Raw genomic sequence first — 71,222 nt, forward strand, 5'->3', positions numbered from 1 at the left:
TGCTCTCTGAGCCTGCTTTGACAGGCACAGCTGGCCCACAGAGCAGCAGGTCAGACAAACAAGGGATGGCACATGGCTCTCAGAGCTAGCTAGGAACAGCTGAAAGACATAAGAGACAGACCCAACCACAGAGAGAGTCAGCACTGTGATCAAGGACCCCTGACCCCAGGTCTTGGCTGGGAGGCTCTCCCTCTCCCAGCATTTGCAGTTGCAAGTTGCTAAGTGGCCTCACTTCAAAACAAACTGAACACCTCACAACAGGATAGAGGCTACAGGTGTGTTTTCTCCCTGTTCCCCTCCAAAACCTGCCTTCACCACTGCTCACCAGCTCAGACATGAACACGTGTGAGCAGCCACCTACAACATCACAGATCTCTCTGGAGCCATTTGATATTTAAGGTGGCATCACCACTGACCTCTCCAACCAGCAGGATGATGTGGGACTTGAGGGTATCACTGCAAAGCTCTCAGCCTAAAACTACAAACAGTGTCCTACCACTGGGTCACTCACCACAGGATCTTCCACCATCGCAGCCAGCTGGGACCCTCAGCAATTTTCACCTGCAAAGTCAGCATTCAGACAGGGCTGCTGCTGCTCTCCCAGCCATGAGCTGGAGATTTAAAAACCACACTCTAGACAGGAAGGCTCCGGGGTGGCAAGGGGGGAAAACGTTCATTTTTCCTTGACAGAACAGCACCAGCAAACCCTGGGCTTTGAGGGCAGAGGAAAGCACTGGCAGCTACAAATTACTAATCAATGTCGAGTAACAACAACAGCAGCTAATAAGGAAGGGCTGATCAGCTTACTATGGCAGTAATTATTCCTGACACCAGCCCTCAGAAGGAGCATCCAGGCTTAGCACACTGTCTGCCATGATGATAACCCAAGATAACTAGAAAAATTTTGTGCTGGAAAAAGGGAGGGGGAAGTGAAAAAAACCTTAGCAATAAGCAAGACTTGTGGTGCTAATTACACTGTGAATGGTGTGCAGGCTTTGTCAGAGCTCACTTGAGCCTTCTGGGTGATGCCAGGGAGGGATGAAGTGCCAGCAGACCTTTGCACGTGACAAACAATTCTGGCACCTGGTTATTTCTGAGAACAGCACAACTCTGTGCTGCTGACACAGAACCTGGCACACGTCCTTTGCCATCATTGCCTGAGGAAAAGCCTCTCACCTCCATAGTGCAGTAGAGCTACAGTTCAGCTTCACATCACTGGGTGGTACTGAGCCCACCTAAACTGGGTACAGGATCAATTCAGGATGAGATGCAGCCAGCACAAGAATAGAAATCTTTATTTACCAACATGTCTGAGGTATGTTTAAAGCATGTTGCATTCACCCACAGCTGCTCAGGATCCTGCAACAATGGTGTTCTGCAATGCTGCAGCAGCCCAGGCACAAAAGCCCCCATCACTTCCAGCACAGCCACCGGTCCTCCCACTGAAGAGAAGTTTCCATCAGCATCCTTTCAGCAGCACAGGAAGAGTTACTGCACCCTGCAGGGGTAGCAGAGTGAATGTGTGAACAGGCATGTGCTTCCCCCATGCGCCTCTTACTGACAGAACAGGTGAGAAGAAAATCTAGCAGCCCCCAAGGCTTTCGATCGCACGCGCTCCTCGCTCACCTCCCTCCCAAGCAGCCATAATTAAAGGCACCCTTTCCTTGCACTCTTCATTCCAGGGGGCTGACAAACTGCTCTCTCAGCAGTGGTGTGTGTTTTATGGAGGTGAGCTTCTCAGAAAGGCAGCTGCCTCGGGATGCGGGTCACCGCCGTCACCGGCTCACGGAACCGCCAGTTCTGCAAGTCCAGAGACAAATTGAGAGGCTGCAGCTTTCCTCCACACATCAATGCAGCCACAGCAGCAGCAGCAAGAGCTGCTGGAGCCTGTTCAGACCTTATCCTCTCCAGCTCTTCCTTCTCCTCCAAGACTCACACCTTATGCAGGATAGGGACTTTACCTTGGCCATGGGGTCTCTACAGAAAGCCAGCCCCCTGTCAGGAATACAGACCAGTCTGGCAAGATCCAGCAATTCAAGACACAGTGGAGGTGCCCATCAGCACTGTGTTTCTGGCCCACAGACTTCCCAGCACTTCCAACAGATTAATCCTACTCCTCTCCCTCTCTTCAAGGGTGTTCTGTGCCAGCCCACCCTTCCCATCCCACACACAAAGTTGTCATAAACTCTACAATCCTAATACAGGGCAGCATCAGGGGGACATGCCTACCAGCCCTTGCACAAATAAAATACTATTACAACAGAGATCCCAATTCCAGCCTTTATTTACAGAAATTATTACTACAAAGGACCCTGAGGGAAATCACAGCTCTATGCTGCATACACTGAATTCATCATTGCTAGTAGGAAGCCTCATAGTGTTTTGAGACACACCAAGATGCAAATAACATCTGTGTTGTATGTCATGGAGTGGGAGACAAAAGGGGAAAAAACAACCACAGCCTAAGCAGTCATGGGAAGAGAGAAAGGGAATGCCACATGTGTTTCTTTTGTCCAGCCCAAGGCAGTTTTTATCCACAAGGTGCTCTAAATCCTTTGTGCCACTCAATTAAATTTACTGCTGACCTAAGCACAGATTGTTGTTCTGCCAAAAAAGAGTAGTCCACACTCAGAGTTGTCCACAGGGTGAATGGCCATGGCCCTAGGCAGACATGTGGGCAGCCCAAGGAGGGCAAGGAAGGGAAAGAGGAGAGGAGGGAGATGCTGCAGGGCTGGAACACTTTGGAATTGCTACCATGTGCAGTGTCATGAACCGTGCCAGCACGGACACCAAATCCTGTGCTGGAGCGTCTACTTTCAGGTGAGGGAATTCAGATAGGGAAGGAGAGAAAACCCCCATGGCACCCTCCTTGGATAAGCAAGGAAAACAAAAGCATCAAGCACCTGGGGCACCCTCCCACCTGCAACTCATGCATAGCCCAGTGCATGAGTCCAGCACGGTCCAGCGGTCAGAGCGTTCTCCTGTCACAAACCTTGACTGGTTGAGAGAAGCAAAGAGGGAAAAGGGTTGTGATGTCCAACGGGGAACAGACAGATCTTTCTGGGGCACATCAACCTGTCAGATGCACACTGTTCAGGCATACTGGAAGGAAGGAGGAAGAAGAGAAGGCATCTGATCTTACACAAATCTACAGGAGCTGCTCCTAAAATTTACCAGCACAAAGCAAGTAAGGCATTGGAGAAGGGGAGGTGAGGTCTCTGACACTGAAGTGCAGGCACCATGGCACTGTAAGGGTTAAAAATCAGAGCACTGACACCAGACTGACTGTATGGATCACACCAGGCACCATCAGAACCAAACACACCGGCTACAGAGTGACCTTCTCTAGCAGAGGGGTCTCCCTTGCACTGCAGATACTTGTAATAACAACCCATCATCACTTTGCTGTACACAGCCAGAAATGTTGACTTTAATGCCAGGCCAAGGATGCTCTCAGTGCCTGACCTGCACACACCATTTCCAAGTGATGTTTGTTCAGCTATTTCCATCCACCTAGAAATTATTAATCCCATCCACTTGAAAGCATCTCCCCAAGGTGAAGCTCCCATGGCTCAACATTATCAGAGGAAAGCAAATCCTGACAACAAGAGGAAGGTCCCATCAGTTGACACCGATGGGTGAATGGGACAGTTCTCCAGGAGGGAACCAGGAGAAATGGTGTTGCTCAGGGACAGCCCAGGTAGGACTGGCTTATCACAGAGGGCACATCAGCACAGGGTGCAAGCTCAAAGGCTGAACCAGACTTCCAGAATCAGAGGCTAGAACCAAACCATTCCTTCTCTGTGTCTTGAATCAACTTGTCTCTCCTGCTGCTGTCTCTGCCAGAAAGGGAGGCCATGGTCTTCCTCAGATCTATGGATTCCAGCCAAGGCAGCAGCCTGGACAAGGCAGGGTAACACAAGGGCTGGCCCCTGCAAAGCTGTTCATCAGTATTTCAAGGTGAATCTGACAACACAGCTGGTTTCCTAAGTGTTAAGAACATGCTTCGCTCCAGCCTTTCATCTCAAGCAACACACAGCGCCAAAGGGCAGCTCGCCAAAAGCAAAAATCACATGCAGGACAAAAAGCATCACCCCTGGGAAATCTGCATCCAAGGAAGGCTGGAAACCTCCCCCCCAAATCTGACAGAATTCGAATCCCTCCCCTGCTGAGGCAGTCTCTTTCAATTTCTTCAGTGGATGTATTTCACGCCTCACCTGCAGAGCGACTGTTTCCTGGAGAAGGAGGAACCATGGAGAAGTTTGAGCACAGCACAAAGCCAAACCTGGATTGTGTCCCTTTCTTTTTTTTACCCTTTCACCCCCTACTGAGGCATGTCAGGAATGAGATTTCAGAGAGCCCAGCAATATTGTCAGTGCCTGAGCCCCCTGCCAGCAGCCCTGACTGGCAGGAACAACACAGCCTCTTTGGGAACCCTTCCTGCTTGTTCTCTCCTCGCAGCACAATTGGAGGCTAAACTCACACTCCAACAACAGGGCTGTGCATGAGTCATCCTCGCTGCTGTCAGCTGCAATGATTAAGGATGAAATGGCATCGCTTATCAGCAATGAGGTGGCTGCAGGACCACTGAGACAGCCACAGACTGGGACTAGGAAACAGAGCCCAAAGCTGGGCTCTTTCTCAAAAGACCTAACCTTTTGTCCAACTCCTACACAAAGCTCAGCATTGCTTCAAAGCTTAAAACCAACTTAAACTTATCTGCTTGCAGAGACAGCAACTGGCTCTTGCACATGTCTATGGAAGATAAAACTTTGAGGGGCTCAATGATAATTTTAGGACCAAATTGTGTCAAGTTTTTAATGTTTTCAAGTTGGGAGTCCTGCAGGGTCAACAGAAGTGGGCTCACAGATCATAATGGCTCTGACTAATCACTGCCAGCTCTTGGCTGGCTGCCTGGTTAAAACTTGGATTACTCCAATGGGAAGCTGACCCTCATTTAAACTTCAGCCCACATTTTACAGCTCCAAGTTGCAGCTGCCAGGCTCTCCCTGACATAACTTCTTTATGACATTGCTGTTTCCTGTCACACTTCTGGTGAGGCACCAAGAATCAGGGCCATTAGCAAGGTCTTGTAGTTGACAGGACTAAGACAGCAACCTCCAGCCAGGAAACCAGTGTGATATATTAAATAGCTGAGCAACTAAACCCACTGGCTACAATTACTTGCAGCAGAACATCAGTCCTGTGGGGAGGTCTCCCTAAGCTAGCCCACGTTGGTATTTATTAAAATAATACCAATATCTTTCCACTCATGCACTTTTCCCTCAAGATGCAAGAACAGGAAACCCATTGCCAGAACAGGAAACCCAAAGTATTAGAGAAGACACTTCAAGGGCACCTCCCCAGCTCTAAAAAGCAGCCCCTGAAGTAGCCCTTGGCCTGAAGACAGGTACATGTGTTCCTATGGAACTCCAAAAAGTCATGACTCACCAGCCTTTCCACCCCTGGAACAACAAACTAGATGATATTTAAGGTCCCTTGAAACACAAACCATTCTATGATTCACAATAGAGTGGGTATACAAGAGATCACCTCTGGCTCAAATATATATAATTTTGGTCGACAGCTGTAATGGACATCAGAGCCTTGCTCTCCAGGGGAGATTCAGCTGGACATCACCTGCAGATCAGCTCTCTGACTGGAATATAAAGGCAGGCATTGGCACTGAGAATGGAGCTTCAGGGACTGAGAGCTGATGCCTTCCCAAATGGCCAAGTAAAGCAGATAAAGGAGCTGCAGGTTGATTTGATGATTTAATCAATAAGATAATTATATTAATTCAGTCATTTGATACAAAGCCACTTCCTTTCTATTTGATTTAACTGCATTTCAGAATTTTCATGGCTGAGTTGATCAAATACATAAAATAGCAAATTTGTGCTAATTAATTAATATTAGATGTATTTTCCTTAACCATGAATTGCAGAGGCCCAGAGACCAAGAGCATTATCACCCAGAAACCAGATCATGACAGCCCATAGATTTGCACCTGCAGTCACCACTCAGCCAACTACCTGTGCCAGAATCCATCCAAAATTCAGGACAACTGCACCACGAGGGGACCTGGCAGAGAACAGAGATACAGGTGCATCCACATCCTTGAAGTGTGGGCATCTACACTTAATAGAAATTACCACTCCTGGTAATGGAGTAAAGAAGGATTAAAATCAGGTAATATCAGTTGTTTTCCACTTACAGGGAAGAGGAGTAAAGTGTCATTCTTCAGGAGGTTGGAAGATTTTAGGGGTTCACTTTCAGTCTTGTACCCTAAGAGGACACCAGCTAGAGAAGCCAGTCAGCAACACCACCCCTGCCCAAAGCTGCAGTTACATGGTGAGCCTCATCCCTACTATTAATGCCCCAGAGCACCACTGTAAGAGGGCAAAAAAAAAAAAAAAAACCCACCCCACTACTATTAGTGCCCCAAAGAACCACTGCAAGAGGGAAAAACTGTGATAGCAACCTCTACCTTGTTGGACTGCAGGGCATTCCTCCCCAAGGAAGGGAGCAAGTATTCTTTACTCTCCTTCCCACAAAGGTGCTCCACTGCTCCTGTTGCTGGGCAGCAACATTTCAGAAAGCAGACTGAAGATGCTGGAGAAACTGGAGGTGTCTGCAATGACCTTTGGTTTTTTCTGCTTTTCCCTAGGAAGGACAAAAAACACACTCCCACACTCCTGCCTGCAACTATTTCTCTACAGTAATTCCCAGTGCTACCACAACTTTCTTTCAGGCTTGGTTCGTTTTTCCTCCCTCTTTCTCCACTTGAAAATTTGCTAACCCCTGACACTGCCAGGAGAGATGCTGTGAAGGCAGTCATAGGTCAGCCTTCTTCAAACAATTGCAGGCCTTCTTGCCAGGTTCCTCTCTGGGTAATACCATTCCTCCAGCAAGGAAGAAAACCTTCTAATTAAAAAGACCTGGACAGCAACCCACCAGCTCCCACTCCTGCCCTGATCAATGAAGCTTGCTAATTAAAAGCAGTTGACCTGAGCAAAGAATGGCTTGGAGTACATTAGCCCAAGGGAGACTAGATTTAAGAGTTAAATTACTTGACCGGTCTGTTTTAGTTTACAATCCCCATTCTTCCTCCTCCCCTCCACAGGTGAACAGTTGCTTTGAGGACTCAGTCCCAATTTGTAAGAGCAAAGGAGCAGAAAGTATGGTCCTGCTGTTTAATTCACTGTCAAACACCACAGGCTGAGTGCTTGGGGCTGTTGGAGCAGCTGCTCTGTCTGATCACCAGGTGACAACTGAAAAATGGCCAGGTGGCACCTAATTTCTGCAGTTTGATTAACTAGTCCTTTGCACCCTGCCACATCAACAGGACTGGGGACAAACACACGGGCACTGCCTCAGACACTCACTCTGACTCTACAGCCAGGGTCTCACTGACATATTTATTATAAACCCCCAGGAGATTTATGCCCAGCAATCAAAGGGAAACAACCACCACCCAAAAGTAATAGTGCTCAGATCAGGTCCCATCGTCTGGCCTGAGCAGTGACTCACTGGTTTGAGTATCCCACCACACAGGGCTATAAAGCAGGTGAGAATCCTAAGGCAAACTGACATGCAGCAAACACACCACGTCCCACATCTGGGATCTTGCAGGATGCACTGGGATTGCAAGGAAAGCTCTCTCTGGAGAGCTCTCACATCTAGTTTCCAAGGTTGCTTTAGCCCTGCTCACGTCACTGGGAACTGCAGGAGCTCAGCACCTCTAGAAGCTCTGTTAATAAGAGGCAAAACAGAAGAATGTAACGCTTCCTTGCTTCAGGAGAATTGGGTAGAAACATGAGGCTTTTCCCCATACAATTAGAAATTCCAGTGCAAAAGTGAATATGCTCTCATTCAACCACCAGTATTCAAGGGCCTTCACCACAGAGTAACTTTAAGGGGATTTGCCCAGAGCATATACATTTGCACAGAGAGAAAAAATATTCTTGAGAGAAACAAGAAGCTTCCTAACCAAACGCTTGGGATTTCATGTATGTTCCACACGCAGTCTTGGCATTAATTTTCTTTTTAAAACCACTGTCTTGGAGTTGAGAGGAATAAAACCAAGAGCAGGAGTGATGGCAATCCTATTTGTGTAACTTATTAATCCACTGCCCTTTCTTCTCTGGCATGCCATTTATTTCCTCTTCGCCTCTGATGTGCCTGCAGAGCCCAAAGTGTTCCCTCATACTCCTGACTGTTGATACCAGATCTTCAGAGCATTTCAGCTTTTGCTCCTCCATGATTATTCTCTCTCCTTTTTCTCCTTCATGCAGCAACTTGCTTACCATTTTCCAACCAGCACAGCTGGACACATGGGACACTGGACTGACCACCAGAGCAAGGCACTTTCTATTTCAGCTGCAATTCCCAAAAGAAAATAATACTCTGTGGCTTCTTCCAGTTCCCTTAAAAAAACACCCTGATTGCAGGGTGAGCAGGTGATTGCATAGCATCCAGCAAAAGGAGCTGGTCAAGAATTAGGACCCTGGGACACTAACACCAGGAAAAAAACCCCACAATACCTCCTTATGAATGCCAGCCAAAAGAAGAATAATTCAGAACCAGAAATCTAAACACAGCCAAGCCATCTCATCGAGGCAGTAATTTGTATTCCTCCCCACCAAGGAAAGTAGTGCATAGGCATGTAGCTACAGACACAGAGTTAAACCCACAGCTGCTGCAAAAGCAGAGATCTGCCTCCAAGGTGCCCTAGGTGCCCACAGAGCTGATGGGGCTCACCAAGCCCACAGGGATGTCGTGGCTCAGGCATTGTTTAAGCTGCATAAACAAAGATGTCTGAGATGTTAGAATATGATGTTACCCAGGCCTAATTCCCCAGCTGAAGTCCCTGAAGTAATCCCATCATTTTTATTACCAGGAGGGAGCCTGCTGCAAACCCAGCCACTTTTCCTTCCAAAGGGGAGAAAATTCATCAGAGATGCAGCAAAACATCCTCATCTGACTTGTGAAGCAAGAGATTTCTTTAAGGAAAGTCGGTCTCTCCAGCAACACCTCCCTCCTGCCCCAAGGAAGAGAAGCACAGGGAAGCATGACGAGAAGCAAAGCTGGGTAGTCCATCAGAGGAAGGTGCTGAGGAGATGCATTCCCTTCCAGCTACCTGGCTGAAATTCAAATGCTGGATTAGTGTCTCTGGCACATTTCTAACAGGAGGCAAAGGAGAGAAATGTAGTGCTCCCTTCCAGCCTTTCAGATCAACAAACCTCTCCCAGGCAGCAGACATTCTGGTCCACCTAAAGGAGGCTAGAATTAGAAATTAGACACATTTGTCATATAAAATTTCCAGGTACAAGGAACAAAGCTGAATTTTTATCAGGCAGAGATGCTGTAATAACACTGCAGCAGCTGGGAACTCCAGTCAGGTGAAGGTCAGGGCTGCATGACATCCACTACAGTCCCAGGCCTCTCAGAGAACCAAAAAGAGCAAAGGATGAACAGTTCCCCTTGGCAAGCTCGCCCCTGTCCAGCTGGAGACGACAGGCTTTGAAGGTTGGAAACTCAGCAGGGCAGGCTGCAGCGAAACAGGGAGGGAAAGGGAGATATGGAAGAAGAAAAAAAAGTCAATCTTCAATACAAAATGGTTTTGTTCATCTTCTCTTTGGTCACCAAGTTAGCTCCAGCTGTGCCTTGGGTCTGGGACTGAAAGGAGAACGCCAGCTGGAACCCTAGGGAATTGGGTTAGAAGTCACTTGTGTGTCTTCTTTGTACTGAGTTACAGCTCACATAAAAATGAGGGTGGCAAGCCCTGAAGGTGCCCTTTAGCCACATAAAGGGAAAAGTGCTGCAAAAGACAGACCTTGATAAAACACCATCCAAATGGGGACACACTTGGCATCCCTCGGGGTAGGTGCCAGCTGCACAGGCAATCATCCTGACAGAGCTGGGGCTCTGCCTCTGGCCCACACCCATCCTGTGGGGGACAACACAGGAGAGAGCAGGGATGCTCACACTTGGCTGTGTCCTATTTCTCCTATCAAATCTCTGTAATAGCAGCATCCTTCCACCTCCCCCCTTGGACACCTAACAAGGATCAACAGCTGGAGGCCCCTTAGCACTGGCAAGCCCAGCACCCAAGGAGCTGCCATCTGTGTTGCAGCCTGCCTTTTGTACTGATTTGTTACGTTTTTGCCCTGATTGCACGCCTCGGGCGGGCGACAGTCGCTCTGTGCAGTGCTTGGAGGAGGGGAGTTTTACAGCTTGGCTGCTGCCAATGCACAGATGTTACAGGCTGGGTCACGGCAAGGTGCTAAAGGCCTTCAGAAATGTTGCAAAGCATTAATTATGTTCCTGCAGCTGTTCTTTAACCCTCATCCGTGTCTCCTTTCTTCCACGGGCTGCCAGAAAGACAACTGTGAACGGGAAATCAAAGCAGGTGGCTTTGAAAAGAAGCAAGGCAGAGTCTTTAAAGGTTAAAAGAAACAGCACTCTGCAAAGACAGGGCTTTTTAAAAGCTGTTTGTCCCTGCCACTTGCTTGGACACCTCCTCTTCTCCTATTTCGGTGCAGCGCTGAACTCCAGCAGCATCCAAGGTGAAATGGAAGAGGTCACCCAAATCCTGACATTTCACAGAGCACGTCTTTGATCCATGAGCTTGGGAATACTTTGTCTCATGAGACTGGAGCACAGAAAGATTAGTGACATGAGTTTAACCAATCCCCCCATCTGTGCAGGTCTAGAGATGAGGGGTTTCCCTGGTTTTACACAGGTTTATGTGAACCTCTTGAAGCCACTCCAGAGGAAGGCCAAAAATATGCTCAGAGGGATGAACACCTCTCCAGTGGAGATAGGCTGGGAGAGTTGGAGCTGTCCAGCCTGAAGAAAAGGCCCCAAGGAGACCTTAGAGCCCCTTCTCATGCTGGGGGAGGCTACAGGAGAGCTGGAAAAGGACTTTGGACAAGATTCTGGAGCAACAGGAAGAGGAGGAATGGCTCTAAACTGAAAGAGAGGAGGTTAGATTAGATTAGATATTGGCAAAACATTCTTCCCTGTGAGGGTGGTGAGGCCCTGGCACAGGTTTCCCAGAAAAGCTGTGGCTGCCCTCTCCCTGAAAGTGTTCCAGGCCAGTCAGGACAGGATTCAGAGCAATTTGGTCTAGTGGGAGGTGTCTTTGCAATGGGAATTACCCACTGGAATTCCCATGGAATGGGAAGATCTGTAAGGCCCCTTCCGATCCGAACCATTCTGTTATTCTGTAGTCAGAAAAACCCCATTTTGCCCCAGCTGGACCAGAGCTGTACTCAAACAGACCGGTGACTAAACTGCCCTGCAGAACCCAAGCTTAGAGCTTCTCCCATCCCTGCTATAGAAGCTGGGGCTATGCCAAGTGTCAAGACAGATTCAAGCAGGCTTACCTGGAACAGCTCTGGGAGGCGTAGGAACCCAGGTCTCCTGAACTCTTCTCTTGTGCTTCAGTGCCCTTGACAGCCACCATGGGCCAGGGCTGGCAACACACCCTCTGGTGTCCCTGCACGGGCACTTCTCTGGGAGCCCTGGAAAACACAAAGCTACTGCTGAGGAAGTAGATCCATGTCTACAGCACAGTGCCATTCAGAGCTGCCACTGCAGGAGAGCAGTTAAGGAGGTCTGCACCCACATTTGAGCCCTGCTGAACATCAGGACTAATGAGCATTCCCACACCACCAAGGCAGCCATTCTGGTGCTAAAATTGCAGCCTGCCTGGGGGGGTATCTCCATACCCCACAAACCAGAGGTTCTCAAGGGGAAATTGTCCACTGCTTATCTTCAGACCAGCTGCAAAGTAAATCTCCATCTCAAACATGGGCATTCACTAACAGCTGCACGGGCTGGGCTGCAGCTCTGCCACAGGACCATGAGTGGGCTGATAAAACCCACCAGGCTCCTGAAAGGCCTCTCCCTCCCCTATTCCCTGTGCTTTAAGCTGCAGTCAAACAGAGCACAACTCCTTTTAAGACTTGCAGATGTGTTTCTGAATCTGGCTGGGCAGCTTGTGCTGACGAGAGGGAACAAGATTGTCTCAGGAATCCTTTGTGCTGCAGCTCTCTGTGCACAATAGGCTCCCGCGCACTCGGGGGCTGAATAACTTCTTATGCCAGAGATGAAACAAGGGGGGAGAGAATAAAATAGTACAGCCACAATAGCAAACAAACAGGCAGAGAGAGCGAGGTGATGGAAAAGCAGGCAGGAACAGCAATGCTGTTGTGCCCAGACACTCATTTCAAACAGCATCTCCCACATTCAAAAAAGCATACACTAATAAAGAATAAGTTTTTGCCTGACATGTCTCAGATGTGCCTTCAGTCAGGGATTGTTAGGACTCAGCACACTGGCCAGGACTTGAACTTCTGCATAATGGCCCCAGACAGCTGCCGATATCCTCAGCTGCTGCTGACACAAATGGTCACTCCTCTGCATCACTTTGGAGTGATGATAACTAAAAAAACAAAACAAAACCCCCAACATCCAGGCCTTGAAAGGGGATCCACAATAGCATTAAGCACTGACCCCCAAAACCATGTAACACCAGACTGGGCTATGTTGACAGCCACAGGCGAAGGAGCTTCCTCCAGGTAGCTCAGGAGCCTCACCCCAGATGCCCAAATCAGATAGAATTCCTCCCACACCAATGCAGTGAGTGATGGCTTTCTCCCCTTCCCCCTGGGGAAGGCTGTCCCTGGGTATGCAGCCATTTCAAGCAGGAATTGGATCAGCAGTGTCACCCTAACAGTCCCTACACCCTGGGCTTGGGCTTGCCTTCCTTGGACAGCTGCCCTAGAGCAGCCAAAGGTGGGCCAACATCAAACTCCCACCAGGATGTTCCAGCAGCCAAACAAAATCAGATTAAAGGCTTTGCAGGAGCAGCTTTTGTGTTGAGACACTTTTGGACACCCCCATTCTGCCTAAATATCAGAAGACAATGTTTTTATCTGACTAATAGAGCTCCTCAAACCATGTGGCCCAGGCTAGCTATTTTAGAACAACGTTCAGCAGAGACTTTTGTTTCTGACAGAATAATTTAACACCCTGCTCTTGCTGAGTACTCTCACCCCAGGTACCAGAGTGGATCAGAAAAGCTGTGCTGGAGAAAACCACAGAATCATTAAGGTTGAAAAAGACCTCCAAGATCAAGTCCAACCACTGATGCAGCAACATAACACATCACCTGTGATCCTGAAGCAGAAATTTCCATCTGCCCAAAAGGTCCCTCAGCAGGGACATGCAGAGAGGCAGCTTCTCCAGCAGCCTCTCCCGAACAGCAGCTTCCCTCTTTCCACCTCTTTTTCCAACATTCTTTATTTATTTTTCAATTTGCTTCCCTCCTCTCCCCCCCGCCACCGACTCCAAATTCAAGTTATGTAAATTTCACAGAGGGGCTGACATCTTCTGATGAAGATGATCCCATTGGTGTTATTGTCTGGCTGTCAGCTCCTGGGAAACAGGCACGGCACGAGGGCGGTTGCTGTTTTTAACCAGAGGCCGCGTCTGACTCGAGCGTTAGGGGAGTTAATGAGCACTGTGCAAAGGGAGGGATGGCTGGCACAAAGCAAACAGGGGAAGCTTTAGTTTTACATCTCATTATTTTTATAAGAAAAATAAGCCTGGGACCTTAAGGGAGGTGTAAAGGGGATTTTTAATTTATTTTTTTTTAATAGGAGATTTTGCAGCTGGAAGAACCTGCTGAGATGTCCTGTGCTTAAATAGCAGGGAGGTGCCTGGGTCTCCAGAGAGGTTACCTTGCTCTTCTAGGTTTTAACATCTGTGAGTTCTGTGTTTTAACATCTGTGATTGTGTAGCCATACACTACAGCTCTGGGAGAGAGTCCTCCATGGCTCACCCCAACCATCCAACCCCATCCCACATAGAGGATGGATCTTCTCTTGGGGGTCACAGTCTCCAGCATGCCCCAAGGAGTCCAGACAGGCTGGGAGCTCCCTCTCCAGCTCTAAAGCAGATTCAGGCCACCAAGCATGCTGAAACCAAAACCAGTAGTCTCTAGAAAAGATGGATGGGGCCAGCAAGCCTGACACTATTCCCCATAAAGCAACAGGGAAGAGGTTAAAAGGGAAGATTTATGGGCATATATCTCTGCCAGAACCACCAGGTGATCATGTGTACACATTTCTCTACTCTAAGACCTAATTTTCCACCATTTCCCTTGATTTGCTGTTCCTATTCTCCCATTTCCTTGATTTAAGGCCCAATTATTTCTTGTCCTCTTGCCAGTGAAACAAAATATTTCATAAGCACTCCTGCTGCCTCTCGCCACTCCCTCCCTCCTTTGGATGCTGGTTTCAATGCCTGACTCATGTCTCGTGTTCTCTAAAATTTAGAGTATTTTAGTGAACACCTAACAATGATTTTACCATTTTTCTCAGTGATACAAATGGGATTTGGCACCAACTAGCTCGCTGTTGGAATTTAAGTGAGTCTGTGGTTGCCACAGCTCTGGCAAGTCTTTGCAAAGCAGTCCCTGGAGATTTTCACCTGGGCAAGATTTCATTGTGTCCTTCACAAGGGATGAGCCACACATCCTGGGCTGAGCTGGAGGTCACTGTGTGCTGGGAGAGGGAGAAGGGCAGACAAGTAAATTCTGTAGTTCATCCAGGCCAGCCCAGGGAAGAGCTGGGCACTACCATCCCAACACGAGTCCAAGAGCTGGTCCTCCTCCTTAAGGATACAGACAAACTCTGTCCTCATTAAAAGGAACTGGTGGGTCCCCAGTCTAAACTTCTAAGAACCATCAAATCTTCCAAGTGGTTCATCACAGACTGGTTTCTGTCAGCCCACTGAGCACCAGTCCTTCAAAACATTCCTAGGCAAATACCCTCCCCTCCCATTGGAGCAATGACTTTACAATAAACTTCCATTCCTCTTCTTTCTCCTTGCCCAGGTTTGCATTTCCATGGCATCCCCCTACTAATTCCCTCAGTCATAACCAAACCTGCCCCAACACAACACAACCATGAAAAAGATGGTTACAAGTGCTATTTCAATATTTCCCACCTTTTTCAAGGAGATGGATCCATAATGTTAGGTGAGTTTAAGCACAGATCAAAAGAGAGGTTCCTTAGGCCACGAGCCTAAGAGAAGGAAAAAGCTCAACACTGCTCTGAATCAAGCTGAACACAGACTCAAAATTGGTTCTCCTGAATTCTCAACTCATGCACGTCCCCAAGACCTTGAACTTCCATGACCATCAGCTGCTTACTTCTACCTGTACAACATAATTCATTTAGCCTTCATTTTTACCCAAAAAAAAACCTCCAATCAAAACCAAACATAAGCACAGCTCACTGGACATGCAACTTTTCCATTCAGGCACCATCAAAAAAAATCTCAAATGTGAAAGTTGCAGCTCACCACCTGGCTCTAACTTGGGTGGCTCTCCAGAAGGGACATCTCCAGAGATTCTAGTCCTTCCAGTGGCTTGCTTGAAGCAACAAGGTAGAATCACCTTGAAAAGATGGTCAGGAGGAAGGAATAGGATGAGTTTTTCTCTCCTAGATGTTTTGAGCTATGCCTGTTCTCTTCAGCCACACAAACATATACCACAGCACATGGAGAAGTGCCCAAACCTGACCTCATGCTCAGATTTGGAGACAACTGGGCAAGAGAGCTGGACACAAGCTGGGAGATGCAGAGCCCTGTCAGAAATCAGGCCCTAAAACATTGCAATGGGAAGCCCTAAGAAGGTCAAAACATTCACATATCCCAAAGTAAGCAGGATCTGGTCTTCACACCCACCATGGCTGCTGGCAGCTTGTTCACACTTTTCATGGAGCCTGGAGAACAAGCTGGGCCTGCAGTGCTGTTTGCCTACACCAGACTTGCTGTTCTGTTATGGGATTGGACAACTTCACTCCAAAAAGCTGCACAAAATAATTGACCACCAAATGCCACCAGAGTGAGAACAGTTTGGTGTTTGGTTACCCAAGAAAGGACTGAGGTTTATTGGGGGGAAGGTCTTTATCTGAACTTAGAAAGAAGAAAACTAGCCCTAGCTAGAAATATCAAATAGGAATGGAAAATTTGAGGAAAAACTTGAAGGCTCTGCAGATTTCCCTGTACAAGGACATCATCTCTTCACAGCTGGGGCTACACAAGGCAAGACCTCCTCTATTTTCAGTGTTGCCTGGAAAAAGCTTCTGGGACACCACCTGCCATTCTATGGGGCATCTGACCTGCTCTGGACTCCTTCTAAGGATCAGCCCACTGAGGGCTTCTGAATTCCACTCACAGCTTGGGGAGGTTTGGGGATCAGCACCCTTCAAGGTCTCTAAAATCCAGAGGCCTCAGAGGATCCTAACCAGGCTAACTTCATCCCTCCCTTGGTACAATCAGCTCTGCTAACTGTATTGGCCTGAGGGTTAGTAGATTAATGTCACTTTTCATTTATCATGTGGCTGTGGCTGGCTGGAAGCATCACCTCCAGAGGAAGCTGACTCACCCTAAGCACACTGTTTTCTGAACAGTTTTCAGCCAATCCTGCCCAATAGACCAGCTTCCCTTCAAGCTACCTGTCAGCCCAGCACAGGCTGGATGGCCCCCAAAAGCTGACACACCACAGTTCATATTCCTGGCAAGTACCATCACAGAACTTAAATCCCTGTAAAGCATTGGAAACGGTAAAAGCTGGCCATTAGGGTCGTTTTATATGGAATAGATATTCTAGGTTGTAAAGTGTGTTCGGAAGGATCATTACACTCCCGCAGCTGCCTTTCCTCAGAGGAAAGAAGATAAATGTCCAGGAGATGTTCATAGCCCAGGGCAAGGGAAATACAACATCCTCTGGAAGAGTGAGAAGTACTGGAGAGCAGAGACTCTGCTTGGAGCCAGCATGACCAGCTCCCCAGTGTCCCATCAAACCCAAACCACCCATGGCAAGCCCACTCCAGGGCCTCTGTGCCACTCTCCCAACATCCCAAGTGTGTGGTGTTAGGGAGAGAGGTGCCCCTCAGAGAGCCCACCCTGATTTTTTGAGATTTTCTAGGTCTTCTGATGTTTACATTCTTGTAATGAACTTTCTCACACACTTTATGTAAATAACTTGTTGAATTACATTCTTTTATGGAGGAGGAGAAATTTGATGGAAATGTTAGTTTGTCCAGTGTCATTGGGGAGGTGGCACTTTCACCCTCCAATCCACTGTCACTTTTAGAAATCTATAAATGTTAGCGTTAGAAAAATAAAATCCCTTTTTTACCTTAGAAAGAGCAGTGAGTTCACATCGTGTTGTTTCGTGTCGTTTAGTAACAGCCCACCCCAACCCTGGCACCATGGCAGTGTCAGGGGTGACTCAAGTTAACAAGACTACAGCATGTGAGCAGTGCAGTGCCTCTGTGTGCTCACTCTGCTGCCCAAACAAATCCTCTCTCTCATTTGACTTGACCATTCCACAAGCACAGGGATGAACTGTGTGGTCCTTGGGGAGCTCACTAAGCCAGTGTTTCTGTAGGAAACAGAAGCTTGTTCCAAATCTAAATATAGCTTTAAAAAATAAAAGCAGCCTCTATCTGATCAAGAGAAAAGTGTTTGGAGGGTAAATTGAGACAGGAGTGTTTACTCAGATTTATGGGGACAGGGAGTGAGTTGGAGAGGTCTGAACTGATCCCATCCCTTGAGCGGAAGTGTAACCATGAAGTCCAGCTATGATTTCCTCTGCAGCCTGGAAAAATGCCAGAGGTCCCTTCAACCTCAGCTATTTCATGATTCTGTGGGATGCAGAGTTTATGGGACTCTATTTTGATGCTGGGAATCGGAGGGATATGGTTAGGGCCCCAGCAGATCTTCTATTCCTCATCCCACCTCATCTGATTGAATCCAAACCTTTGTTAAAAAAGGGGTCCATCCCTTTTCCCTAAAGGAGCTGATAAAAGACATTTACAGCCTTGGAAGAGCAAATGTCCACCATAGATCAGTTTTTTCCATTCATCGATGGAATGGATCAGATTGAAAGAACAGGGAAAACACAAATCCTAAAATGCAGAGGTCCTCAAATGCTGAAACATTTCTCAACCTTTTCTTTGCTAGATTTGGAGGGGGGAAGACATCAGGGAAGAGAGATGTAACTTGGTTTACTGGACACTCCTAATCAAGCTCTAGTGCCTAGGATCAAAGATTAGTTGATTAAAATCCAATTTCAAAGCCTATTAACTTTTGAATGAGAAATGCTGCTATGGTGAGCTTACTTGGGCAGGCTATTTCTGGCTTGGCAGAAGCGGCTGTCAGGGAAAAACAGCTCCTTGCTTATCAGCACCCAGCTTAGATTAGACCCAGATGAGGCAAGAGGATTACACCTCCTCAGACCACTTTAAATCAAGACTAAATGAACAAAAGGACTTCCCTTAAGCTGGATATTAAAACCAGCTGGGCATTTCCCCTTCATGCCACCACAGCTCATTTGAAAACCATGCAGAGCCTTTGTGTTGTTTTGCTGAGTTACCCAAATTTCACTTTCCTGCATGGTATTCTGGTCAGGCTGGCTAATGACAGCTCTGAAGTCTGAAGGTATCTTCAGCCCACATCCTCCTTGCCCAAGCAACTCCTTGTCCTTACAGCAGCTGTGCCACCATGTCCAGCTCTGTCAAAAAGGCAGGAAAAGGGCAGGAGACCCTGGCACTGCCAGCTGAGAGAGGTGACAAGCCAAGCTGAGATCTGTTTGCCACAGGCTCTTTATCCTGAGGGACATAAATCCCAGCTCCTAACCTGAGATCCTTTCAGGACATCCAAGTATATTTTAAAGCATGTAAGATACAGAATCACAGAAGCATTTAGGTTGGAAAAGACCTCTTAAGATCTAGGGTGGAGCTGCATCCTGGAGCTTTAGGGTTGAACACATTCCTAGTCTTAAGGACAAATGGGGTTTAAGCACTGCCTTTGGGGAGCCAGTTCACCCCATCCCCTCCTGTATGAACTAATCCTAACACTGCTTGCAGAGACACTTTCCCAGTTTCTCTGCTCTTTCCTAGGCACAGCAACCACAAAGATGAGAACTGCAACACAGCAAACTTTTTCAGGTGGTAAGGGCCCATTTCTCTCTCAGGTACAGAGTTTTTCAGAACATGTCTCATCCAGAGAAACAGTATTTATGGCCATCTGTGCCCAAACAATGGGCTTCACCTCTTGTGCAGAGGGACTGAGTTTATCAGCCCAATGCAGTCATTGACAGGGACTCACACTTGTGTTGCAAAAGTCGGGGTCTGACTCTTGTCCTGCTCACAGTGAAACACATGATGTGTCCTCAAAAACAACACCAGAACAAGAGGAGGCTAACACCAAAGCAGGAGTGAAAAGGCAATTCCTGCTGTTGTACTTAAAAGAGGGAAAGCAGCAGGCAGTCTGGATGACCAAGTTTGCTTTGAAGAGTGGTTGGTGACAGCTACATGACAAATACCTTGTCTCTCTGGGAGGCACCTCAGTAGCTTCTTTCCTCTCTCTTACTGTGCTCCAGGAATCGTGGACACACAGCCCAGAGCAGCATGGTTGAAGGAATTCTGATTCCAGACGCTTTCAGACCCAACTCCAAACAACCATCAGATCAGTAAATGACACTGCAAACACTGACTTCTCCCTGGTTCAATTAAATCTTTTCTTTAACCAAGGAAAAAGGAAAACAGCTTTGCAACCTGCCTCAGGTACACATGAAGTATGCAGGAGCTCTTCAAAAGGATTCCTGCTCCTGTAGATCAGGCACAGGCTTTCAGAAGAAGAAAATCAGTTATTTCCACACTTTTTTTTTGCACTGCTCAACCAGGTTCCTGTTACACATAGTGCCTCCAGGGGAGGAAGCCATGTGGACAGCACAAAGCAGAGGCCTCCCCATCCCTGACAAACCGTGAGCATGTGATAACAGAGAGACAAGGCTACAGCTGCAAACTTCACCTCCACATGGGCACAGCAGGGATCAAGCCTCTGAAACCAAGCCCACAGAAAACTTTGAACATAGAGAAAAAACGCTGGCATAGAAGTGTTGCAGCATAAGACCTCCCTGCTGGTGGTGAGGCCACTCTTGCCTTGGGAAAAGAGCATTGTGTGTCTCCCCTAAACTACAGAGAGGTCAGGGTGGAAAGACACAGAAGTTTTTTCTATGAGTAAAAAGCAGTTTTTTAAACTACCTCCAGAAGGAGAGTCTGACTCTCCTGTTATTCAGCCCAAGCCACCACACCAGCCCAAAGAGCTAAGGGTCCCCACGCAGCCTGAAAAGGCCAGGAGGTCAGCATGGGTTGAAGTGCCACCCTTGAGCTCCACCTTGTGCCCCCAAGAGCAGCAGCCCTGCTCCCTCCTGCAAGCTTACCTTGTGTATTCCAGCAGCAAGCTACAACTGAGCTGTGAAACAACACTTGGAAGCGAAGGCAACACCAGATCAGCCAGGCAAACGCTGAGGAGAGGTGACAGTAACAAGGAAGGTTATGTTTAGCTCCACATCTGTGCTGTTTGGAAGCTCTCTTCACAGGGAAGGAAAAAATAGCTTAAGAATAAATCTTTTACTTGGAAAACATCCAGCCTGGGAATAAAAAACAAGAGTCTAAGAGAATGAATAATTGGATGGAGAGAGATTGTTGAGCAGGTGAGGTCAGGGCATGCAAGGACGCAAAGGAAGGACCACCAGCACAGGAAGTGTTTGGGGAAAGCAGCCATCTTTGGGGCAGACAGGCATGCTCCAGTTTTCTCACCAGGATCATCTTTTGGAGGGGAAAGAACAAAGCCCTGTGCTAACCTTACTTTGCACAGATCACCCTCCTACAACAGGGGGAACCAGCTCCATTCTTCCCTGGGCTCTTCCATCCCAAAACTCAGCAGAAAGCCAGATGCCAGGCAGGAACTGGGAGCTACTGGTGAAGGAAGCCCAGCGTGGAAGACCTGGAAAATCACTGAATCTGGGTCTCAGTTTGGAGCCAGCCACTCCACACAGTATTCTAACATCATGGAGTCCACCTGCACCTCCTCTGAAATGCCCCAGTCCTTCCTTCTCTATCCTCACTCAGCCCCACCTGAATCACACCCTAGTGCAGCAGCACTGGAATAGAAAGGCACACCCTGTTTGCTCAGGAGCAGTTTAAGCACACATCATTGCAGGCACATTCCCATTTAGTCTTACAGTACCCCAGGAGCCAACACACCATGGCAGCAACAAGATGCTTCTCTGCCCACCCCAGTCCCAAGCAAGCAGCACCATGCTTGGTTAAAGTGCCAGACAAACAACCATCCAGGCCACGTAATCCAGCTCCAGACAGGCTAGCTAGGGATATTACTGCTTCAGTGCCATGTGAGAGATCTGAGTCCTGCTGCATTAGAGGTGGTTGAAAATCCAATTTCCTTCCCCAAAAAACAAGGCATGTTTGCACCGGCCTCGACCCCCCTGCACCAGGATGGAGCGACCGGCTGAGCAATGAGTGCAAAGCCCACATGGCATTAATCCTCCATGTTCATATCAGAAATCCAAATCTCTAATTTACTTCATTCTGAAGTCACTTAAATGTAAGCATCACTCCTGGTCCTACTTCTGCATTTATTTTTCAGGTTGCAGATATAATTGCTATACTAAGGGTGCCTTAGTTGTGATTATAAATACCCAAACTCCCATGCCTATGTATGTGCAGGCACGCATCCACACACACTCATTCTTCTACCTCTTGAGAAATGGGTCTGTTCCGCTTTCTTCTGCTACTGATAAAATATTGATTAGGGAATTTGAAAATTTGAAATGATTTAGGAGTCCCTGGATGGGAAACGTAATGTACTGTGCCAGTCGCATTATGAGCCATCCATCACCTGTCAGCAAGCAGCAAGAAAGTGACAGAATCAATACAAACGTGTCTGAAGATGGGTTTAATTCATTTCCCTTCCCCCTCAGGCCATGGCTGGAGCATCCCAGCCGGAGGAGGAGGAAGCTCAGTAACACCAGCCCAACCTCAATCCACCCAAAGTGCAAGGGGGTAACGTCTTCCTTGGCAGTCCAACCACACCAGGGCCAAGATGGGTGACCTTGGCCACATTCCTGGGGGAGCATGGCCAGGCCAGCCAGCCAGGAATTGCTAAATCAGATCCTGAGGGCTGCATTCAGCTGCCCTTGTGCCCTGGGGTACCTGCAACATCCACATGGGTCACAGCACCTGCACAGCTTCTACTAGAAGCTGCTTTGATTGACTTGGGCAGGTTGTTATTTGTCCCTAAAGCCTCCCCATGGATAGTAATTCCAGCCTGTCCCAGCACATTTTATGCCATGAAACACTCCCATAGATTAGTCTGCTTTCAGAGGGACCAGACTGGCCAGCAGACAGTGTGAATCTCTCCTTTCTTCCCTACTTCCCTTCTGCATCACCCACCTTTAGTCAGCAGGGCCTGATCCAGCTCCTCGTTCCTAAAGCATTTGTTGTTCTTCCTCTCACCAAGAGTTTAAAGATAAAATTTAAAAAAAAATATTAAGGGGTGAGCAGAATCCATCTGTAGGGTGATCCATCATCCTCTCGCATTTTGCAGATGGATTCAATTGGCCTATGATCCTATTTTGCAGATTCCCTTAGAGCACCGTAAATTCATCCTGCAAGGCATTTCAAATGAGACTGGATAGAGCACCAGAGAAATGACAGGAGTCAGGTGCCCTGCCGTGCTCCCCAGGAGCAGGGAGGGTGACCAAGCAGGCTATTGCTCATGTCCGATTAGAGCTAATTATTCCAGGGCACACCGCAGGAGGTGATGGCAGCGCAAGGGCAGCTGAGACAAGACCAACAGAAATCCCAAAAACTGCTCCTTAACTCAAGCCAGCCCACTGTGGGCTGCGTTAGGCAGCAGCATTAACCCTGGCTGTAGAGCACACAGTGTGGCACAAGGGATGTTCCACAGCACAAAACAACTTTTGACCTGCCAGCTGTGGGTAGAAGAGCCAACAGCCTGCTGGGTGGGAAGAGGAGGATCTCCAAGCTTCCACGTTGACTGGCTCTTTGTCCTGACAGAAGCCTGACAGACATTCCTCTCCTCTTCCTGACATCTTTCAAGGCGTCAGGAAGGTGGCACAGGCCAATGGAGAGCAAGCACTCGTCTTCTGGGCAGCATGTTTCTCCTCCGTTCTTTGGCTGATGATATGGCTGTAGGTAGGATTTCTCAGACAAAACTTCCTCATTCATTTTGATTTTAATTCCATTATTTAATAGACTGCAAAACCCTTAATGTGGGAGTCTCAACTACTGCGACTGTGCAATTCACTCCAGATACACCTCCTCTACCTCACCATCCCTAATAGACTCAATAAACGGTTCCAAATCCAGCAGAAGTGCTCTATTTGCTGCCTAGTATACCATATAATCTTTTCCAGAGGTAGTATTGATCTTATTAAACCTGCAGCCATCGAGTCCTCAAATGTGTCTCAGCATTTGCTTGCCTACAGCAAAGCAAAGTACCTCTTCCAACCCCACAGCAGCATGCAGATGACAGCACCAGCCTACACTGACCCGGAGACAAGAGGATCAGTGCATTCCTGAGAACAATTTAATAGTCAGTGGAGCCATGGCTTTAGGGTATTTAGTCAGAAGCAATATCCCGTCTCAAAAAGAAATGTCTGAGTAATTTTAACTGTAAGGGACAGAAATTAGGGACTAATTCAGGCCGTAACAGGTACTGAATGCCGAGTCCAGAAGCAGCTCTGCTCGTGGCTAATGGATTTTGCACACTGAGACTGGTTCAGGGCTCTCAGCTCATCCCCCCAGAATGCTCACAAGATTCACTTGCAGCCACTTTGCCAAATTTTCCTCACCCGTCCATAAAGGGAGAAACTCATGAGATTATTTGCACAGCCCTCTCTGAACAAGCAAGCCTTCCCACAGCACAGAAGCTGGCTCCAGATGAGAGAGGAGAGGCTGTAGGAGGCTGGGCAAGGAAAGCCACATTAAGATGCAAAGCACAGAGTTGAAATCCTAAAAAAAATAGATATATTTCCACATCTGTATGTGCAGGTACATGAAGCTCACCATTTTGAGGGAACACAGCACCACAGTGTGCTGGGAAGGCAGAGGCACCGAGCACAGGCTAACCAGATGTTTGCCTGACAGAGCCTCAGCACTGGGTTATGTTCCCAGGCTGCCCTGGCAGCGGCATCCAAGGAGAGGACAGATGGCAGCTCCACAGCGGAGCATTACGACCATGACTCGTGTCTTTCTTCTAGACAAGGCTCTGGTGCTGCCAGCTTACAGCAGGCACTGCAGGAAGGGGTGATAAGTGGCCACTGTCTGGCCCAGAGGCGCTGGGGTGCCAAGCAGAGGGGAGAAGGAGGCAGAGCTTCCACCCCTTTGACATTGGTGCTGACCCAGTTGTGTCAGCCCTGCTCGTCAGCCCATCCGTCACCCTGCTGGCTCCTGCCGGGGCCCCAGGACCTGCAAAGGTGGCTACACATGTTGGACTATTTGTCTTCTCAGGTTCTGGGGACACGGGGGCTGACAGCCCTATCAGTTATCTCACAAAGCAGAGCCCTAACACAGCCCCAGAGAGGAGGACAGGGAATAACCCCAGGGAATAAGAGAATGTCAGAACCACATGGCTCCCAGTTTCCCAGGGAAAGGCAAAGCACCAGTACAGCCTGAGAAATTAAATCCTTGCAAGAAGTGTGTGGGGAAGAACCCTGGAAGCTGAAGCTCTCACTCATTACCTGCCATCTTTCCTTAGACAAAAGTAAGCTGCTTCTGTAGCAGGTACTTTCAACACTGACCTATTAAGCCTTGTTCTGGGATGTGCCCAGGCTGGGAGACATAAACTACTGCACCAACCCCAACTAATCCTGCAGTCTTCAAGAAGGCACATCCCTGCTCTGAGAGCCAGCCACCCACTCACACACACTGCTATGAAGAGAAAGAAACACTGATCCAACAGCCCAAACCTACATGATATCCACACATGCTGGAAGCAGCAGGCAGGGCCCTGGACCTCTGTGCCAAAGGAAAACCAGGATATGTGGTTTTCATATATCACAACAACAGCTCATCAAGACACTGAAAGCACCAGGCACAGAGGTCAGATGACTAAGAACTGTACTACAAGTCCTCAAAACACATCAGTGGGATGTCACATCATTTTATTCTAAAGAACAGCTGAAGAAGAGCCCTGGTCCCCACATTGCCAAACCAATGCTCCTCCAGCCAGTGCAAGTATTTCTAGTGCACACATATACCCAAGCTGTGCATCAAGGCAGCTCCTGACTTCCCACATAAGCTGGTTTTTAGGTAGGGATCTCCACGTGAGTGATTACAGCCCAGCTTATCACTGTCACCCAAAGCTGCCCACCTGCCCTGCCAACACCTCCAGCAGAGCAGGATCCCAGCCAGCACCAGTTCCAGGATCGTCCCCAGCTGTTCAAGAAACAGCCAGAAGGCAGAGCCTGAGCCAAGGCTTTGTAAAATAGAACGTGTCGTAGGTGGAGAGGAGGGGAGACAGCTCTTTAAGCAAGTAATTTCAATTGCCTTGAGAAAACAGGTTGTTAAAATGATAGAAATAAATGGGTTGTTTGAGCAGCCTCAGAAATGCTTTCAGAGACAGCTTCCAGGTAGGAACATTGATTGCAAATACTTATTAACTGCTCCTTCATTATCGAAGAGATGTGATACATATGTTTACAAATTTTGATGCATTTTTATTAAGACTACTTAACTGTTTGGTTCTCTAAACCTTCCCAGGGGAACTGTCACCAAGCAACTCCCTAAACACAACTTCCACTTCTGCACAGGCAGGCGTCGGCACCCCAGGAGTCACTCAAGCATCTGCCTGTACTGAGGAACACGTGGCACCAGTGTTAGACCCAAAATGGCCTTTTTGATCCCAATCTCTGAAAAAACGAGGCTCTCACTTCAGAAGATGTGTGATAGGGTCACTCACCCACCTTTATCCACTTGTGAAAGCCATCAGCCAAGAGATTGTAGGTCCCCCTAACTCAGCCTTGTCTCCCACAGGAACTGGCCTTGGTGCTAATGGCAAGAACTAAAGAGAAGGTGGAAGTGTTTTCCCAGGATGATTCTCCAGCTCCTAGCAGCCCAGCACTTACAAACTCCCAAGCTGTAAATTGCTTCAGGGCTGTGTTTAGGCCCATCATCAAGAGTTATCTGCCATGAAATTGCCAAGTTCCTTTTTAAAGGTTCATGATATTTTTTGGCTGCCACAACATCCCAGGACAACACCTTTCCAAGGCTGACTTAGGTCCCCACACACACACACAGGATGTAAAGCTGTTTGATTTAAACCTGAAGTCCATTATTTTCTTACCCTGCAGGAAACAATTACCTTCTAATCATCTTTTTGGGTGATTTTATCCATGTCTCAAGTCCTCCTTGTTGATGTTTTTCTCAAGCTGGTGAGTCCTGACCTAAGCTACCCTCAGATGGAAGCAGTGACACCAAGTTATATAAAACACAGCTCCTCGCTCTTGCCAACATCTTCTCCAGCAGCAACATCAAGCATGAGCGATGCCCTGGGACGAGTGTTCTCCTCTGGGGCTCCTCCCTGGAGCTGCTCTTCCAGTGGAGAATCTGAAGGTCTGTTTATTTTAAGCAGGCTAGAGAGAGGAACAGGCAGAAGATGGGTGAGGAGGATCCCTGCCTCAGGTCACTGCTTGAACAAGAGACAAGATTTCCCTCTGAGAAAGCCTGTGCCAGAGGGATGCACAGATTGTCACCTCCTGGCTACTTGGGCAGGAGTTTCTGCCCAGAGAAGAGGCATATGCTGATGGCCAAATTCCTGCAGGCTTCCAGAGCCTCCATCAGCCTGCTGGAAGAAGGGGGTCCTACCAGCCTTTCTCCAGTAATCCTGCCTGAGGACTGCAATGTCCCAGCCAGAAACCCTCTGAGTACAAGGAGCACAGTGATGCTGGTATGGTCTGCAAGCTCCACCTGCCACAGAGATCACAGCCAGTCCACCAACACATTTTGTTTTCAGAAGCTGAAAACCCTGGTGTGCTGCCAAGTCATGGATTCTTCATCATTAGCACCTTGCCTAAGAGTGCTCATAGCACGACTGGGGTTTGCAGGAGAAAATGGGAAATATCCTCTCTCCACAAACAGCTGTTAGAGAACACTTCATCACAACAGGGAACACAGCAGGGCCCAAGGCAGAGACTCACAGGTACAAATTGACAGGCACAGTACACCCTGTGGCCTGCATTCCCCAGCAAACACCTCCTACCAGCTCAAGCCCCAGAAAAGCAGTTACACCTTTCTACACGCATTGCCTCGGTGTTGTGATTTTCATACCACTAAAGACAGTGGTGTATTTGGGCCTTCAGCACTGCTGCAGGGCCACAAAATGGAACCAAACTCTTTGCCACAAAAGCTCAAGTCGCACAGTGGGCCAAACCCAGGCTGTATGTCTCAGCCACACAGCTTCCACGGACATTTTTTGCCAGATAAGGCAATTCATCAGTCCAAGAATGCTGTACCCTGCATAGTTCAATCCTAATCCAGTACCTGGAAATCTCACTGAGGGGTGGAACAGAGCATCTCTGTGACCAGCAGTCAAGCACACACAAAGCTTTGGGCTTGCCTTGCCCAGGCATTATTTCCCCCACAGAGAGAATGCAGTGGAAGGACTTTTCAGACACACAGACCTCATCCCTCCCTGGCTGCAACTGTGTGGTCCCAGGGGCCTTAATTATCCAGGATCCTTCTTGCAGGGAGCTGCTCTGTGGGAACATTTGCATGTTCGACTCCTCTGGACAAGTTCTGAGGCAGGCAGCTAATCCTCTCCCAGGTCTCAATGTCATATCAATTTTCCCGTTCGAAGCTGAGCTCTCTCCATCAGGGGTTTTAAACTAATGAGACGTACTGAGGCCTTCAACTCTGGGAATATCAAATGCAGTGGGATTCAATTTCGTTTGATTTTCCTGTGGTTTTCCCTTTGTAATTAACACCAGACAGCATGCAACTTCTCTTCATCCTACCACTGGATACCACCTCCTCTCAAGACAAACATGTCAGGAAAGGTGATGCTTCTGCCCTACGCTGCCAAAAGAATAATAATTTTTTTTTTTTTTTTGCTTCCTTCCCCCCAGCATGAATATAATCCACATCCTCAAGGTACTATTCAGACCTTTAAATCTCCAAGAGCAGTGGCACAGATCCCTCAGGGTTCACAGCCCCTCCTACTTATTACTCATACAGATTATGCTCCAGAAACACCGGTGCATGGGCACAAGCTCTGAAAGGATTTAATGGGTCAGTCTTTCCTAAAACTCTTAGAGGGCTGAGGATGTCCAATGTGCCCTAGCAAAGATGAGGAAATATGAATAATGGAATCATTAAGTTTGGAAAAGACCTCTAAGACTGTCTAGTCCAACTGTATCTGTTTCCATGTGCACCCTTTCCAAAGGCAGCCCAGTAGTCTTCCCACTACAGCAGGTTTTCCACACTGCTAAGACAACAGCTGGCACTGACCAATATCTTGGAGGTCACAAGCCAATATCTACTTTTCTTAAAAAAAAAAAAAAACTTAAAAGAGCTCAGTTGTGCCACATCTGTCAGGACCTGCAAGAACAGCAGTGCTCTGTTTGATCAGAGGAGTTTGGGACAGTCCCTCAGTGTAGCAAGGGGCTGTACAGCAAAATAACACAGTGCAAAAACCTGATCAAGAGGCAGCTCCTACAGGCAGTGTTACATGAAGGTTTTGAGGGAGAATGGGTATCTTTTAGTGTCCATTACTAAAACCAGACACTGCCAACATCCTATGGTCTCAACCCAGCAGAAATCCCTGTAGAAGAGTTCTCCTGCAACCTCTCTAGACAGAGAACAGCTGAGGCAGGAAGGGAAGGTACTGCTCTAAGCCAAAGCAGGTGAGATCTGCATTAGACCAAGAGTGAAGCACACCTTCTCCACAGTTACAAAAATAAAGGTCACCAACCTTCTGCCCCATACACCTTGACCCTGGACTCTCACTGCAGGGGCTACATCAGGGTTCACAGCAAGACCTGGCGTTGACTCTGCCATTCAAGCACATATATTAAATACACTCTTCTTAAAGGCACAGCATACTGCAGGATCTATTCAAATCAGCATGTAAAATACCTCATTTTTCAAAGAAAAAACTGTTTGTTTACAAGAACTCAGTTGTCACATTGACTTTTCTACACAGGGTAGCAGAATCTGGAAGGGACTCACCTGGACTAATGCAGTCTGCAAATTTAAAATCATGCACTTCCTTTGCATATCTATAACAGCCACATCCCATTTCTTATCGTGATTTCCATACCAACAGCCCAAAAAGACCATTTCAAGAGATGCTGCATTGCATCTGCCCCCACCCCAGTTCCACCTTGGAAAATATTTATGTTAGGAAAATATTAGGTTCATTAACCAGACTATTTGCCACCTGAAGCTGCAACCAACAAATTCTCCTATACCTGCAGCACCTCCATGGATGTTTGAGAGAAGAATCCCTCCCCTGTTAATGCCGCTTTGGAAAACACCAGCCCAGCCTCTTGCTGCTGTGCCAGGAGCCTGCAAGTTCCAAGTGTTGAGCAGAACCTCGGAGCAGAGTTCAGCACCACTTTATTATTGCTCCACACAGAGTTCCCCGAGCTGTCTGGCAGCTCCAAATGAGCCCTCCACGCTGTGACAGCACCAGGACCACCGAGGTTTCATCAATATTCATGTCCCAGTGACACTCCAGAGAGCACTGGAAGCTCGTTTGCACCAGCAGATCATTACACAAAGGGAAAGAGTGACCTCGCAGGACCAGCTGCGTCACTGATGTCACCAGGGGCTGAAGGGACAGAGACAGGGTCATCACCCAGCACTTCTTTTAATAAATAACAGCTCTAAATGAGCATGGCCTTGCCATGCCCAGCGGGAGCCACGTGAGACTGGAAGCATCAGGGACAAAGATGCCCAAACTCCATTGTGCCTCCACTCAGCAACCCTGACCAGGGGGATGCTGTTAGAGAAAGCAACATCCACCAAAACAGGGCTGTAAATCTGAATTAAATTGCTGTTTCAGGCACAGTTATCCCACTGCAGGGAACACACACAACTCCCTCCAAGGGCAGCAGCATTTAGGAGCACCCCAGGGCTTCCTGGAATGCTGCATCCCAGCTCAGGGTGTTTAGCAGAGAGCTTCCCCAGGCTGCACTACAGCACTCCACATGCAGAGACTGGATTACAGACCCTAATTGCTGCCATCCATCACATTAACAATTAGCATCATGTTAATGCATTTCCACTGCTCTCAGGGGAGGATGGAGAAGGAAAAGGGAGTCTTAGTCCCAGTTTACCTCGAGTTCACTGGGAGGCCACAAGAAAGCAACTCACAGGCAAACTTTCCACATACCCAGGTTCCTTGGGATATTCCCAACTTCTAAAAAAGCCCCATAGGAAAAAATCAGCTCCTTCAGCCCTCCTAATCCAAGCAGACAGCTGCCCTCCTACCTCCACATTCCCACATAAAGAAAATAGCTAATGGAAAATCACCCCTCACCAAAAAAGAGACAACCTTGGGTGGAAGATGACACAGACTCTTTTGATACCCAACTCAGGTGCATCAGTTAAGGCTAATTCAGCCTCTAAACTCTTCTGTGAGCCTTGATCTCCAAATGTCCAAATGTGGTATCAAGAGAGCCACAGGCAAGAAAAGAAGCTCCTGTACCCCACGTGCATGGCTGCACACTGAGTCTAAGGGGATTTGCAGCACACTCTACTTCAGAAAAGGTTTGCTATTTGACTCCTTACAACTTCAGGGGGATGAAGTGCAGAAGAAGAGTAATATTTAATATATATGTGCTTGAATGGCAGAGACAGCCCCAGGTCTTGCTCTGAATCCTTATGTAGCTCCTGCAGCGAGAGTCCAGGGTCAAGGTGTATGGGATAGAAGAGTCAGAAACCAAAAATCTGAGGAACAAATCTAAAATCACAGGATTTATTTCTAAAATTATTTGCCAGATCTGCAACTTCCACAAGCAAGAAGTCCCCTGTATTTATAATTTTCTGCTGAAAAAGTGATTGCCTAAGCAGCAGGATAGACCATGTTCAGACTTGGAAGAGCAGGATGTCTAAGCCCTGAGCTGAGAGATTTGCACACTCACACCCCTTTAAACCAACTCAAAGGACCGTAGGGCAGCAAAAAGCCTCTGCCAGGCCAAAAAGCAACATACTGACCCCTGAAAGAGCTGCCCAAAGCATACTCTGGCTGAGACTGAGGGACATAAAGGTGTGTGGGTGCACAGCTGCGGCACACAGAGCTGTGAGGACACCAAGCAACCTGGGGGTCCCTCCCCCTGCACCCACAGAGACAGAAACATCCCAGATTTAGGTTTCCATCCTCAGGAAACCCACTGGAGTGTGTGCTGCAGTCAGCCAGACTCACCCCGGGGCAGTATCCTGGGCTAGGCCAGTCATTCACAGGTCCTGGGAGCCAAGCAGCCCTGGAAGAAGGGACAGCCAGGTGACAGCACCTGGATCCAACCATACAGGGGCCCCAAGTTTACATCAGCCTTCAGACTCTAATATGATTAAAAGCCAGCAGTCCCTACACTGTGGGTCTGGGAGGGTTAAAACCATTCACCTGCAGCCCTCACAGCCTCTCCCTGTAGGGGAGCCTGGACTCCATCACACAGCCCATCCCCAGAGGGCTGCAGCCCCACAGCCTGCTACCAACCAGGCTTGGATCAGTGGGGCACGAACCCCACAGACAACCCCACATCCCTTCACGAGGGGATCCCCACCGCACAGCGCACCACAGGCAAGTTTGAACCTCGCAGTCCTTCAGATGGAGACCGAGACCCCACAGCCCGTCACGGGCAGGTTTCAGCCCCGCCTCAGGCACAGCCTGAGGGCTCAAAATCAGGCGGGAGGCTGGATACCAAGCCTGGGTACAGTGTGAGGGGCTAAGCTCCATGGATCCCCTTCTGTTCTTCATCTCCTGCTAGTTTGAGAAGAATATCCCAATATTTTTTTGCTCTAGGACTGTAGATCATTCTCTACCAGGAAGAAATTTCCGGGGGGGAGGGGCTCTTACTCCAGGCCATCAGGGATGTGACGCCCTTAGCAGCTGGCTAGGTCTGGCATAACCACATCAACCCCACAGGTTCGTGCCCGCAGCCCCCAACACAGCCCCTCAGGGGCAGGTTTCAGCCCCATAACCCACTCCAAAGGTTCGTGCCCGCAGCTCCCCACACAGCCCCTCAGGCGGCAGCTCCCCCCCCCCCATGAGCCTGCGCTTTAACCCTCACACCGCGACACGCCCTCAGCCCCCTTCCGACCAATGGGCGACTCTAAATCACCATATAATCACAATGCAGGCTGGGAAAAACCAACGTCTCACCCTAAGCTAGGAGAAACCGCCTCAGGAGCCTTTATATACCGGCGGAAATGCGCGGAGCAGCGTCCGGGGGAAGCTCACTGCCGAGGCCACCCACGGGGTGCGCGTCACCCGCGCCCCGCCTCGGGGAAGGTCTGAGGGAAGGGCCGCCCGCGGCCCCAGCAGGGCCCCGCCCGCGACGGGCGGGTGAGCCACCAGCAAGGGGGGGCGCCGCGCGGGTCGGCCCGGGCAGGAGAAGCCGCGGCGGTTCCTGCGCGGAGCCCCGGCGGATGCTCATGGCCCCGCGGTGCTTTGAGACAGACTCACGGCCGGCGTGCTGAGTCCAATGGGTGAGGTGGGGCAGCGCCCCATAACCCAATTCAGACTACTCTCCCCCGGACACCTTTTTACTTTCACTTTATCGCCATCCTTCCACCCTCCTTTCCTTCCCCACACCACCTCAGTGTTCCATGCTACTTATTACTGACTTCAACCACCCCCTACTTATTACTGACTTCAACCCCCCCAAACCTGGAGCCCAGCAGAGGGCAACAAAGATCATTAAGGAGCATCTCGCTTGTGAAGAAAGGGTGAGTGAGTGAAGAGAGAGGGCTTCATTTAAATATCCATGTGTAAATACCTAAATGTTAGCAACGAAAGGTAAAAAGAAATACTGAAGTGGACTTCAGGAACCACGCATAAGGGATGATGAACAATGAGTTAGGCAAACCAGACTGAAATTTTGTGAAAGAGGAAGGTAGAGGCCTGTGTTCCCACCTGAATCACCAAATTATCCACCAGCCTCACACCCCCCAGTTACTGACTTTTAAACCCAGAAACCTCCCCCTTATTTCACAACACCCTCCATCAAGCAAGCCCAACCATTCCTACCCATCCAAAACAACCACAAACATCATTTTGGTTAAAAAAACTTTGTGTAATTGGTCTCTGCCATCCCCACCCACCACCTCACAGTGGGTTGGGGTAGCGATGCCGGGACAGCAGCCTGGGTTGGGTGGGTCGGGCAGGAAGCTGGGAAACACAGAGAGAGAGAGAGGTGGTGTGAGTAATGGGCTGTACCCCAAAATGTTGCTTTGCCATCATCAGGAGGCAACCACAACCATCCTCCCTACGTTTTGCTCATTCATCACACCCTCCCATTGCTGTCCTCCCAGCATAGATTTACTTATAAAAAACTCTTATTCCCAAAACTGGTATCACCTAAACCCCCCTGACCATAGCAGATCACCTGAAATCTGGCACCACCCCAAAATCAGGAGCCACCCCAGGTCTCATACAGCACCACCCTCATAAAAATACTCTCACCTGAGCGACCTGGGCAGGGTTGAAGAGAGGAACTGAAGCCACTGGTGGGAGAGGTCCACGGTAGACAGCCTGGAACGACCCAAGAGAGAGAAACTTAACAGACACCCCGAGCAGAGAGGTGTCCTGGACACCCCATCACACACAGGTACACTTCCCTCCCCTCCTCACCTGCTGTCCTGCTGACTGCCTTCCGTCCTTCTCCCATGAGCCTTTCACCTCTGCAGACACTGGATTAACAGCAAAGGTGTTTTCACCCTCCATTCCTCCTAGGGCCAGCAACCAAAAACAAAAGCCAACTTTAAATTAAGAGGAGAAACTTTTAAAAGGGTGATGGGGGAGAGAGGTGAGAGGAACAGTGAGGTATTTACCAGGATTTCTGGAGACAGGCTGAGCCAAAGGGTTTGTCCCAGCTGCCAGAGGGGCAATGGGTGGGGATGGTGACGCCCGCTCCTGAAATCACATCCACCCGTTTAGAGCAGAAGCTCCTTGAGCTGGGAGAAGACCTCTGCACCAGACAGCACACCAGGCTTTTGGGGTACCCATTCCGCACCCCTCCTGCTGCAGAGGTACCCCAGGAACTGCAGGAATCATGGCTAAGGAGGGGCTACAGGGTCAGGGCTAGCAACTCAGGCACAAAGCTAAACCAGCCTGAGGGCTCAAAATCAGGCAGGAGGCTGGACACCAAGCCTGGGTACAGTGTGAGGGGCCAAGGTCCATGGGTCCCCTTCTGTTCTTCATCTCCTGCTAGTTTGAGAAGAATATCCCAACATTTTTTTGCTCTGGGACTGTAGATCATTCTCTACCAGGAAGAAACTTCCAGGGGAGGTTCTCACTCCAAGCTCCAAGCCATCAGGGATGTGATGCCCTTAGGATCTGGCTAGATCTGGGATAACCACGCATGGCTGCTTCCCCCTCACTGCTGCATTGCCAATTAAAGAGGTTTTCCCTTCCCTGCATCTCCTAAAACCTGCCAGAGCAGTGCTGCTCACAGCTGCTGTGTTCCGCTCCAGCGGAGGGCGAGGGATCCCTGCAGAGTTTGCCAAGGGCTTGGATGACCTCATGGGTGAAATAGGCTATATGAATTTATATTATATATATATGAAAGAGGCTATATGAATTTACACTTATTATTAATCAAGGATTCACTTCCAGGCTAAAAGGGCTCCCAGTGCCCATCTGCCCCCACATGGAATGGCCATGGTCCCTGCATGAGGACAGGGAGAAATGGGGAGATGTGTCACCCATTCTCACAGCTGCACCCCACATGTCACCAGGGACAGGATGGCTTTTTGTCCCCTACCTGTGGTCCTGATGTGGGAGAGTCTGAGCCTGTGTCAGACTCAGCTTTGGGAGAAGTTTCCTTGGTGGGTTTTGACCGAAACCAGCCAAACCACCTGAATCCAGAGCTCTGGAAAATGAAGGAAAAGAATGGAAAGGGATAAGAAGGGGTGGATGCCAGGTCCTCCAGGTGCCTGCTGGGAGTGGGCACCATTTTTCCAGGGGCAGGGCTCGCATCAGGGCCAGGTAAGCTCAGGGCATGAGGCTCATGATGGCTCTGGCATGCTCACCTTGTCCTCCTCTGGCTTCATGGCCTCTGCCTGCTCCTCAGCAGTGTCCTCAGCTGCGCTGTCCGAGGAGGGCTGGCTGTCCCCCAGGGAGACAGTGGAGGTCTCTGAGAGAGTCCGAGTCCTGGCTGGTAATTCCTCCTGCCATCAGACATGGAAGCTGCCACGTGCTGCTCCCACAGGAGCTGCACCGAGCATGGTCAGAGCCCCCTGGGACTGCTCCACACCCAGATTACTGGGAAGCACCCCCAGGGACCCCCACATGCCCTTACACAGCAAGAGCACCCACAGCAGGGCACAGCTTTTACCCAAGGCAACAACTGGCACCATGATGGGGGGATTCCATGTGAGTTCAGTGCATGGAAGGATGGGTCAACACATCCCAGATGCAGCCAGGACCCTCGGTGGGATGGTCTCTCTGGCTCCTCTGACTCACCTGCTCTGAGAGGAGGGCTGGCTGCACCCCTCCTGAGGCACCCCAGGGCTCCTCAGCTTCTCCTGTGGAGCAGAGAAAAGGACACAGTCAAGTTTTGATCTGTGGAGCTATGGATTTATCCATCAGAGGTATTTCCAGAGCTTCTACCATACCCCTCTCCAGAGCACAGCCACCACGTGGTGGCCAAGATGTCCCCCCAAGAGATGCAAAAGGCCATTCTGGTCCCTGTCCCTGCCAGCACCAGGGAGCAAGTGGTGAGGCTGAACTGGTGCATCTCAAAGGCAACTTCTAAGGAAGAAATTCCTTGCTGTGAGGGTGGTAAAGCCCTGGCACAGGCTGCCCAGAGCAGCTGTGGCTGCACCATCTCTGGAATGGGACCTGGTCCCAGGCTGGATGGGACCTGGTCTAGTGGAAGGTGTCCCTCGGTGGAAGGTGTCCTGTAGCCATGATATTTTCTGAAATATCATTTCCTTAGGATTTTTTTCTCCTGAGAAGCTGAGAGGCCTCAGAAACAAAATGTAAACATTGATTATCTGCTGCTGTGGAATGCAACAGGTGGATCTGTGATTGGTCTCATGGTTATTTCTAATTAATGGCCAATCACAGTCCAGCTGTCCAGACTATCTTGTTGAGTCACAAGCCTTTGTTATCATTCTTTTTCTATTCTTAGCTAGCCTTCTGATGAAATCCTTTCTTCTATTCTTTTAGTACAGTTTTAATATAATATATATCATAAAATAATAAATCAAGCCTGCTGAAACATAGAGTCAACATTCTCTTCTCTTCCCTCATCCTAAGACCCCTGCAAACACCATCACAGTGTCCCTGCCCATAGCAGGAGGTTGGAACCAGATGATCTTTAACGTCCTTTCCCAACACAAACCATTCTGGGATTCTGTGATTTCTGCAGGGAAACGAGGCTGCAGCACTTACCTGCTGGCAGCACTGGCTGTGGAGGGGGCTCAGCACAACCCCCTCCCAGAGGGGCAGGTGTCTCTTGGCTGATCACAGGAGGCTGCAGGTCTCTCCCAACGCTGGGCAGTGGAGATGCCACGACCTGAGCAGGTGCTGGGGACCTCAGGGACACGTCCCCCTGGGAGCTCAGTCCCTGGGATGGCACAGGCTCAAACCACTGGTCATACTGGTAGCTTTCACTCTGAGGAATCTCATTGCCAGGCTCTTCATCTGCCAAAAAAATCCCACACCTCAGGAGTTTACAATTTTTGTAATGTTTATAATTCTGTCGGGCTGTTGCACAGATTTCTTCCCTTTTCCATTAAACATCAGCAGAACTGGGGGAGTGAGGAAAGGCTTCAGGGACCAGGCAAGGGAGGAGGTAGGACACAGCACAGCAATAGGAACCTTCCAGAGGTTTCAAGGAAGGTGGGCTGGGAAACACTGGGGGAATTATTTTTTAATGCTGGGAATGTACCTGAGGCTATAAATGAGCTCAGAAGGGGAATGCTATGGAAGCAAAGAGCCCACAAGCAGCATGCACCAGCAGCTCAAAGGAGCCTGAGGTCTCCAGCCTTTTCCCCCACTCCTGCTGCACACCCTGAGCAGGAAATATTCAGCAGGTAGTTTTCATTCCTGTTCCACAGCAGCACCCACGGATGAGTTCCTTGCTTTAGGCAGATTTATTCAGGGTTGGGATTTTTTTGTTTGAAAGGCAAGTTGAGCGAGCAGGATTGGTTTTATTTCACACACACATTGGTCCCAGGTGTGTGTCCTGCCCATTCCAGCTCAGCAGCCTCCTGCCAGAAACAGTGGGCACTGGGAAACTCCTCTCCCATTGCTGGGAGACATGGCAGGCAGGACCCAGATCCCATAGGGAAGGATTAGGGCACCTCTTGATGCTATCAAACCCTTTGCTTTGCTGCCAGCATCGCCTCCAGCCCACTCAGGATTGGCTTCACAGCCATGAGCGGCTCCCACATGGCCTGGAGATCCACAAGGAGGAGGATGGATGCTCAAACTCATGCTGCCTGGCAAGCTCAGCTGGAACAAGTCGGGGAGGACCACGTGGATCCCAGCTTGACACCTGGTTTGGGCTTTGTCTTTCCAAGATGGATTGAATTCAGCACCAAGCCAGCTTTCTCTGCATGCAGGTCCCTCAGGCGGTGGCTCTGGATGGCCTTCACCATGAAGGAAAGGGCCAAGCACAGGGAAGGTGAGCTGTGGAGACCACATGGAGCAGACCTGGCTGCTTAGAGAAGCCAAGCCAATGGGATCATCACACTTGCAATTTCCTTCCAGGGAAGGAAGATCATAGTCTGAGCCCTGATAGCAGCAGAAGTCAATCAGGATTGATGATCCTTTTTACTGCCTGGGAGAGCTCTTTGAAAAGGAATTTGGCAGCAGCAGGAAAAGCTGATAGGAAGAAACAGCTTGAAGGAATTAGTTGTGTTTCATCCTGTCTGCACCAGCCTCTGCTCTCCACACTTCAGTGCCAGCACTCCCAGTCAAAGGCAGATCCAAGGAGCAGGGGACTGTGCAGGAGCATCCTGCTGATGGAGCTGGATGTGAAGCAACACCTCCCCGACTTCTCCTCAATGGGACATCCCAATGGATGGCTGCCCAGCTGGGAAAGAAAAGCCCCCCTGCTCTTCCCTTGACACCAGGGGATGGTTGTGTCCCTCCTCTTGATGTCTCTGGGCCCTCTGGGTGGGCTGGCACAAGAGTAGACTCTTGGGGTCACCAAAGGGTGAAGCAAAGGGATCAAAGAGGCAGCAGGGAAGGAGAAATGCTGAGTATTCAGCAACAGGCATCCTGCAGCCTGGCACAGAGCAGGATGAGCTCCTTCCTGAATCCTTTGCTCTCTAAGTGTGAAATCCCTTTAGTTCAGCTCCAGTTTGCACCCTCAGAGGACTGCCTGGGAATGGGGCTGTCTCCCCTGAGGCTCAGCTGGGAGGCTCATCCAGCACCCACCCTCAGCTGCTCTCCTCCTCCCACGGCACCCAGAGGGACCCTGCAGCTGTGGTAATTAGGCCCAATTACTCTGACTTTGTATGAGCACCAAGCATTGAGCCCTCACTCTGCAGCCCGTGCCTGAGGGATGCATCCAGGCAGGAGCAGCCTTTGAGCTCTGGGGGGATGCAAGCAGCAAGGAGCTGCTGCTGGTAAAAACTCCAGGGATTGGGAAGCTGCTTCCCAGCCCATGGCAGCGCAGTTCCATGCAGGGGGAGCCCACTGGGGAGACCACAACCTGCTGCTTTGTTCTATTTACCTGCTGTTGGTAGAACAGCACAGGGCAGTTCCAGCTGAGCGGGTGCCACCTCTGGAGGAAGATCATCTTCCACCTGCAGAGGGGAAACATGGTAAAATGGATAGGGAAAAGGGTGGCATGGGACAAAAACTAAGGAAACCATGAGGCCAATGCAAAGGAAAGCACAGTGCTCGTGGATCTGGGGCTCATAGCCCACCCCAGGCTGCAGGAGAGACCCACACCAGCTCTTTCCCAGCAAGCAAGAGCAGCTGCAGCACCCCTGAGAGCAGGCAGGAGGGGAAACAAGATGGAAAAGGCCAAAAAACCAAAAGCAGGTGTGAAATCTGAATGAAGAGCATTAATCCAAACACCAGACCATAGTTAAAAGACCCCGGAGTACACCCACAAGGTGACAACCCACCAGTGACCTCTGCAATGTCCTCCCTGCAAAGGGAGACCATCACTCACCCACCAGTCTTTGCCTGCCCTCCTTGAGCCAAAACAGAGAGAATTTTGCCCTGTGTGAAGCTCTGCAGCCCTCAGGCACTGCAAGCCCCTTGCTCCCACTGAATCTGCAGCACCCAGAGCACAGACCACATCTCAGAGCCCACAAGCCAAAGAACAGCAGCTTTTGACCCTCCATCCCCTCAGACTCAGGGAAGAGGAGGAGATGCTCCTGCAGACAGACCACAGCACAGAGCAGCTGTCCCACTGCCTCTCCTTACCTCCCACTCCTGGCAGCAGGCTCGGAGCTGCTCCAGCCAGTCAGGCTCCAGTGCCTGCTCCTGCTCTGGCATCTCCAGGAGCAGAGGGTCACAGAGCTTCAGCCTCTCAGCCAGCTGCAGGGCCAGGGGCACAGCAGGGATTAGCACACGGGTCAGATCCACAGGGATCCATCACACAGGGGCTCAGGAAAACAGCGTCACTTCATAATATGAGGGTAAAATAACACCAGCCTCTTGTGCAGGATTTATTCCTTCTCCCAGCACCCCCACAGAGGTGCTGGCCCATCCCATGCCCCACAGACTCAGCAGAGCTGGCTCAGCACCTCCACAGAGATGCCAAAATACTGTGTCAAAGATGCTCCTTGCATCAAAGAGACAGGTAAATATCACCATCCCCTTCCCCCCCCTGAGGAAAACGAGTGGCTTTAATCAACCCCCTAACAGGCATCCTGGGGCACTGGCAGGTTTACAGGACACCCCACCAGAAGCCCTGGAAAGAGCCCAGCTCCCAGGGCAGCTCATAAGCTCCTCACCTAGCCCATGAGGATGGATGGGAGCTGGTGTTTTTCTGATCTGCATTTACAAATCTCTGAGAAGATTTCACAGCCTCCCAGACTTGTCCTGATGCTTGATGTCCTTAGAGCTAAAGAGTATTTTCTTAATATCTAAGTGAAATCTTCCCTACTGCAAATTAAGCCTCTCTATCCCTGCTCCCATGGAAGCTGTGAGAGGAGCCAGCCAGCATCCCCCACGAGCAGCCTCCTGTGTGCTGGAGGGCTGTTATCACATCCCTCATGCCCCTTTCTCCCCCACCATATCTTGCCTAGAAGAAATAACCCTCAGCCCTTCTTCAGAGGTCATTTTCCCCTCAATCTCTTATCACCCCAGCTCTCCAGTCCCACACTCACTCCAATTTAGCCCTGTCTCCACATACAGCAGCCCAAACAGGCCCCAGCCAAGACCCCTGAGACCCCAGCACAGGGGGATTATCACCTCCTTGTCTCAGATATGACAGTTGTACTCTCACAACCCAGAATAACACTATAACATGGTGAGTTTTTTTTTTTTTCTTTTGTAACAGCATCCTGTTATGCTGCTGCTCAGTATTTTTTCCATGCTCCACTATCTCCCCCAGGTCCCTCTCTGCAGTATTGCTGCTGTGTGTTTAATTTCTCCTGCAGAACAGGGGTCTGTGCTGCCCTGGCCACAGCCATCTCAGTGACTTGGGGCTCCAGCTCCCATCAGTGGAGCAAAAGGCTCTTCCAGGGTGACCCAGGAGTCCAAGGTGAGATGGAGGGCTCCCTGCAGAGCTCATCCCCTGTTTGAAGGAGTTGCTTAGACAAGGATCCAGTTTTAAGACAGCTGGGTGAGGGGAGATGGCACTCAAAGCACCGCTGTTCATCCACATCTTCACTGAATTTTCTCTCTCTGATATCAGCCCCTGATCCAGTGGAAGGTGTCCCTCATGGCAGGGGAGTTGGAACTAGGTGATCTCTAAGGTCCCTTCCAACCCAAACCATTCTAGGATTCTTGGGGATTTCTCAAGTTTCCTCTGGCTACCTCATGCTGCCTTATCTTCAATGCTTTGCTACAAGGCTGCCACCTTGAGGGCCACCAAAAGCCACCCAGAGGTGACTTTACAGCTCAGCCACCCTCCACAGCCACACAGGAATCAGCTGCTCCTTCCTGCACCAGTCCTAGCAACCATTTCTTTCTACTCCTGAACTTTTAAAACACAACCTCTAAACCAGCACAAAGCACACTTCCCAGGTCTGGGAGTTTACAGCAAGGCAGGACCTGCCCAACCAGACCCCAGCTTGGGACTGGGACTGGCCAGGAGAGCAAAGTAACCCTGCAGCCAACCAGGAGCCTGCACTACCCACTGTCCCATCTCTTTACAAACACACCTATGCTCATCCTAAATCAATCACAGGAAAAAGGAAATTATAAGCGTGATTACTCCTAAACGGGGGGAATGTTTAATCCAAAAGCTTATGTGCACTTTGATCCAGTATTAATGAACCAGCACCTGGTTGTGTATCGTCCCCAGCTTCAAAAGAGGGGAAGTCTTAATCAAAGACTAATGTGTATCATAATTTGTAACACAGTCTAGAACATCAAAGACAAGAGCATCTACGAATGCACTAGTTTTTCAGATGAAAGTGTTTTCTCCCAGGAGAAGCATTATCCCCAGCAGAATGGCAGATCTAAAAGGCTGTTAGACGGCAAATAGGCTTCGAAGATGGGGTGAGGAAGCAGTGCCAGCCAAATTTTGGGTAAACTCAGCAGCACCCACTTCAGACAGGCATCTTGCTGCCCCTCACCTCACAGCACCACGGCTTTAGTGCCTTTCATAGAATCGCAGAATGATTTGGGGTTGGAAGGGACCTTAAAGCTCATCTTGTTCCACCCCCCTGCCATTTGCAGGGACACCTTCCACTAAACCCACCAAAGCCTCATTCAACCTGGTTCTAAAGGCTGGAGGAAGGTGACAAGCAGCCTCAGCACTGCCCAGGTGTTGCGAGAGCCCCAAGGGGACCTGGGACACTTGGCCTTGCCCCTCTCTACCCCAGCCCCCTGCTCAGGAAGTAGAGGGGCTTCACTTGGTGCTACACGTTGGACCATGCTCCCTCTCAGTGTCACCCCAGAACACATCCCTCGGGAGGTAAAGAGAATTGTAGAAGATGTGCTGGAGGGGAAATGTGCACTTAGACTTCATTTCTTAAGCCTGTGACATTTAGAAGTTCAGAAAACCCCACCAGACTTAAAAACCTCCTTTGTTTCCAAATAACTCTGCTCCTACTTGGCAGTCAACATAACACCTTTGTTTTCTGCCCGAAATCCACTGGGATTAGAAACCCTGTGGAAGCGCTGGCTTTGCTGTACTCAGCAGCAAACCCCAGGGGGCTGCTCAGAGCTGCCAACCACTCCCACCCCAGCAGTTCCTGAGCAGGTATCACACCCAGGTTGGGATGCAGGAGCTGCAGACTCACCCTCACCACTTGCTGAGCCAGGACGGGGTGCGCGGCGGGGTCGCAGCGCAGGAGCGTGGTGGCCACGAGCTCGCAGTACTGCAGGGCCTGGGCTGGCAGCCCGTGGTCAGCCAGGCGGGAGGCGTAGAGCAGCTTGTACACCTTGGGAGAGGGAGGCAAAGCAGCCAGGGGTGGGAACAGGGAGATGGACAGGCCTGTGGGTGCCCTGTGCTGGGCACATCGCCCCAGCGTGGCTCACAGTGCCCTGGATCGCGCACCCAGAGGTCACTTGCAACTTCCACCCCTCCCCATGGAGGCATCCAGCCTGCTCTCCTTGAAGCAGGGAGCTTCACAGAATCCTCTGCCCTGGATCCTGCACCCAGAGGTCACTTCCACCCATCCCCATGGAGGCATCCAGGCCCCTCTCCTTGAAGCAGGGAGCTTCACAGAATCCTAGAATGGTTTGGGTTGGAAGGGACATCAGAGCTTATCTAGTTCCAGCCCCCTGCCATGGCCAGGGACACCTCCCACTAGACCAGGTTGCTCCAAGCCCCATCCAGCCTGGCCTTGAACACTTCCAGGCAGCAACAGCTGGGTGCTGCTTTGCAATAGGAAATGCTCACCTGTTACCCAGAGCAGGAAGGCAATGAGAGCTGAGCAAGCACTGATCAGACAAACTGTGCACCCCAAAACCTGCTCTGAATGAGTCCCTTGGCCAAGGCAACCTCCCCATCATTCCCAAAGCCCAGTAAGGGGACAAGTCTCAGGAACAGCTTGAATTCCAGGCTTCAGGGAGATGGGTCCGTGTTTTGGGGCAAGTCTGAGCATCTGCACGAGATGTAGTTGAGCACATGCACTACCTGGAAGGGGAGCAGGAAGGATTCGGGCTGCCGCAGCTGCCGGCAGTACTCCAAGATTTCCATTCTCTGGATGGCCTCAGTCCGGGCGAACCGGGAGAACGCCTGGCTGCGGGGAGAGGGGCGGGGTCAGCGAGCAGGAGCAGGGCTCCTCCCCAAACAGCCCCACACAGGGCGCACATTAGCAGCAGGAAAAGCCCCGACCGGGGATTGCTTCTGCATCGGAGTGAGATCCCAGCGAGGGGGAAAACGTGGGGCAGGTGACTCTGGCAAGAACGCCAGCCTGCAGTTCTTGCTCACCGGTGGCTGCTGCCCAGCAGGGCCATGCGATCTGCCTTTGCTCCAAAGTAACCAAAGGGAACATCTGCCATCAGGTAGCAGAAATGAGCTGCTTCCACTGCTCCCTTGCTGGCTGCATGGAAAAAGACAAATAATTAGTCTGAGACATCACCACATGGTCAGCTTCGCTTTGGAGGTCCCCAAGCTCACGCAAAAACGCAAACCCAACTGCCTCACTTTCCTGGCCGTGCAGACCCTGATCCCTCCTCTCCCTTGTTCCTGTTGTTTGTCTGTTTGCCCAAATTGCTGCTTTTTGTTTCAGGAGGTTTCTGTTCAATGGTAGAGCTGGGTGACCCTGAGCAAGGCCAGCTCCAACACTTGCAGGGTGCATAGAATCCCACCACTCAGGGCAAGGCTCAGTCCCTGCAGTTACCTGCACCTTCCCTGGGCCCAACTGCTCCAGGTGTCTCCACAAGAGCATCTCATGGATGTGCCTGGGCCTGATTCACCTGAGGATCCACTGGCACCTCACCCCTTCCACCACACAGGCACTGCAGCTCCAGGGGTACAGGCACAACCATCTCAGTGTGGACGTGCACGCTGACACTGCAGTGCCCACCCCTGTTGTGGCTGCTCCCACTGATCCCAGCTCACCCAAAGCGTCCCCCATGGTGACAATGGCTCGGTGGTTCAGCTCTGTGTCTCCAACCTTGTTGGACAACATCACAGCCAGGTGGGGCCTCCAGTCCCCCCACGTGGCATCCCCGCAGCACTGGAGGGACAGGAGGAGAGCAGAGGTGAGCAGAGATGGTCACCAAAGGTGGGTGTCACAGGCAGGTTCAGCACAGGGGAACACATGCCAGGGCCAGCCTCTTGCTCACGGACCAGAGCTGCCTGAGGGATCCTTCCTGACATCAGCTGGAAGAGGGTCTGCAGTGGGTCGTTGGTGGCCAGTGTGCTGGTGAACCTGTGAGGAGAGAGCAGAGAAGGGCAGCACCCCAGGACCCCAAACCTTCATTCACCTCCCAGAGCACAGCCCAAGTGCCCCAGGAAACTGATGTCTTGAGGGGCTTCCCAGAGAATCCAAGAAGGGATTGAGTCGGAGGGCACCTTCTAGTCCAACCCTCCTGTCATAGGCAGGGACACCTTCCACTGGACCAGGGTGCTTCAAACCCAGTCCAACCTGGCCTTGGACACTTCCAGAGATGGGGCAGCCACAGCTTCTCTGGGCAACCTGTGCCAGGGCCTCCCCATCCTCACAGGGAAGGATTTCTTTATAACATCTAATCTAAATCTACCCTCCTTCAGCTCAAGCCATTCCTCCCTATCCTTTCACTCCATGCCCTTGTAAATAGGAGGCAGAGAGGATCACCAGCCTCTGGGGGTGATGATCTGTATTACCTTCAGAGAAGGCAGGTCTCCAGGACAACACTGCATAAAACCTCCTTAAAAGGGTTTGGGTTCCACAAGACAGAAAATTTCTGCTTAACTCTCCCTGAAGGGATCAACCCAATCCAGACTAAGTACATTAAATTCCACCAGAAAATGCTCATACAAGTGGGATGAACAGCTGGGACTAGACTGGATCACAGTGAAAATGGCTCAGCTCCCCCTGCCCCATGGCTGTCTTTGCAAGAGCAGCATGGGCAAAGTCAGAGACTCAGAATAAATTCACCCTCCATCTCCAGGGAATGGCTTTTCTCCTGCTTTCCAGCCCCCCACCTGGTTTCTCCTGTCCATTGGGAAGCCTGAAGGACTCAGGCCTGTTTGGATGGATGCCCTCTGTCCCCTTTGCCCCCTCTGGAAAGGCTCCAGCTGGAATCAATGCTCTTTTCCAATTCAGGGGGCACTGAAGGGACAGCGGGCTTGGAAAGCCAGCCATGGAACATCATACCCTGCTTGAGCTTCTCCAACTTACCCAGTGAGGACCCAGCTGTATGTCCGAGGGTCCATCTTGCTAGAGAGGAACAGGGCATGGCCCCACAGCTGGTTTCTCATGGCCCAGACCAGAGCCTCCTGCACGTGAGGGGGAGAAGAAAGAAGGTTTGCACCCAACTCTGGTTCCTCCCTCCTCTGCTCCCCCAGCTCAGAGGAGAGTCACAATAACTGCTCTGGCTTTAGTTAGCATCCTCCAAAAATCTCTTCCAGGTCCCTTTGTCTTTCTACCCTGAAAATTTACAAGAACTTGGACCTTCAAAGCAACGTTGTGTCCCCTAGATTTCCAGGTCTGTGCTGCCTGTTAGCCCTCAAAGCTGTGGGATCCCAGTCTGGGCACCCAATCTGTAGCCCTCCTCTCTCTTCTCCTTGGACCTTAGGTATCCTGTGAGATCACATAGCTGCAAATGGGTTTGGAACAAGACGACCTTTAAGGTCCCTTCCAAAGCAAATCATTCTGGGACTCTATGAAACTAAATGTGGTGGAAATGCTGGTAAAAGCCTCTGCATCTCATCTTCACTTGGGTCTCCCATCCCAATTCCCAGGGGTGGGAAATCACTGCCAAAGCTCCGTTGTACAAACACAGCTTGGAGGGTTGATCCCACAACCACAAGTCACTTCATGACCACCCTTCCCTTTAAAACCTGCCTGAAGAGGCCAACAGGCCCAAGAAGGACAAAACCTCCAGCCCCACATCCTGGATCCCACTCACCACTTACTTTCTTCCTGCCATAGTAGAGGAGCTTGGTGAACTTCTCCACGATCTGTGCCTGTGTCTCCACGACGGGTGGGAGCTCCCCGGTGATGAGGTCCAGCGGCTGCCGCTGCGCCCACTCGTCATCGGCCATGCCCAGCAGGTTGGCTGCAGGCTCCTGCCTCCTGTACCTGTCCTGGCGCCTGCAGTCCTGCATCAGCAGCTCCGCCGTGTCTGAGCCCACCATGGACTGCCAAAGGGAAGGAAGGAGCTACCTGGAGGCTGCCCCAGGGTTGGGACCCAGGACATTCCCCTGGCTGCCCTGGGTGATTCAAGACCCTGGCAAGGGGCTCAGAGACCTTGGCACGGAGTCAAAAACAGCTGGGCCTTCAATTTTAGCCCATGGAAAAAGTTACCAACTTTGTGTGAAGATTTACAAGCCACAAGAGTTTGAGTAGGATGATAGTGAATTTGTCACAAGGCGAAAAAGTAGAATTTTGGTGATTTAGAATGGGGGTTCAAGAGGCAAGATGGAGGAATCTGAGCATGTCCTGTCCTTCTTCTCCTTCTTCTTGTCCTCCATCTTCTGCTGGGATAGTGACACTTTTTGATTGGTTTAGAATAGAGACAGACTGTCTAACATAGGTGATAGGTATTGGAAAATTATTGTAAATAAAGTACACATAGTTCGTAGTATAAAAATTGTCACCACCCCAAGGGCTGCCACTGTGCCACAACCCGACCTGCTGGACAGATCTCAGCAGGTCAGAGAAAGAATGTCATAGATAAGAGAAAATAAACAACCTTGAAAAGCATAACCAACAAATCTCAACTTCTTCGGTCGCGAGCTGGGAAAAAAGACACTCTAATACCTCGGGAGTCATCTCAACCACAGAAACCTGAAACCCCACGAGCAAAGGCTGACGGCACTTCCAGTCTGCCCCACTCTTACACCTGCATCCTCGTCCCAGCACGTGCCCCAAACAAGATCAGCTTTGGCCAACAGCACAGGGAGTTGGAAGGAAAAGGACTCAGCACAATTAGCAAGACCTTCACAACACTCCCTCTGACCTGCTTCCAACAAGCAGCTGCAGACTGGATTGGGTGGATTTCACTGGATTAAGGGAACAGGCCCCTTTTAAGTGTAAGTGCTGGCTCCTCCATGAAGGTGGCACCAGTCCCCTTCACTGGGCTGTTGGCAGTTCCCAAGGACAAAAAGCAATCACGGAGAAGGATTTGCTACAAATATCCAGGCAGCATCAAACTGAGGAATGAACATCAGATCCTCTTAAGGTACACCCCTTCCCTCCCCCAAAATAGCAACTGGATCAAGAGGCACCTAAGGGACATATTACTTGTCTCATGTCCAAGATCAAAAGGGTCAGCCCCTTCCATGGGATACCTACCCCATTCTGCCGGCAGAGGAGGACCAGGAGTTTCCAGAGGAGAGAGGAATCTCTGCCCCTCTGTGTTGAGAGATCACAGCCTGTACTTATCTTCTGCTGGCAAAAGGTCATCACATCCACCTTGTGCAGATCTTCCCTACAGCAGCAGAAAGAAACATCAAAGAAACCCAAGGCAAAGCAACCTAGGGCATCATTCAGGCTCAGTCCCCAGGTTCACTGATGGGGATGCCAAAGATTCCAAGCAAGAGCTGGAGGAAAGAAGATCCCCAGTACCAATGACTACTTTTAAGTTCAAACACACTCAAATTTATTGTGACACCTAGCAGATCTCTGCATTTCAGGATGCAAAGTACATTTCAAACCCACTCTTTGCCCTCCTGATAATATTTTCCTCCATCCATCTGCAAAAAGACAGTTTGGATTTGCTGTGCTGCCATTACATCCATGGATGTCCAAGGCTGCAGAAGCAGGCACAATCTGTTGTGGAGGCAGAGTGGAGGGTCACTTGTGTGACCACAGAAACCCTTCAGCTATGTGCAAGCCAGGCAGAAGTGCTGCCATACAATAAAATAACCATTCAGTTAGAAAGAAAGAGTGGATAAAACAGGAGAGAGAAACTGCAGGTGGAGATGTTGATCCTGACTGAGTCATTCCAGCATATTATATGGAGATTCCTGAGGTACCCTTTGGAACAAGTGGTAACCCAGAATCACAGAATGGTCTGGGGGTTGAAAGGGAGCTTAAAGCTCACCTAGTCTGACCCTCCCTGCCATGGGACCTTCCACTAGACCAAGCCCTGTCCAATTTGGCCTTGAACTCTTCCAGGGACAGAGCATTCATCACTTCTCTGGGCAACCTGAGGCCTTACTACCCTCAGAGGGAAGAATTTCTTCCATATATCCAACCTTAAGTTCCCCTCTTACAATTTGCACTTGCTGCCCTTTGTCATGTCTCTACAGTTCCTGACAATGAGACCCTCTCTGGCTTCCTTGTAGCCATTTCAGATGCTGGAAGGTGCTGTGATGTCTCCACACAACCTTCTCTTCTCCAGCCCCAACTTCCTCAGCCTGTCTGCATAGGGAGGTTTCTCCAGTCCCTTTATCCTCCTCTGGACTTGCTCCAGCAGTTCCATGTCCTTCCTGTGCTGGTGGCACCAGACCTGTTTGCAGCACTCCAGGTGGGTCTCACAAGAGCTCACAGGGGAAGCTCCAGATATTCCAGATATTCCCCCCAGCTTCTGTGTATGCACAGCCTTTTTGCTTGGTAAATGCTTTTTCCTTTTCTCTCCCTGCTTTGGTTGGGAGTGGCCAGAAATAGAGACAACCTGATGCAGCACCCCTGATTCATCCCCAGGCTCACACTGGATGAAGGAACATATTGACCCTGCTGTGGCTCAGCCATCTCAGGGGACAAAAACTTTAGGAAAAGCTAAGCCACAGGTTGACCCAGGGCTTCAGATGTCCAAAGAAACCCAAAAAAATCATTTTTCTGAGACAAAATGAGTACAAAGTAAGGTCAGATGTACAAACCACACTAAACCCACATCCTATGAATATTCAAAATACCATATCCCACAAGGCAAACCAACCCAGACTGCATCAAAGGGGCCAGGCTCCCAGCCTGAACTTAGACATGGCCTTTGTGAATAACTCAAAACCACAGGGACCCTCTGAGTCTGCCTTGAGCCCACGTCTCCTCATAAAGGAGACAGCCAGGAGGACACAGCTCCTGAACCTGCCTGTGCTGCTATACCTGGCCAGGGGCCCAGGGAAGGCTTGCAGCTCCTCCAGCTCTTCTGTGCCATGAAGGATTGCCTAAAAAACAAAAGCAAATTCAGCAGCTGGCCTCCAGCAGTCAGACCAGCCCCAGCTGGGCTATTGGGAAGCCAGTGCCTTGGCCAAAGATTCAACAGTGCCAGTGAACCCTGTGCTGTCTTAGGGTAACCACAGAGCACAGAGCCTGAGCTATCACATGGACTCCAGTGCTAAGGTCCAGTAAAGAAATGTCTGAAAATCTGCCTCCTTCTGGAGGTGAAATAGGAGACTGGAATGCTGTGGTAGACTTGGGGACAAGGCCCCTGTATTGGAGCACCTTGGCAAGATGAGTGGAGTTGTCCTTTGGAGAGGTACAAACCACATCTGTCCCCATGGGAAGGGATCACTCTGAGCAGGTCACAGGTACCAAGGGTTACAGAGCTGAGGGCTGAAAACAACACCCAGGCAAAAGCTGGCACGAGGGAGACTCGAAAGTCCACGTAGAAGGGACAGAAGATGGGAGCAAGGAATGGGAAGGCTGCTGAGGAGGCTGCTGGGGTTATGGACCATGTTTGCATCCCTTAGGGTGACAGGAGCCACTCCAGGGAGGGGAAGGGGGGCCTGGAGGGCCAGCTGTGTCCTACCTCCAGGCTGTGCAGCTCAACACGGGGCAGCTGTCCCTCAGCAGGGTGGTGGGGACACACCAGCACCAGGTGGCCCCCAGCTCCAAAGCACAGGGCTGTGTGCAGCTGTGGGAACTTGAGGGGGACTGCTGGGGGTGGGGTGGACACCGAGGGCTCCCCTGCAATGACACACAGGCCACTGTGAGCCACTCACACTGATCACACACCACTTCCACTGTGGAGGATTTGACCAGTCCCAAACTTGAGCAGTCCCAAACTTGTCCCCCAACTAAGTGGCCCTTCACTGACCCCTCTGAGCAAGAATTGTCCCCCAAAGCAGCAGATGTGCACAGCAGCTCCTAAACCTACCCTGGACCGCTCACCCACCCTGCAGCCCCCCAGTCATGCCTTGCGCCTGCACAACCTCCTCCAGGAGAGGACCCAGCTGAGAGACAGCCATTATCCTACCACCAGCCATTTATTCCCTTGCTTCCCCCTTGTCAGAGCCCCCCATTCCAGCTCACCTGTTGGTCCCACGTTCCAGGACTCCACTCCAGGGCTGTAGTCATCAGCACCATCACGGATGTACTGGCTGAGCTCATGGCTGCTGGAGCTGAGTCCTGACTCTTGGTACTGCAGGAGCAGGCTGGGCTGGCCTGAGGGCTGGGAGGGAGGAAGAGCACACAAACCTGGCTCAAAAGCTAGGGACACTGCTGATTTCCTGCTCCCAGGAAGTGAGGGAGGCTCTGCTGCTGCAGGGAAGTGCCCAGCAGGAGCAGCACAGCCAATTCCCATCCAAGGAGCTCACACCCTACACCAGCTTGGGTTCACCCAACAGCTTAGAAAAGGAGTTTACATCAGCCACAGCTGTAGTCTGACAGCTTTCCTAGCCCTAACATGAGCTCATCACCACAGCCAAGGAGATGGCGCTTGGAAACCAAAAAAAACCAAAACCACCCAGGAGCAAAATCACCAGAGCAGCTTTGATTTGATCTTTTAATTTTCTCTTGGCAAAACCCAGCAGTCAGGACACAAGTGTGATGGAGCATGATTTGGTGGACAGAGCTGACAATGACACACAGCTGTCAGCTACCTGGAGGGCTAGAATCATGGAATCATTAAGGTTGGAAAAGCCCTCTAAGATTGAGTCCTACCATTAATCCAGCACTGCCATGTTCACCCCTAAACCATGTCCCAGGTGCCACATCTACATGTCTTTAAACTTCCTCCAGGGATGGTGCCTCTACTACATCCCTGGGCAGCCTATGCCACGGTTTGACAACCCTTTTGTTGAAGAATTTTTTTTTCCTAGTATCCAACCTAAACCTTTCCTGGCACAACTGAAGGCTGTTTCCTTATGTTCTGTCACCTGTTCTGTGGGAGAGGAGCCTGATCCCCACCTGGCTACAGCTTCCTTTCAGGGAGTTGTAGAGAGCGACAAGGTCACCCCTGAGCCTCCTTTCCTCCAGGCTGAGCCCCCACAGTCCTCTCTGCCTCTCCTCATCAGGCTTGTGCTCCAGACTGTCACAGACATCTTTTATGAAAAATCCTTTCCTTAGGATTCTTTTCTCCTGAGAAGCCGAGAGGCCTCAGGAACAAAATGTAAACAATGATTATTTGCTGCTGTGGAATGCAACAGGTGCATCTGTGATTGGCCCATGTTGGTTGTTTATAATTAATGGCCAATCACAGTCAGCTGGCTCGGACTCTCTGTCCGGGACACAAGCCTTTGTTATTGTTTCATTATTTTTCTATTCTTAGCTAGCCTTCTGATGAAATCCTTTCTTCTATTCTTTTAGTATAGTTTTAATATAATATATATCATAAAATAATAAATCAAGCCTTCTGAAACATGGAGTCAGATCCTCGTCTCTTCCCTCATCCCCAGACCCCTGTGAACACCACCACACCAGACCTTTCCCCAGCTCTGTTACAGAACATCCCACTAAGCCTGGATTTCTGTGCTGCTCCTGACCTGAGCATACAGCCCTGCACCTGGGGGAGTGACAGCCCAGCAGATGGAGAGAACACAAACACTAAAAACCCACTGCAGTAGTCCCCAGGGACTGTCAGGCACTGAGTGCAACATAGCAAAGGGGCCCTTTTCTCAGCTGGAGGGGGACACATGAATTTTTCCCAAGATTCTTGTCCTCCACCCCTGCCCATCCTGAGGTTACCTCTTTGGACCAGCCACCAGCCTCCCCTGAATCACTGCTGAGGGTTCCTTCCCTCCTGGCAGTCGAGGTGTAGCTCTCCTCATAGGAGTTGTAGGTCCTGCAGGTGGGAGCAAAGGGAGACACACTGAAGGTCTGAGATTTTTGAACCACCCACAGACCCACTCATTTTGCAGCAGGTGGTTTCACAAGGCTGCACATGTCCCCAGCTTTACCTGTCGTGCCCTGGGGGGCCCGTGGCCAGGTTGGGGTGGTAGCCCCTGTAGTAGTGCTGATCCCGGTAACTCTTGCCATAAGACTCTCCCTGCCTCAGGTCTAGAGAGAATCAAGAGTCAGCATTACCCCTCCAGAGCAGCAGTGAAGTTGCAGGAGACAATCCATGAGTCAGGCAATTTGCCAGGCCCACTCATTTTGCTTCCAAATGGTCCCAACACATTGGAGATATGATAATAATGCCTTGTGCACATTTGCCAACACAGTACTGATGTCCTTTTCTCTTTCCTCCCTCCTCTTCTGTTCAATCCAGAAACAGCAAAGAAGAGGCCCTGGCCATCCTGATCACACAGCATCATCAAACTCAGGCTGGAACCAGGAATGGTTTTTAGCTGTGGTAGTGAAGATCAAGCATCCCTTGGGTGCACCTAGCTCCTGCTCACATTTCCTAAATGCAGACAGGGAGCCAGTGCTGCACAGAGCACCCACCAGCACCCAGGAGTGTGGGCAGGAGAGAGCCCTGCATGTGTGCAAGCCTTGGGAGAAGAACCCCTCCTGGGGAAAGCATCACTTCTCCTGCAAGCTGCCTCCATGCCCAGACCCAAAGGATGAGCCCATACCTCTGTCATCCTGCCACGCCACTGGCTGCCACTGGTGGCTTTGGTAGGAGTAGCCATCCCTGTTGCCAGCTGCAGGATACTGCCAGTGGGGATCTTCATAGCCCTGCCTGGAAAAGCACAACACACTGATCAGGGGGAGAAAGGGTTCCAGGGTCACATCTAGGGTCCCTCCTGCTTGGGACCTTTGGAGGCAGCAAAGGGGATGGAAATAAAGCCAGGCCCCTGGCTCTGGCAGGGCCAGGAACTGGTCCAGCATCACACCTGGAAGCAGCAGGAGGAGGTTTGGATGCTTTGCTGCCCCCAGCTAGGAGAAAGCTGTGCACTGCAGTTTCAGGTGATGCCCAGTGTTATAGAATCCAAGAATGGTTTGGCTTCCAAGGGACCTTTAAGATCATCTCATTTCAACCCCTGCCTTGGGCAGGGACACCTTCCACTACACCAGGGTGCGCCAAGCCCTGTCCAACCTGGCCTTGAATACTTCCAGGAATGGAGCACAGCTCCTCTGGGCAGCCTGTGCCAGAGCCTCACCACCCTCAGAGAGAAAATTTACTTCCTAATATCCCATCTGCATCACACGACCTCAGCACAAAACCCCACGTACCGACTCCATAACTCACTGAGGGCAATAACTCAGGCAAATCAACCCAGATTTGCTGGAAGCTCTTTCTCAGCACTGAGAACATCCTCCAGCCCACATTTTATCTGTCCACTCTTCACTGTTTCAGCAGCTGAGCTTGCAGGCTGCCTCTTGCTCCTATATTACCGCTTGTATTTTTATTGTTCACCTTGCACTTAGGAAAAAAGAACTGCATTTAATCAAACCTGTAAGAAAAATGCACCTCGGGGCTGAGACTGAGCTTGTCAAACAGCAACCACAGAAGCCACAGTTTTAAGAAGAGCTACAAATGCTATACAGCCTTAATATAGAAGTCATGGGGCTGCTTGAATAGCTGGACATCACCTCCTGACCCTCTGTGTCCCTGTGCAGTCACAAGGGCAGGACCTGTGAGCAGCGCAATGGGCAGCTCTTATTTTAAGAAGCTTTCCATGAAGAGGGACCAGAGGGCTCTCACCTGGCGTGGGGCTGGCTGGGGTAGGTGCTGTCAGCGCGGGAAGCCGGCCGGCGGGTGTCACCACGGGGGTGGTGGCCCTCATCCCAGGGGAGACCAGAGCCGTGTCTCCCGTGCCAGGAGCCGGGCCTCGGAGCCTGCCCTGCCTGCAGGAGGTGCCGCCGCAGCGGGGCCGGGGGGCCGGGGAGCCCCTCTGCCCATGAGCCTCGCGCTGCCGGCCTCTCCCGGGGCTGGGCTGGGGCCCAGGGCTCCATCACCAGCTTGCCAGCCAAATCCTCTCTGGGTTTGGGGAGTCTGAGCCACAAATGGCTTTAGTGGCCTGCAAATGATAAGTCACAGAGTGTTTGATCAGCAGCTTTTGAACGCCCTCAAAGCCCCCTTTGAAGCCCGTTGCCAGCTACTCTCTGCTTTTTGGGAGCATCCTGGAAACCCAGGAACCTTTCCAAAATACCCAGAGGCAAGGAAAAGTCATCTCTACATCTTCTTTAACTTGAAGCTCCCCTTAAAACACCAGGATGAAATGGTCTGCCTTTGAAAGCAACACACATTCATCTCTTCCCAGAACAAGAATCTCAGAATGGTTTGGGTTGAAAGTGACCTTAAAAATCATCTAGTTCCAAACCACTACCATGGGCATGGACACCTTCCATTAGACCAGGTTGCCCAAAGCCCCATCCAACCTGATGTTGAGCACTTCCAGAGATGAGGAGTTTCTCTGGGCAACCTGTGCCAGGGCCTCACCACCCTTACAGGAAAGAATTTCTTCCTATACCTAACCTAAATCTCTCCTCTTTCTGTTTAAAAACATCACCTCTCTTACAGGCCCTGCTATAAAATTTGTCCTTACCTCAAAAAGCGCTCTTATAGCCAGGTAGGATCCTCCTGCACCCCCAGCTGCAAAGCACCAGCACTCACAGCCCCCTCAAGCTGTGAGAGGGTGAGGAATCCCCCTCCCCTCTGTGACAGGCAGTGAAATCCCATCTGATATGTACTAAGGGAGGGGACATTGGCAAAGCTTTGGGCAGGACAAGGAGTTTTGCTCAAAGAAAAGAGCAAGCAGGGAGAAATGGAGCTTTGTTCTTGTGAGCTATGGGATGGGGTGGAAACAGGGATTTCCTCCTGCCTTTCAGAATTCCAAGTGGGCACCAGATTTGGTTATAGCAGTGCCATGCAGAAGAGGAAATCCTGAGGAGAGCCCAGGGCAGCACATGGGTGAAGGCCCAGCTGCCAGGGGGATGTCACCCTCAAGCCCCCCACGTCTCCTTTTGCAGCATCAGTACCCAAAGTGCCCCCACCACTCCAGGCCTCCTCAACGCAGGGAGATGGCCAGATGCTGTCTGAACCCCTCCTCACTCCTCCCCCTCAAAGTTTAGGGCACTATGGGGTCCTTTCAGGACTGGAAAACACACAGGTCTGAACAGAGGTGGCTCAGTTTGTGGCTCTCTAGGTGACATCCAGGTAAACCCTTGCCCTAAACAGCCCCAGCCACAAACATCCAGCCACTCATTATTCCAGTCCCACTGAGGGCCCACCCAATTCTTGGCCGGGGGTTCCCACCACCATCCTCCCCCCTCAGCAGCCACACACACCTGCTCAGAGGCTGTCAGGGCCCTTCCTCTGCTCCCTGTTGCCACTTCCAAAGTCCAATTCCACATGGGCCAGGGGGCAAAGGGCAGCCCCTGCTCCTCCGCCCCACGCCGGCCGCGCACTCGGCTCCCGGGGGATTCCTGCTGCTCTCTGCATCCTGAGGGTCACCTCTCCCATCTCTTGGGTCTCCTCCCACCCCAGGTAAGGAGCATGCAGCCCTCCAAGTTCAGAAAAAGCCAAATATTTCTCCTGGGGAGTTTTTTAATGCTGTGAAGTGAGTAGGGGCTGATAGTAAAAGGACAAAGGTGAACAGCTTTAAGCTGTAAGAGCAGAGATTTAGATTAGATGTTAGGAGGGAATTCTTCCCTGTGAGGGTGGGGAGGCCCTGGCACGGGGTGCCCAGAGAAGCTGTGGCTGCCACTGGATCCCTGGAAATGTCCATGGCCAGGCTGGAGGGGGCTTGGAGCAGCCTGTTCCAGTGGAAGTTGTCCGTGCCCATGACAGGGGGTGGAATAAGATGGGGTTTAAGGTCCCTTCCAAACCCAACCATTCCAGGATACTATGAAGTGTCTTCCTTGATACATCCTCTCATCTCCTAAATAAATAAATAAATAAACAATAAACTAATATATTAATAAATTAATAAATTAATAAAACCTGATTGGTTTCATTCAGACCCAGCCACAAGTCAAGCAAATAAGGTCCATCCCACCATGTCCTGCCCAGGGCAGAATTTGGGCAGGATGGAGCTGGGCCCCACCCCAGCACTGCCTCATCTCAGTCATTACAACACAATAATGGCCTTGTTCTCTAAGTGACCAGAGATTCCTGCCTGGAGACCCCTTCCTGAACACTCCATGGCTCCTTAAAAACTGAGAAAATGAGGAAATTAAGGCAAATGATGTCACAGAAAACCACATTTAAAGCCAGATATAAGGTCCATCATCTACCACCCAGCAGTTTAGTGATGTCTCACCTTCTCCCCTGTTGCCAGAGCCTCCAAATTACCTCCACTGGAACATCACAGCACTGTCTGATTTGGGATTCACAGGGAGGAGAGTTTGCTTTGCATCATGGTGGCACTGTCAGAAACCCCCTCCTTTAATGATGTTGAAAGACTACATATATTATAGCTTCAGACCCTGAAATTTCCACCCTGTTGGGAGAGTAAGAAATTTTCCCTGGTGATCCTGAGAAATAAGCACTCAGTCTCTGCAGAATTCAAGATTTCAAGTAAAAAAATATCCTTATCACTCAGCCACACAGAAATCTGACTGGGAGAAACACAAACCAGGGCAGAGCTGTCTTCATGCTGCTGAGCTGCTGCAGTAGAATGAAATTAAGCATCTCTCTTCATTTCACAGCTCCCCTTCAAAACTTCAGGAGGGTTTGAAGTAAAAGGTCTGTCATAGACAGATCAGGGCTCAGGGGAAGCAAGAAAGGATCCCTAGGAACTACAAGAGTCACACTTAAAAATACACAAATTGGTAGGATATTTCATAAATATAAATAACATAATTTCACTTGGTTTCTGGCTAATAATTTTAGGGTTTTTTAGCCAAGAGGTGACTGCTGGATGTTTGCAGCCTGTTTTCTAGCAACAACACAAATCTATACTGGGAGCCTGCAGGGCTCAATCAGCATCACATAAAGATGCTGAAAGGGGAGTCAATTTAAATGAGATATAAGGAAGGAGTTTTTTACAGTGAGGGTGGTGAGGCCCTGGCACAGGCTGCCCACAGAAGCTGTGGCTGCCTCTGGATCCCTGAAGTGTTGAATGTCAGGTTGGATGGGGCTCTGAGCAAGCTGATCTGGTTGAAGATGTCCCTGCTCACTGCAAGGGCAGTTGGACTGGATGACCTTTAAAAGACCTTTCCAACCCAAACTACTCCATCTCTGTCATCCTCAGGCTGCTGTTGCCAGCCTAACCTGGGAGGTTTGCATTACAAGGAAGATTTGGGACTTGTCTTGCATAAAAACAGCTGCAGCTTGTGATGCTTGTGTTTGAGATGTGTGGAAACTCAATTCTGTTCTTGCTAGGGGAAGAAGAGGTGAGAAACTCTTACCACCAACACAAAGCTTTGAGCAGAAGTGGTCTGAAATGGATGGAGAACACCAACTTTAATGCAAAAGCAGGAAAGTGTGCTGGAAAAAGAAAGAGCCAAGGAAAGGAGCTGGGGAATGAAAAGTGACAAGAAAAAACCAGAAAAACAGCTCAGATGAGCTAGAAAGAGGGGAAGAAAAGGACAACCTTTCAACGTCATCACATCCAGCCAAAAATTGACTATTTTAAAGGAGTCACAGCTTTCTTGGGAATGGAAGCCCTGTGCCCTAGGACTGCCATCAAGCTTACAGGACTCTTGCAATGCAGGCAGCAGATAGCATTTGTCACAGAGCTGAAGGGACACAGCTATCACGTTAAAACATCAATTTTTCTCCTTTAAAAGATTTCACTGCTGTTGTTACAGTAACAAGATTAGGTGGAAAACATTTTTCTTCATGCCCTCAGTGTGTTTGTGCAGCTCCTTGGGGCCCTGATCACAGCCAGCCCCAGGCTCTCAGGTCAGTCCCCCACAGAGAACCCAACCTCATCTGAAACCTTTGTAACCCAAGAGAAGAAATTCAGGTGGCTTCAGTACCTGAAGCTATTTTGAGGTGATTTATGTTGTTTCTACTTGGTTCTGAGATGAGGTTTATTTTTTTTTTAAGCAGAATTGATAGGAAGCTTTGTTAATCTCTGAGCTTCAGCCCCTTATAAATGTGAAAAATATATATGTAAACAAATGCTTTTTTTTTTGGCGGAGATGTCTTGAGCATCACGCAGGGCAGAAATGGAAGTAGCAGATGAGCTACATAAAATGTGAAAATTCATCTTAAACATTCTGCACAGCAAAAAACACCAGCCCTGAATGTGCTGCCAGCTTTTGGCAGCCTATGTCACACAGAGCAAGAAAACAAAAACTACCCAGGCTCAGGTTCCCAGACAGGCTGAGCACCAGCACCACATGGGGAGAGCCCTCATCCCCAATCAGTCTCAACGGCAGCTAATTAATAATTAGCTTGATCACCCCTGTCAGGCTCAAAGGGAAGGAGCTGGGAGAGCCCTTGCTCCAGCTAGGGGGTGGCGTTTGGAGCTTCCCAGGCCACGGGCATGCTGCTGGGAGGAAGGTGGTGTCACCTAAAGCAGCTGAGATGGGCTCTGCTCCCACCTACAAGCCTCAGCACCACCCTGTGGCTGTGATCTGGCCATGGTGGGACTCTCCCTGTTCTCCTGCAGCCACTCTGGGAGCTCCAGTTCCCACCCATGGTTTTGCACCTTCCTTCCCCACGTGAGGTCGTTTCCAGCTTGGATGGACTCAGCTGTCCCTCCCCAGCACCCCCCTGCACACACAGAGCCATGTTCAGCAGCTTCCAGACACGCCTGTTAATTTTTGGAGATTTAGGCAAGAATATTAATTGCATTCCTGAGGCATTCAGCATATTAGAAAAAGCATTTTGTACCCTGCATTGTATCTGGTGAAGAAACAGAGCTGCAGAAAGCTGTTATTTGTGAAACTCAAAACACATCCCCAGTCTGGATGCACCAGAACCGTGACCTCAGCCTTGTGTGGGAGCTCCTGTTACAAAACAAATCCCAAAAAACTTCCTAATCTTGGTCTTACTTCATTCCCACTTCAGCCAACCGTCCTTAACACCTGGCTGGGAATACTAAGTCCTGCTACCTGCATCCCCCACCCTTAAAGGAGAGGCTGTGCAGCTCCTGCATCCCTTCAAGGATGGCTTGCAGCACCTCACCAGCCTGGACCCAGCACGGGGAGAGACTGGGATGCACAGGGATCCGTGGAGAGACAAGAGCCAAACCCAACAGCAGTGAGGAGGCCGGAGAGTTTTCAGTATTCAGGTCCTCTCGTTTTCCTGTGCAACACCCCTTATGTTTTCCCAGCCATAAAATTGATGTTTATCTCACTTCTAACTGCCTTACAGAGATCATTACACATTGCAAATGCAGCCATTTGCGGATAAAATGAGCACAGGCAGCCTGGAGACTGTCACACCACCCCTTCCTGTGCCACATTGCAATGCCTTACAACCTTTAAGCTGAAAATTAACATATAATACCAAGGGACCCAGAAATATTTGTCAGGCAAATGCAAAAAAAAAAAAAAAAAAACAACAAAGCAGAGGCAATTCTTCCACCTGCCCCACACCACCCCCTGCTTAACCAGGGAAAATTAATTTTTAAGTGGGACAAATCCTGCAGCTATTCTTGTGGCATTAAGTAAAACCAAGGCAAAAAATAAGCCAAGAGAAGGTTGTTATTCCTTGTCTAAAATCTCCTTGTTCTTAAATGTCCTTCTTGATCTGGGTCTTCTTGGAAGGTGTGGAGGGCACAGAAGGCAAAGAGGGGATGCAGATGTCAAACAAAGGAACCCCAGTGGCCACAACTGCTGCCACAACACCTCCTGGTGTGTGTGCCATGGAGAAGCAGGGCAGGGATGCCCAGCTCTGGATTGAGGCCAGGGCAACACCAGCCCTCCTCGAGCTGGTGCCCCCAGAGACTTCCACATCGCCCCACCCACCCCCAGGTTCCCTTCCTAGTGGCCATGGAGGGGGGGACCAGCCACAGACCCTTCCCAAGGTCCCCATCAAGTGCCAGAGCAGGGAAAGCTGATCAGCTGGGCACCCTCAGCCCCAGGAAGCTGCAGGGTGTCCTTTTGAAAACATTGCCATCTTGTGTCTCTCCAGACACCTGAACCCTGCTCGAGGAGCTTTATTGCAGGCAATCAGGGGCAATAAAGCCCCGTGACAGTTACAGATCACCTGCCTGTGTCCTGTTCCTGCTGCTGCCTTGTAAAGTTGGACACTAACCCATTTCCCTCGGTTTTTTTATCTCAATTTATGACTCCTCTGCCATGAAAAGCCACTTATGCCTTGCACAGTTACATACACCGTATCCTCCAAGGCCAGTAAATCACGGTCTCAAGTCATGTCAGATTTTGTGAAATAAAGCTAAATTGCAGTTGTACTCGAAGCAAGAAGCTGCAAAATTGAGAGAGAATAAGCTCTGTTTAAAGCCAGAAACCCTACTGGCAGCCTCCCGTGGCTTGAAGAGGCAAGGACCACAAAAACCCCTCAGTGAGAGAGAAAATCCTGGTAGCAGGGAGCCCTCTGGGCCACCCCAGGCTGCCTCTGTAGGTCTTCTGTGGGATAATCCCAAGAGTTTAAATAGTCCAGACTCAGAGGATTTCACTCTGTAGACTGAGCTGAAGTCCCTCACAGCCAGGACACAGAGGGCTGGGAGCAGGACAGAGCCAGGCTCCAGCAGCATTTATTCATTGAGGCTTGGTCCTCAGCCTGAATTTGGGCTTGGAAACAAAACTGGGAAGCTGATGGGGTCATTATTTAAAATTTTGGGGTTTGTTTGGGGGGGTTTTTTGTGCAACCAGAAGTTAGAGATGTACTAACACAGCAGGGTTTCACTCTGCTGAGCCCATCTGGGCTCAAAGCGCTGGGCACTGCACCAAGACCTGGGGAAACTGAGGACAAAAAAATCTTCACCCCAAACCACCCTTTACATTTTTCAGGGGCACAGTGACTTGTCTTTTCCCTTCTGCAGCAGAGTTAAACTTTCATGAAAGCTGAATTAACTTGGAGGAGAGCCAGCTCCAGGGACAGACAGCAACATGATGGAATGAGAGCAACAAAGACCCAGACCACTGCTGCTCCTGCTAATTCCCCTGCCTGCATCCCACATTAGTAATTTCCAGGGGGCTCAAATTGCTCCTTGCTCTGCAGCCTCTCCATCTCACCATGACAGAACATCCAGCCTGGCAAAGGCACCAGGCACCTCTTTCACAATTTCTCAGGAAAACCCTTGAAAAAAAAAAACCAACAAAACAAAACAAAAACAAAACCAAAAAAGAAAACCAAAAAAACCACAACCCCAAATCACTGCTATTTTGGAAACCAGAGTTTATTCCACAGTCTCAGCTCAGCAGCCTTCTTCTCTTCACAAGGTGACCTCACAGCCCATTGCACAAGCCCATTGCACGAGCTACAAGCTCTCCAGGTAGAAAAATGCCTCCCCAGAAAGAGAAAAGATCCAAAGTATACACACACACACAAAAGAGGGAAAATAATGAGCAGCCATGACAGAGACAGGGAAAATCACAAAACATCTCATGCCAGAGTCTCAGCTGATAAAAACCCAACGTGCATAGCACACAGCTTCAGGCTGGGATACACTCAGCCCTCTCTGAATGTTTAATGGGAGTGTATGCATCAGTTAATCAGCAGCACAAGACACAAAGCGTTTTGTACCTCCTCGCCACGTGTTGTGCAATTAAAAGGCTTCTCATTCAGGCACACAAAGAAAAGTCAAGGGACTTTGGCTGTGAAACATCCATTATTCAAAAGTATATCCATTATTCAAAGTTTTTCTTAAAATCCCATTGTCAGTTTGAAAGGAAAAAGAAAATGAGTTTCTGAAAGCTGTGCTCCGTTGATATTCCACACCAATTTTTGCTGATTGTAAGTACTAAAACTCCAGACATTTTGAGCAACTAAAGAAATCCTTCACAGTTGCTGAAAAAGCCAACACCCTGTGGGTAGTCACAATGTTCCCCCCCTCAGTTAACTCTACCTAGCAGGGGTGTGAAACACCCGGGCCAACAATGCCCCCTCCTTTCCCAAATTGCTCAGCGACCCCAGCGTGAGGCTGAGGAGCAGCTGTTGAGGAGGAGCAACAACAAAGTGCTCAGCAGGCAGGACCAGCCACCCAGCACTGCCCCCCAGAGCTGAGTGCACCCCTGATGTGCTGCAGGAAGCCTGGCTGGGAGGCACAGCCTTCCCACAGCCCTCAGGAGCCTCCACTGGGGTGCCAGGGCTCAGCTGCAGGGGCTCAAATGGGAAACAGATCCCAAGGGTGCCTCCTGCCATCCAGATGTGGGGGAAGAGGAGCATCAGATCCCACAGAGTCCCCCCAAAAGCCCCCCAGCTCTGCCACAGCCCCTGCTGCCCTCAGTGGGACAAACAGCTCTGCTCCAGGAAAGATTCTACCCAGGAACCACCTGGATGGTGGAAAATATTCAGCAAGAGCAGCAAATTGTGATAAATTGCTGGCATTGGAATATAAAATAAGTAGCCAAGGTTTTACCTCCTCTTGGAGCTGGAGGAGAGAGTGCTGAGCACTCTTCTGTAGGGATGAAACAGGTCTCAAGTCCAGGTGGTCAGTCTGTCCCCAGGCTGGGATCAGCTCCAGGGAAGCAAACAGGCTTGGCCAGACCCAGAGCAGCAGGGTCTAAGGCCAGGCTCACTGCTGAGCTGAGCTAGAGATGAGTGTTGCTACTCAAGGCTTAGAGAGCAGCAAAGCCCCCAGGCTGAGCTTATTTAGAGCCCCAGCCCAAGGGTGGGGACGCACCAGAGGCACTTAGGGAGAGGTAGAGCAGCTAAAGGCTGCTGTGCTGTTGAGGAAAGAGCTGAACTGAAATTATTATTGAAGTTATATATCAGATGAAGAAGTAGGGGCTAAAACCTGAAAAAATAATCAAGAGTTATGAGCCAATAAAGGCGCTTATAACTTTAATTTAAATAAATATGTGTGAAAGAGGAATGGGAGCCTTAGAAATGCTTCTCTATCTTGAAGAGGTAAGGCTATAACATGCAGTAGTCTCTCAAGGCTAAAAGACTCTTTTAGGTGAGTAAAGGAAGAGCAAAAGGAAAAATGGCAGAGGGAAACAGCATTCCTTCCCTCTGTGATAAATACTTGTTGTAACTCCAATACTATATAAGAATATATGCTATTAGGTAGGCTTAAAATCTGCTTATTTGGGATTTCTGTATGTACAGTGTGTAACTGAAGCATGGAACCTCCTGTGGTGTGACCTGAGCACAGCAGAGACAGGACTCCACCAGAGCAGATTGATGGAAGGGTGATGACTGACAACTAATAGATGCAGTAACTTGGGTGTAGCCTATTAAAGCCCTTTAACACTGCTGGAAGCTCAGTGGGTGCCACAGGGTCAGGGTCCTGCTCTTCCACCATCATGCTGGCTATTTTTCTGCTGTCAGACTACCAACTTTAGGTGTTGCCAATAACTTGGGGAGCAATTTGAGTGTATAAAATGAAGGCATTATTCAGCAGCCTGTGCTGACAGCTATCTTTAAGCAGCACATTTATCTAAAGTACAATGATGCTTCAATAGTGGATACCTGTAGAGTGCTTCCAGGGCACTAAAATGAGCTGGATTTTATCTGCAGGAAGGCTATGGCTCACAGCTTATTTGGACAAATTCTTTGCTGCAATAGACCATTTTCTGCTATTACCAGTGAAATAAGCTAAACACCCACTTCTTTTCTTCCACAATGAGAAGCTGTGCATGATGTGATGAATTTGCAAAGCTTTTAAAGGATGGATGGGAGTTAAAAAACTTCCTCCAGGGTCTAAGGCACTGCCAAGCAGGACTGGAGTTGCAAAAGGAAGCTGGGAGGGGTATTGCAGCACAGGCAGTGCTGGAGCAGCTCACTGAGCTAGAGCTGCTGTGATGCAGGAACAGCAGGGCACAGCACAGACAAATTGAAGCATTGACAGAGGAAATGGTCTGACTGTTGTGACTCCACAGCCCCTTGTAGCTCAGGTCTCTCTCGTTAAGCTTCAAAGAGTAACAGCCAGCTCGTTAGTGGCATCTCAGGGTCCCTTTGTTTGCAGCGGCTCTTTCAGAGGTAACAGAGTCTGTAATGGCCCCTCCTGGGACCAGGCTGGGCTGATGCAGGGTCAGGAGCACATTCACTCTCCCCAGGCAAAAATGCCTGGGAATGTGGCAGGCTGTGTGCAGGGAGGGCAGGAGAGCACTGTCCCTCCCTTGCTGGTCACTGCTGGTGGCTGGATGGATTTCATTCCCTGTTCAAAGCACACAAACCTGTGCCCTGCCACCTTTCTTTGGGCCTCACTTCAGCCCAGACCTTTCTGTGCAGCTGCTGATGGAGCTGTATCTCTGCTCTGATACACAACCACAGAGTGGTTTGGCTCAGAAGGGACCTTAAGGCTCATCTTGTCCTACCCCTCTGCCATGGGCAGGGACACCTTCCACTGTCCCAGCTTGCTCCAAGCCCTGTCCAACCTGGCCTTGGACACTTCCAGGGATCCAGGGGTAGCCACAGCTTGTCTGGGCACCCTGTGCCTCACCCTCCATGGCAGTGGCTCCCAAAGGGGCACCAGTGGGACCCTGATTAGCCTCAGCTGCTCTTTGTACAGCTCAAACTGGAAGAAGCAGCTAGAAGTCAGCTGTGTTGCTCTGCTGTCATAGCCACTAACTGCAGCCCAGACACAGAACTGAGCTGCTGTCAGGGGGGAAAAGTGGCCCCCAGCCTTGTGTGATGGGGCTGGATAAGCAGTGTGAGGAGCCAGCTTACACCTGGATAAGCAGTGTGAGGAGCCAGCTTACACCTAGAGATGATGGCCTTTCCTGTGGCCCTGTGCTGGAGCAGGTGGTTGAAGGCTTCACTTAGCTGCAAATTCAGTCAGAGGTGTTTGTGGTGATGGCCATGAGGCTTTGCAGGGAAGGAAGGGGCAGAATGGGGTGTGTGAAGAAGTCTGCAGCTGAGTCTGGGCTTTCCACTCCTGGGATTGAAACAATGCAGGACCAGAGCAGCTCCTGGCTATCCCTCTGCTCTACATCCTTGAGTGTGCTGGATGGTGGCTATGTAAATATTTCTGTGGAGCTCAGCCATTACCCAAGGATTAAAATGCCATTGAATAAGTTAAAAAATTATTTTAACACCTTCAAATGTGCTCCGGGGGGGAAATGCAAATGAAGGAGCATCAGGATCCACTAATCCACTTCTAAGGCATTATCCCAACACATTATTCTTTAAGAACACAAGCCCTTTGGTATGGGAATGAGTGGGTTTTTATGGCATTGCCACTAAGCACATCACAATTCTGGCCTTGCAGTACCCAACCAGGAGTTAATGACTCTCTGGCTCCAACCCGATGAAAGGAGATTTAAAAGGATGAGGGGAAAATGGGATTTCTTGATTTAATATTTTTGCTTCTTAGAGAACCAGGACTCTGGAGTTCCTGCGCCAGGGGCCTAAATGCCCACAAAACTCTGTTTCTAAAAAAAAGAAAAAAAGAAAGGAGTTGGAATGAGATGAGCTTTAAGGTGCCTCCCAACCCTTTCTGTGATTCTGTCCCCACTGATGGCCTCCGTCACTGTCATATTTTCTGAAAAATCCCTTCACCAGGATTTCTTCTCCTGGGAAGTGAGAAGCCTCAGAGAAGAATGAAAACAATCATTATCTGATTCCTTCTCCTGTGTTTTGCTGCTTTGGAATGTGGCTGGAGATTGTTTATCCAACAGGTGGTTGTTTGATTGGTTCCATGTGAATTGTTTTGACTTAATGACCAATCACTGTCCAGCTGTGTTGGGACTCTGGAAGGAGTCAGGAGTTTCTAATTAGTATCTTGTTAAGCCTTCTGTAAGTATCCTTTCTCTATCCTTTAGAATAGTTTTAGTATAGCATAATGTAATGTAATGTAATAATATAATATAAGCTTTCTAAGAACATGGAGTCAGATTCTCAATTCCTCCTTTGTCCTGGGCACCCAGCAAACACCACAGGCCTCGATGGCTGTGGGAGCATTTCAGCTCCTCTCTGCTCCAGCTGCAGTTCCTGCTGTGGCTTGTGCTGCCCTCCAGAGCCATTCCACATTTGGGGTCATTCCCCTGCCCCTGTGCCCTGAGACTGAAGGAACAGCCAGCACCCTGTGCAAGAGCTGCTCTGCTCAGAGAACCTCAGGCTGCACACAGGAGGTTTTTCAAGCAAATGGGAAGCTGGGCTGTGACCAACTCTTTCTCTGTATATATTTAAATGTGTATATGCACAGTGCAAAAAACACATTGCTGATTTCTGAAAGGTGCAGTGTTTCCAGGCCATGGGAACCCCCCTGCCATCAGGGATGTGCTGGATGCTACCACCCAAGGAAGACCTCTACAGAAAGGAGCCCCATCCCTTCCCCTCTCCCCAGCACAAAGCTTTGATGCAGTGAAGTGAAACGTTCTGCTAAGCAAGGACCTGTGTTTGATACTGACTTTACAAGCAGGAGTACATTAACTCCAGGCTGTATTGAAAATGTCACTGCTGTACCATTCACACAGCCCATGTAATTGCCTCTGCTGTGGAGCAGGAGGAGGAGGGAGGTGCCACATTCATATTTTCTGAAAAATCCTCTTTGCCCAGGATTCTTCTCCTGGGACACTGAGAAGCCTCAGAGAAAAAGGAAAACAATATTATCTCGTTTGCTTCTCCTGTGTTTTGCTACTTTGGAATGTGGTTGGAGATTGTTTCTCCAACATGTGAATTGTTTTAACTTAATGACCAATCACAGCCAGCTGTGTTGGGACTCTGGAAGGAGTCACAAGTTTTTCATTAGTATCTTGTTAAGCCTTCTGTCTGTATCCTTTCTCTATTCTTTAGTATAGCATAATATAATATAATATAATATAATATAATATAATATAATATAATATAATATAATATAATATAATATAATATAATATAATATAATATAATATAATATAATATAATATAATATAATATAATATAATAGCCTTCTAAGAACATGGAGTCAGATTCATCATTTCCTTCCTGCCACAGGGGACCCTGAAAATACCACAGGGTGGCATTGATCAAGGTATAGAAATGATTCCTGCAGCCTGTCCCCTCTGCTGCTGTCTGTCTGTATGAACCTCAGGACATTGTTTCATTTCAATGGCTTTGTCTCGGGATGTTCCCATCTTTCAGAGGAGTGGAGAACTTGGCATTTCAGCTGGCAGCTGCTGCTGAATATTGCAGCAGCTGGACACCCCCGCTGCAGCTCCCTGGTGAGGGCTGAGTGGCACAGACACTGCTGCTCACAAGCAGAGCTGCTGCCCTGGAGCCCATCAAGGGACCCCGAGCTGCTCTTTGGTGAGACAGCTTTGTGACAGGGCCAGCTCAGGATGCTCCCCACTGAGGGGAAGGGGGAATTAACTCACCACTGCATGTGGTCTGTGGTGTTTCAGCACTGAACAGGTTCACCAGGAGTGTCACATTCTGGGTAGGAAGCTCGTGCTGAACGGTTCTGAAGTTTGCACTGTGTCTGTGTGGGTTTGGTTTGTAAGAGTTGCCTTTCCTGCAGCCCCTGACACCTTCAGACTGTTGAAATTCAACAGGTTGGGGCTGCTGACTGAATCTCTCACTGGCTGCATCCCAGCTGGACCCTGTGCAATCCTCTCCTCCATGGGACCTTAGAGGGAGGTTAAATCAAGGTGCAAACCTGAAACAATCACCTCAGCTTACACAGATAGGTGCCAAAGAGACAAGATGCCAGCTTTTTGGACAAATTTTTGACAGCTGAAAGACCCAGGTGTAGGGTTGTGATCCATGTGCTGCCCCCTGAGCAGCTGCTGCTGTTTACACTGATTAAATCCATGTCCCATGGCCAAGAAGCAGTGAAATTGTGCCACAAGTGGTTGGAAATTGTACCATGTCCTCATACTACACCTCCAGGGATCTGCTACAGCACCTGCTTAAGGACCTGTGACACAAGTAATCCCAAATGTTATGGGGCCAGAGATCTGTTGAGCTGAACACATGGTGGGGCTTGGTATTTGAGCCTGTAAAAATACTGTATTTATACTAAGCCTGTAAAAATACTTGGTATTAAATAGTTTATTTACACCTTTTAACAGCCCACTGTTGGGATAAACTTCCCCCAGGCATCACTCTCTGCCAGAAATGACAGGGTAAGGGAAAAAAAGTAATCTGAGGGTTGCAAGGCAGCAGTTCAGGCAGAACTAAAGCCCTGAACAAATGGACAAAAGTCTTCGTAGTTTTGGAAAACAATGGCTCGGTATCCTCACCTTCTGATCAACGACACGCTCTGCTGCCACAGCTTTAGTGGCAGTCGCACCACTCACTCTGCTTCCCTGCCAAAAATCCCTCATTGAATGGGTGTCAGGAGAGAAATCACATAGTCCTGCTGTTCTCTCTGAATTAAACAGTTGATTTCCCTGTGTTTTCAGGAAGAACCGTGAACAGCTCACGCTGTGTCTGGTAACAGTCCACTTAGCAATTGCATTAAGTGAGAGTATTTAGCCCCTTCATCTCCTGGATGTGGCTCCTCAGGCAGAGCCCGGCATCCCTCAAGGTGCCAAGGCTGGAAGGGGGCACCCCCATGGCACACCCCTGGATCTCCACCCACTCTGACCGATGAGGGAACACCAGCCCGTTCCTAAACCCTTGTATCCCTGCATTTCCTTTACCTCCTTTCCCTTGACACGGGCCAAAGGCTGGGGAAGTTGTGAGCAGCAAAATTCCAGATGGACAGAAGATGGCAGCAACAGCCCAGCAACAGCTCTGCTTCACTGGAGAGGGATTTCCCTTCTTTGGAAATCGGCGTGGTTTTGCAGAGGAGAGGAGACATTTTCACCCCTTTGGATTGTGATCAAGGCACAGGAGACACCTGGACTGGAAAACCAAAGGAGATGGCTCAACATGAAGAGCTTGGTGTGAGAAGGACCATGTAAGCATTACCCAGGCATTGAAAGGTGTTCTTCCAGCCTGGGTGGATCATTACAGCAGAATTCCATGGATTTTAGATCCTTAGTGCAGGTAGATTTTCTGCATCATTTTCCTGATCCAGGTGATGCTGTCTCGTGGGAGGTGGTGGGAATTGGGCAGCAAGCATTGAGGAGCAGCAGTACCAGGACAGTTTTGGAAGTTTTGGATGGTTTTTTCTTTTAGTATTTGATCATTGCAGGAGGCTTGGGTGGATTTTAGCTCCTGGGTGCAGGTACATGGGGCCTTGAGGATTTTAAGCTTGACATTCCCTTTCCCTAGTGGAAATACTTAGGAAACTCGCTTTTTTAGAGCTATGAAAAAACAAGCAAAGTAGATCCTGAACACCCCACTGTGGTGGGGGTGTAGTCTGGGATGTGCTGGCAGACACTGGAAGTGACATGTGGGAGAGGAGGGAGCTCTGAACATCACTGCCTTGCATCCTGGATTAACCTTCCTCTTCTCCTCCATCTTGTACACTTTTTGCAACATGCACGTAATTTTGTTTATTCCTGTTCTTAGCAAGGTTCACTGGGATGGGACTTAAAACAACTTTCAGTTGTGCTGCTGCTGCTCCTCCTCCGGAAGATCTTGGCCAAGTCACCTGTGTAAATTCAGTGTCCACACTTCTTAAAGGGATACAAAGTCTCTTTTTTCCTCCTGGTAAAGAACCTGGAGATGTATCAGTGAAGAGAGGGAACTTTTTCTTACTAATGCAGCATTTAAAGGGGCTGATTTGAAAACAAAGCTTGTGCTGTTGTAAGGTGTTGCCCAAATACTATGAAAAATAAGCAGGTTCTCATATTAAGGAGGTTTTCAGGACAAATGGACAGGACAGAGGGTTTGAAGAGGGGGGCTGGAGGCACAAGCAATTTCCCAGAGCAGGGCTTTCTCCAGGGTGTGAAGCTGGTGGCCACTACCCTGTCAGTGTTTGTAGAGGGGACAAGGAGAGATCCAAAGGGAAGGGGATGCTGGAGGGGGAGATGACTGGGGCTGAAAGAGGGGAGCTGAGGAACAGCAAAGACAGGCAGGGCAGGCAGAAGCCCCCATGAGAAACATGACTTGATTTACTTCCCCAGTGTAAGGGTGTTAGGTTATCCTCAGTGACCCAAAGAGTGCCACACAAGCCTTTGCAGTGATCCCTGTAGTTTGTGGGGCTGCAGAGCAGGGCATGGGGCATCCCACATCACCAGAAGCTTTGCCAGTTTGGTAGCCTTGAGCATCTCCTCTTCAGGAGCCTTGTCCCAGAGCCTGCAAGAGGGAAGACTCCACCATGCTCTTGCCAGGCCGTGTTTTATAAAGCTCTTACACCTGAAGCCAAGGAGCATCTTTGGGGTGCTCCAAATGTTGGTATGGGAGCAAAGATCTTCAGTGCTGGGCTTGGGGGGAAAGCAAAGGAAACCCTGCAGTGGGGCTGAGCTTCAGGTACACCTGGGGAGCCAGAGGGTGCTGAAGGGGAGAGAGGAATGATGGGGGAAAGAAAATGAGAAAAAAGAAAGGATGCCCTGTCCCAGCCTGGGGGGACCTGAGAGGCAACAGGGTCACTGCAGCTCCTCACAGTCCTGCTCCCAGTACAGCACCCCAGGGCACAGCTGTGCATCCCAGGGGACTGAGCACTGACTGCTGCTTTCAATATTGGGGAAATATAAAAATTCTGGGTAAATATTTATAGTATCTAAGTAGATCTTTGCAGCTTCAGTGAACCACACCAGATGAAAACTTTGTAGAGGAGCATTTTGGCTTCCAAAAGCTTATTTTTAATTTTTAAAATATTTTTTGAGAGAATGTGCCTTTGCAGAAGCCTGTGATGGTTCCCAGCAGTAAAAAAGGGCTGTGTGATGCCATCACAGTGTGTCATCACACTGGTTTTCCCAAAGGGGAAACCAAACATTCAGGGGCCA

The 71,222-nt window shown here is 49.7% G+C and overlaps 1 protein-coding gene across 1 annotated transcript; it reads right to left on the reverse strand.

Annotated features, from left to right (window-relative positions):
- Positions 1-33,246: 33,246 nt before the first annotated feature.
- On the reverse strand, positions 33,247-54,386 carry SEC16B (SEC16 homolog B, endoplasmic reticulum export factor). Its single transcript, XM_030953675.1, has 25 exons — positions 54,136-54,386; positions 53,063-53,169; positions 52,445-52,544; positions 52,233-52,329; positions 50,580-50,718; positions 50,077-50,234; positions 49,431-49,492; positions 47,679-47,814; positions 46,298-46,522; positions 45,561-45,658; positions 44,528-44,609; positions 44,297-44,414; positions 43,664-43,775; positions 43,367-43,472; positions 42,528-42,668; positions 39,535-39,648; positions 38,831-38,903; positions 36,538-36,789; positions 35,605-35,666; positions 35,172-35,309; positions 34,904-35,011; positions 33,972-34,053; positions 33,772-33,869; positions 33,604-33,672; positions 33,247-33,309 (listed from the first exon to the last, which is right to left on the reverse strand). The coding sequence occupies exons 1-25, from the start codon at positions 54,384-54,386 to the stop codon at positions 33,247-33,249; spliced, it is 2,991 nt and encodes a 996-aa protein (XP_030809535.1).
- Positions 54,387-71,222: the final 16,836 nt, after the last annotated feature.

Source organism: Camarhynchus parvulus, chromosome 8 (genome assembly GCF_901933205.1).
Source record: "Camarhynchus parvulus chromosome 8, STF_HiC, whole genome shotgun sequence".
Classification (NCBI taxonomy): domain Eukaryota; kingdom Metazoa; phylum Chordata; class Aves; order Passeriformes; family Thraupidae; genus Camarhynchus; species Camarhynchus parvulus.

Coding starts and splice junctions, on each gene's coding strand:
- SEC16B (XM_030953675.1), bottom strand. CDS start 54,386: ATGGAGCCCTGGGCCCCAGCCCAGCCCCGGGAGAGGCCGGCAGCGCGA. Junction 50,235..50,579: donor CTGGAACGTGGGACCAACAG/GTGAGCTGGAAT, acceptor GTGTCATTGCAG/GGGAGCCCTCGGTGTCCACC. Junction 49,493..50,076: donor TTGAGCTGCACAGCCTGGAG/GTAGGACACAGC, acceptor TTTGTTTTTTAG/GCAATCCTTCATGGCACAGA.